Raw genomic sequence first — 72,089 nt, 5'->3', positions numbered from 1 at the left:
ATTTTTCTGGTTGGGCAGGACGATGTGGAGGTGTCGCGGGTGTGTCACGCCATCGTTTACAAACGGCACGAAAAATAAAATATTCTGCGGCGATGAGATGTGATGATATTAAGCCTGAGTATATCTAATTGTTGTTGACAAAATTATGGAAACTACGTGTTATGAGATTACCCTATTTATAAATTATATTAATAAATTAAAATTATAATCAATAGTGGAACGCCAAGTATTTTAAAAAATATTTAAAGAGTTAAATTTTAAAACAATTAAAAAAGTGGTCAATTTTGAACCCAAAGGTGGATGACAAGGGTATTTTGGAGCCAATAGGTGGATGAAGGGTAATTTTGTATCATTTTCAATACTTTAAGGTTATTTTAGGCCCTTTTCCGTACTTTTTATTTTATCTTGCAAAGCTCTTTTCACCCTGCTAGGAGTGTGGTGAGATTTAGGATTTAAAATTTATTTATGGAATTAGAATTTAACATCGAATTCATAATTTGTTTCGTTACTAAGGGATTGTTTAACAGTTTAGTAAAAAATAAATTATTCATGTACTAATCTTCGTATAGTTTCTTCAACATTTAATAGGTAATTAATTAGATAACAATAAGGTATTCATATAAAGAATAATAGATGTTCGATTGACAATTTAGGAATCCACATAATTAATACATGTATAAGGTTTAAGGGATCTGTGCATTAATTTATGTAGGATAAAAGTTGTAAAATAATTAATACATGTATACCTAATACATGATTATATAGACTCTCTACATAAAATAATATACATTTCATTCAAAACTAATCCACACATTATTTACGTCTGCATAACTCTAAGTTTCTAACCAAATCAAACGAGCTCTAAGTTCACAACTAAATATTTATATACATTTAATGGATTTCCTAATACAAATGAATTCTTTTTAAAAGAATCACATATAAATTTACCAAAACGACCAATATTCGAGACAAGAAAGAGTAATATTTCTGAATTGAATGAGTTGTTGTCATCCTACCCCCTCTTTTTTTAAAAATAAATAAATATATTCACGTATTTATATCAATCTAATAAATATATAACACGAGTTAATTTAAGGTATAGTTAAACAAGTCTATAGATAATGAATTTGAATCGTGTCTATATCATATCCTTTGAGATGCAATCATTTTTTAAATCAAATATAATCGTAAGATATTTTGTGCATCAGTGCACTATTAAATTTATGTAATTTCATATAAAACATCGATTTACCTAATAAATGCATAATAGAAATTCCCAACAATGGATAAAAAGAGTTCAAAATACTAAATATATTATAGATTTATAGTAAATATTCCTCCAATAAGATGAACATCATTTAGGCAAAAGCTAAATGCCTTTGAGTTTACAGTAAGCATACAAACAAGATCCAAGAAAGCTAAGACACTGGCCAGCAATATTCAACTGTCAATGACAAAATGGTAGATATATAATATCAGTATATTTTTCTTTTGTAAAAAATAAATAAATTATAATTTATATATAAATATATTAAAATATATGATTTATACTAACCAGATCAAATGGAAGTCCTCTGAAAACTAGCCAGCCAAATCCAACAGTAAACAAGTCCTACATAAAATTCATTATTTGTTACAAAAGAGTATGGTGCACGAAACATCTCACGTTAACAGGGTCGGGGGAACGACACACACATACATGTTAGGGAACTTTGTATTTATGTTAAGAAATTTATTTGATAGGTTTAAACGATCTACCAAGAATGTCTTAGTAAACAAAAAAGGATTATGGTTCAAAATCAATAAACTAAGAATCCTAACTCCACCTCTGTCTACGTTCTCGTTAGCATTGTTCTCATCTCAATTAGGAATATGAATTCATAAAGAACCATCATCATTGTTTACAATTGAGAACAACAAAGATATTCAATTTTGGAGATAGCTAAGTTATGTGGACTCCTCAATTTTGATGTCGTGCTCGTGTCTGATTCACTACATTTGGAGAGTCTGACATGCATCCATTGACATTTTTTGAAGAGATCGAGCAACATAGGTTAATAAAGAAGTCATTTTTCTATACATTGGTTAAGAAAAACTACTCTAGTGAATCGTAAAACAATCATACTTGATGTTCATACGAAATATGCAGAACAGATTGAAGAAACACATTACACACCTTAAGATTTCCGCAGACTGTCTGTGTTAATGCAGAATTGATCGTTGTATTTAGGAATACAGAGTAATTCAACAAGAAAGCCAGAGCACATGACAGAACAATCACAGCCTGCAAACATGTAAAAAATCGAAAGGCAGAACTATGTTTAGTGAACAACACGAATAGTCATGGCTCACAAAAGTTGCTTTAGAACGACATAGTCAGTGAGGATTCATATAGACGGCCTCAACTTTCATGGGATTGAGGCATAGTTATTGTCGTTCACAAAGGTAGTACTACTTATAGCTTTACGAAAAGCTGATGTTCTACTACAGTTAACATGCTTACGAAAGTTTTGTGACTATACACCGATTAATATGAATATCACGATAAAATATGCAGCATGTCAAAGCTAGTAAACAGGACACTACACTTCAGAACTATTTGAGAGGATCGGAATTACCTGAAAGCCGGTGGTATAAAAGTAGGAAAAATTTATTGTAGCATCTAAGTCGCCACTGTATGCTGTCCAAAGTAGCAAAATCGGTGTACATATTATACCTGCAGAGTCTCACATTGTCAAATGAGATCAAACAGATCAATGTCCTTATGTAGCGCGCTGTAGACAGAGTCAATATAATCATATAAGTAGCATTTTTCTTACCATTACACCACATCAGGCCGAAGCTATTAAGGCCACTAGATTCTCCTAAATAAAAGATATCGGGACATATCAAAAAACTCGTTCACAAAACTCAAGTAAAGGCATCTCACCGAGAAGAGATGGATAAATAAAGATACCTAGGCTAGATATACACGCGAGGTATACTGCTGTAGTGATGTTTGAGATGAGAACAACGGTATAGCTGTAGTAGTCAAACGACAGGTCTCGTGCACCAGCAACAAACGCACCTAGTATGATGATACCTACACTGATGATCGAGACCCTTTATAAGTCTTATGTAAAGTTCTACATACGAATGTCTCATGAAGACGAGAATGATTACTCACCATGTAACAACGTATGACGAATATTTTTTCCTTACTAGAAAATACTCTGCCATCATCGTAAAGAAAACAGTTGTCCGTCTCAACGTAGTGTACATAGGAACATTAATTCCACGAATCGATTCCATAGACACCAGCTGCCAGAGAAACAAAGAAAAGTGTTGCAGATTTACTCAAGAAAGAACCAAAAAGCTAAGATGACTTAATACTTACCATGTAAAGCAAATATGATAATGCCACAGGAGTACAATGCAGTACTTTCATAAATGGTACGAGGTCTGCTGTGCGCGTAGCCACAGTATGTGAATCCTGAACTGTGAAAGATATAACTTTCCAACGTCTCAAAACATAGAGAATCAACGTCGAACTTAGCATCTGCATTATAAAAAATATGTTTTACATTACACGCCTGAAATAATGTCATTCAAGCCCAAAACACCATATAAATTTTTACAGTGCAAACATGATTAAAAAAAACTAACCATTTCTTCATATGCTGTCGAAAATACTTAAAAATTGGAACACAGAAGTGTTATGATGACTTTTGATAAGCAATAAAACAGATAACTTATTCAAATATGTTTAGCAACTTCAACAGAAAACAGAACTTGACTCTGGCTCAAGGAGGTTAAACATGCTGAACAAAAAAACACGAGAAAATTTCATTCCACTTAAGAGAAAACGCGCAAGAAGACTATTGCAAGGTACAGACAGAGCCTTAAAACCTATGCCGATCATGGAAGAGATAGTTCTTTATATAAGACTATTGAGATGTCCTGCATTACGTCAATTTTTTTTTATCCTTAACGCGTTAGCAAGATTTTTATCCCTTTTTTGGTGAAATGTTATCAACCTTTGACATGTATTTAAGACTTTAATTTTCACTTAAACATGAAAACGCGAACTAAAAGTGATGTGAATGCAATATAACATTTCCTTAAATACTTATTTGACATGTAAACATGATAGATACCTAATCAAACAAACATACTATAGAAAAATCGATATAAAGCATGTGATAGTTCTGTATCTCGAATAAATCTAATATAATGTAGTTACCTGAAAGAGTGTGATCACATTCGCGCATGGAAAATTGTAGGATGATAGAGCAGCCTTATTGAATATGACCAAGAGAACTGCCAAAAAGAATTGAAGAAAGATATAAATTCTATGAATTGAAACATGTTCGCGTTGCTTATAAGATGATCTAACTCAATGTACCTCTAATCCTGATATCAACACTAAAGTAAAAAAGAGATAGCTACAATTTACACGTCGTGCACCAGAAACATCCTATAATCCTCAGGGGTCAATGGTGCGCGATTCTAACATAGACACACCTATGTACTTGTTCTTCTCCACTTAAATACCAGTATTTAAACTCATAATGTGCGTCCAACTCACACATTAGCATTATATTATATAAAGCAAGTACTTGTGACAACAAAATAAAGAGATACTCCATATGTTATAACAAATAGGATGATAACAAACATCACGTTAGTCTCTTTGCATTGAAACATACCTTGATGCTGAGTTGACCAAATTTTGTCCCATGTGACAAAATGCTAGTTTAGTTAGGTCAATAAAACAATAAATAATCTGAGGTATGAAACTCGCGGAATAATAATAGTTTAGGTGTATTTCAACCACTTAACTCTATCATTTGTAAAATACTTTTAAGAGATCATTTGGTTAGTGGAACAAAAAATACCTAATTTATCCCACTTGGGAAATGGGATATCCCATGATTAGTTGAAGGTATAAATTTAATCATGGAATATCCACCTTACCATATGACCCCTAAACACATAAATGAACTATTTTTGGATTTTAGTGTTATGAGATTATAATATTTGGAGTAGATTATTTTATTAGGAGATAGGGTAAAATAATCTCAAGTTGAATGGGATAAAGTCAGATATATAACATGATTAAAGTTATAAATTAATTCTGGTATATTTCACTTATTTCGATACTATATGATCCCTAAACACATAATTAAATTATCCGAGGATTGTAGTTATGAGATTATATATTTAAACTATTTTACCCCTACTTGAGAGATGAGGTAAAATAATCCCAAGTTGGATGGGATAAAGGTAGTATACACCATGATTAAGTTATGTATAGATTAATTCTGGTATATCTCAACTTATTCCACGTACCAAAATGACACCTAAAACACATAACTAAATCATGAAAATAAACATGCAAAAATTAAGGAGAGGAAAAAATAGACTAACCAGCACAAGCCATGTATGAAATGGCAACATAAACACCTTTTTTGGTCATAGCTGTATTAGGGTTTTTCTTGGAAAAAATAGGCAAATTTTGTGGTTCATCATTCATTGAAGAAGATTCAATAGATACCATTCTGAAAGTTTTTTTGAAAAGAGAAAAAAGCAGAGAGATAGAGAGAAGTGTGTGTGTTGCACTTTTTTTTTAATAAGAATTTTAGACTAAAGTTTTTGACCTTTTATATTAAGAAAAAAAAAAGAGTAGTACTAGTAATTGAGGAGTTTGGACTAGGAGTTATGTTTTGTCTAAATTTAAAAAAAAAATTAAATGAAAAGAATTGGATTTTAAGATTTTGTTTTTTTTTTTAGTAAAGGAAAAAAATTTAATTGAGAAACTGGAGTTTGGATTTTGAGTTTTTTTTTTTATTAAGGAAAAAAAGTAATTGGAGTTCAGATTTTGAGATTTTAAATTAAGAAAAAAAGTAAGTGAATTTTTTTATTTTATCTGTATGATTAAGGAAAGAAAGTAAATGAGAAGAATTTACCTTTTTAATTAAGAAAAAATATTATTGAGTTGAATGGATTTCAGATTTATTTTTCTAATTAAGAGAAAAAGAATTGGATTTCAGATTTTGAGCTTTTTAATTAAGAAAAAAAGTAATTGAATTTCAGATTTTGCCTTTTTAATTGAGCAAAAAATTATAGTAATTGACAAGAATTGAATTTCACATTTTGCCTTTTTTAAAATAAAAAAGGGTATCAATTGACAAAAATTGGACTTCTTTGTCTTTCTAATTAAGAAGAAAAATTAATCCTACTTTCTCTATCGTGAATAGACCTGATAATCAGACTTAAAATTATACCTTTTTAATTAAGAAAAAAAAGTACTAATTAAGAAAAACTTAACTTTAAATTTCATCTTTTTAATGAAAAAAAGAAGTTAATCTTATCATCTAAATAGTACTAAGATTGATATGTCATAATTCTATCTTCTTCAGACGCTAATTATAAAACTGTTTTGAATATTTGTTATTTGATATCAGATAACTTTTTAAATGATCATACAAATAATTTTTTTATTTTTATGTTTTCATAATAATAAATATTTTATTTATTACCAAAATAGGCTTACAACTCGAATTCTTAATCTAGAAAGAAACCAATTGGACAAGTCCTAATTAGATTACAAACAACTATAATATCCTGACTCTTATAACTATATTTATGCTGAGTAAAAAAATTATATATACAAATTAAACTTAATTAATTTCAAATACTTACTAATTAAATTAGAAAAAATAATAAGAATTTATAGAAGTCAGTGGCATTGCCTGTAAAGTGAGGGTCCACTTAGATATTTGCCAGCAAGAGATTCTATTATTTTGGACTTTTCTTGTTTTGGTATTTTACTAGAAGAACGGACAAATATTTCTTTAAACTATTATAAATGATACGTAGATACTTTATATTAATATTTTTTTTAGATTTTAGTATCCATACAATTCAAAAATTGTAGTATATATGTCCTTCACTTGACGAAAATCTAAACAGGGACATATAACATAGTGATCTTATCCGTCGATTTGATATTTAATATAAGTCGGTAGATAAGATTATGATATGTGTATGTCCGTTAGCATACAAAGTAGGATAAATTACTTAAATACACACCTTTATTTTTTATAATTTTCATTATTCCCTACTATTTTAAAATATCTCCAAAATCCCTTCTTTTCCTTTCAAATCCCATTGTTTTAGATACATTAAGTTTCACATTCAAGCACACGTTTCTAATCCTAATTTCACTCCCTTAATCCCTCCCTATTTCACTCCCTTTAACCTCTTTCTATTTTTACTCCCTCAATCTTTACTTCCTTCATTTTTTAATTTTCAGATTTATTCTCTCCATAAGATTTTTCAAGAATCAAGTAAGTTTTCTCTTCACAATTTTTTTCGAAGAACTACCAAATCTCCTCCCTTTTCACATTTTTACAAAATATATAAGGAAAAAGTGAAAGAGATGATGTATCCTCATTGCTCCTTGCAACATCATCGTTTCCAGTGATCCTCTTTTGCTGATGAAATCATTTTCCATTGTTGACAGTGAGACAAAGATACAGAAGTTGGTATAGAGAAAAGTAAAAGTGTAGGGGGATTTCTTGGTCATTTGTTTCTTTTTGCTTTCAACAGATCAATTGTTGATTTTTTTTTGGTACTTCATCCTTTATAATACATATGATTTCATATTTAATATATCTAGTTGATTTTGTTTCTTAAACTAATGTATAATGTCTTCGTTGATTTTCAATGTAACTCGTTTATTTTGATTCTTAAATTAGTCTTTATTAGTGCTATCACTGACTTGGTACATCATCCTATTACAATAACTTTGGTTTTATTCAATGTATCATATTTATATTTAAGGTGTTAATACATAATTTTAATGTTGTTGAATATTCTATTAGTTTTATCATATTCAATACAAATGTTGTTGATACATAAACACTACCTAATGTATCATCTACATGTATCAAGTTCTTTAATATATCATCAATCTTAGTCAAATTTAAAAGGCTATTAGCCAGTAACAAATTTGTTGTGTGTTATGTATCTACACTCTTTAACATTTGTCGATCTTACCCAATTTAGAATGCGATGAATATTTACATTTACCTAATAATAATCTTGATACTAACTCAGAATGTTCTATAACTGGAGCACTACGCATTAGATCAAACAATAAGTATATAATATATATTCATTCTTTGGCAAACTACAATTACATGTATATGATACTTAATAACTGCCAAACAATAATGCATCGATCAACAAATTTTTACTTCTCTAATGTATCTAATAGGATTACAACATTTAGCAATTTCTAAATATTTTAGGAATAGTAATGTATCATGATTAATATATCCTTTTTCCATAACGTTCACAAGGTATCTCGTCAAGTTGAAATCTACCACAATTACATATTTTAAGCTTAAGGAAAACATTGTTTTTTCTTCCAACACCAAACTAGCACATAGCGACACAAATTTGTAACCGTCTTATATTATGCACCAGATACATTACAATAATTAATGATACAACCATTCAGCAAAATCCAAGATGGATATATATTTGTTTATCATCTACACTTGTTTCTCGATCAAAACAAGTAATTTACATATCTTGATTATTACACTATTTATATGTACCGTATACATAATAATAGTCTGAACTCTAATATTTTTGTATGAATTTGTGATACACGTACTCGATATTCAACACCTATTTGATCCATCTCAATTGCCAATCCATTTAGTACATGTATCATATACAATATAGTATAATGATACATTATTATACAAATTCCATCCAAATACAAAATAATGACCAAATCATAATTCATACATTCAAAATTACAATACACGTGCGTCGTATAACACTAATGTATCATGACTTACATATTTACACCAAATGACAAACAAAACAATGACTCTGAGCTTTTTTCTGATATTGATCACTATATTCTGTTTCTGTCAAAGAAAAATGTCTAAAGGTAATGATCATTGCTTTGTTTTAGTTCTTGTAGTACCAGAGCTTCATCGAATACTTAACTCTGCACAACATCAAGCAATTAAACTTGAAATTTATTAACTACACTATGGTTCATCACGCTGCATATGCGCTTCATTTGATCAATAACAACCCCAATTTAGAAAGGCTTTGATTGATGATACGTCTTATTTTATTAAATATGTTGAATTGATGTTGTTGCATCTGACAATTAATCATAAGCCATCATTTTCAGTTTCTCTGGTGAAATGATTCTAAGGATGTTGTAAACCGTTTTATTCATCACTTGTAATCCCAAATAATGACATATAATGCTAAAAAGATGGATATATAAAGTTGAATCTATTTTCATGTAATAAATTTATGAAGCATACATTGACATCGGCATCTGCAACTGCACTTGAGAAAATATGTGTTGTTAGCATTGTTAGTAACTTTATATATTCATTAATTTTCTTTAAATAAGAAATAAATTGACTTTTCAGAAATCAAATCAAATTTTAATAAATGAATGATGAAAAAAGGGGATAGCATTTACTAGTTGACAGAAGGATCATGTTAGCAATGTTAGCAGCAATCAATATTGTCCTTGTCTAATCAGATTTGTGTGATACATTGAATTCAAATTACTCAACGATTTATTATACTCAATAATTTCGAATTGATGATTCGAAATTGTGAATCGTTTGTTCAATCATCTACAACGACGGATTTGAGATTCAAAATGACGAACCACGTTTAACTTTTTTTGGACGAATATGAATAAATAAATCAAAATTTGTATTTTCTAATTATTTTAGTGTTTGATATAGACTAAAATTGAATATTTGAAATAATAAATTTAGGCACATTTTGGGTGACTTGATTATGTCAGCGTATTTGGAGGGGATGAAATTAAATTTTCAGTTACTAATCCCATACTTCACGCAACAAACGGATAATGCTGCATCAAATATAATGTATCACACAAAAAAAAGAATGTATCCTAAAATTACTAAAAAGGTGGGATTTTTGTAATTTGTGAAAGAGTAGGGATAGAATGTAGTTTGTGTTTTACACTATGTGATTTGCATACTTTTTACTAAAAAGTATATATATTCTTGTTTTTTAACGGCGTGGCCCAATATTCTAAAAATATGACATAGTGTATCTGCATACATTCACGATAGTTTAGGATATATTTATTATTTTCTCCTATTTTAATTATGATGCAAATAATTGCATATTGCCACCATCCAATTTTGTAATTTTATTTTTCGAAAGCCTCATACTAATGATAAAATTATAATTGAGATCCATAGATTATGAATTTCAATTATGAAAAAAATTATTAAGACTTCATTTTGACACATCTCAAAATGAAGTTTTTTTTTAAAATATAAACGCGAGATATTTTATACGATTCTTTATTTACCTTTTTTAGTTTTTCTGCCCTTTGTTCTCCACTTGTAACTTAGCTTCCTAGGCTTCAAGAAAAAGAAAAAGTAAAAGACTAGTCTAAAATAGTATTATTATTATTTTTATGGTTGTCTTTTTCATCATGTGCCTAATTGAATATATATATATATATATATAATACCCAATTACTCCCCTAGCCTATATCCAAAATCCCTGCGACACACCTTATCTTTGATGAGGTCCTATTATCCCCTTCAACTTTTTTTAAGTAATTAATTACCACTTTCGTGCCTACGTGGCAATAATAATCTGAAAGGTCGATGTGTTTGTTCAACACGCGCCGGGACCCACACTTTCGAAAAAATAACTTTTACACTTCTCAAGTTTGAAAAGCTGGCGTTTTATGTTTTCCATATTAATTTTACCAAAAAAAATTAAATAACAAGGAAAGAAAGAGGGAAAGTGTTGCATGTGTGGATCGATTTCAAAGGTTAGAAATTTGATTTCCAACTGAAATTTGATTTTCGATGTTAGATTTTGATAGTTAATTTTCGATGTTGGATTTTGATAGTTAATAATGGATGGAACTTCTTCAAAAATGAAGAACCATGAAAATGGGGTTATTCTTTCAAAAGAGGAAGAAGAACTGCTTTTGAGAGAAACAATAAAAATTATTTTTGAATATTTTTTTTCAAATTGCTTTGACACGTGGCTAACTTTTATTGGTCATTGTCAGCCAAAATCTGCACTCAATCTGCACTCACGCGCCCTACATGGGTGAAATCACGATTATTGCCACGTAGGCACGAAAGTGGTAATTAATTACTTAAAAAAAGTTGGAGGGGGTAATAGGACCTCATCAAAGATAAGGTGTGTCGCAGGGATTTTCGGTATAGGCTAGGGGGGTAATTGGGTATTATTACTATATTATATATTACGGAAAAAGGCCTAAAATACCCTTGAAGTATTGAAAATGGTACAAAATTACCCTTCATCCACCTATTGGCTCCAAAATGCCCTTTTCATCCACCTATTGGCTCCAAAATACCCTTGTCATCCACCTTTGGATTCAAAATTGACCACTTTTTTAATTGTTTTTAAATTAAACTCTTTAAACATTTTTTAAAATACTTGACGTTCAACTATTGGTTATAATTTAATTTATTAATATAATTTATAAACTAATCGACTACCCACTAATTACTAACTAAACCTCACCCAATTAATAATCCAATTATAATATCAAAATCATCATAAACACTACTAAAACACGATGAAATTATAGATTCTTGAAAATAACATTCAAAATTATTCGAGTCCAAATCGAAGCCCTAATTAAATTTAGGTTGAGCCGCTTATTTAGGAGTACACTTTCTTTCAAGATTGAATGAGAAATTTCTGATTAAAGGTAAAGAAGTAATACATCCCGAATTAATTCATGTTTTTTAAAATATAATTTTATAAATATTTATTATTTGTTTTAAAACCTTTAATATATTATTTTTAAAAAAAGTTACCTATGAAGTAACATCACATAATTGAGATGTAAGAATTATTAAGATAAACATAGTCAGACTTTAAGTTTATCGGTAATTTTATTTAGACACTTGAATATATGATAATTTACTTCTATAGATATTTTCGCCTCAAATTTATAAAAACACTCAATTGGTAGTAGCTAATCTGTTGATTTGAAAATGCAAGGAGTACATTTGAAATCAAAACGTATTAACAAAGTATTCAATTCAACTAATCTTCTATTCTATTAATCACTATATAATATGTGAAGAGCTTATTATCTATCAAATATTTTTATATAGTTAAAATGAATCTCTCTCTCTCTCTCTCTCTCTCTCTATAATATATATATATATATATATATATATATATATATATATATATATATATATATATATATATATATATATATATATATATATATATATATATATATATATATATATTAGAGATTATAGAAATATAAGTTGTGAAGATAAAGAGATACAAATTTCTTAGTTTAAGAAGGGAAATTTAATGAGATTAATTTTAGGGAATGCTAAATTCAAAGTTCCAATTATGTTTGTAAGATTAGTTTCTCTCTTATCTATTTAATAGGAGAAAATGAAAAGGTAAGAACTTAAAATGTTATTAATAACAAATTATAATAAAAAAAGTTTTCTAATCGAAATTAATTTTATTAGTCACAAATTTACATATATTCTCATACGGTTTCGTTACTAACTTAAAAAATACAAACTTTATATGTTTAATTAAAACAACAACAATGTAGTGTATTCTTACAAAGTGATACTGGTTGTGTTCAATTAGATGTAACGACCTGTTTAGTCGTTTTGAGCAGCAGATTTTATTTCTGGAAAAACAGGCTAAGACGACGGAACCCACGACGGACCGTCATGAGCACGACAGACCGTCGAGGGGTCTCGTTTAAAAACACTTAGAAATTCTGAAATTGGGTACTGAAAATCGACTCTCTGAACTTCGTGACGGAAGGGCAGGACGGACCGTCACAGGCGTGACGGACCGTCACAGGCGTGACGGACCGTCACAGGCGTGACGGACCGTCACAGACTCCTTGGTGGAAATTGAGTCTCTGAACCTTTCGACGACCTGCAGGACGGACCGTCGCAGGCACGACGGGCCGTCATAGGTTGCGTAATCCCAGTCTGGGTCGGATTTCTTTACACGTTTTAAGGGACGTTTTGGACTATTCCTACGTTAATTATAAAGTTAGAGGGTTAAGGTTAATAAGTCTAATTACTTGGGGGTTAAAAGAGGTAACCTTAAGTTAATTAGTGGGTTATTATTGCCATCTTTCATTCTTAATTATATACTAATTAGGGTAAAAGAAAGAGGGTTTGAATAAGAAAATAGAAAGAACAAAGAGAAAGAGGGAGAATCGAACGAGAAGAGGAAAACACAAGGCTTTGGGAAATTCTTGCTTGATCACTAGTCTTCGGTGGAGGTAGGTTATGGTTTCTCTTACGATATTCGTAGTAAACTCTTAATAGTGAATGATATGTATTGATAATATTGTAAAACCTGCTATGTGCTTAATTGTATGCTTTCATGAATGTAATTATATAATGGTGATTATATAAGCATGATGAAGTTATTGAATCCCAAATCTTGCAAAACCCTAATCTCTTTGTTAATAATGAGGCCTTGGTATAAAAGAAGGCGTGATGAACTAAAATAATGAGATGGATGATGTCTTGGTAAGAAAGAAGACTTGATGAATTGATAGAAGGAGATTAGGGGATCGGGTGTCACGAACCGACACATAGATTTAGGGGATCGGGTGTCACGAACCGACACGTAGATTTAGGGGATCGGGTGTCACGAACCGACACGTAGATTTAGGGGATCGGGTGTCACGAACCGACACGTAGATTTAGGGGATCGGGTGTCACGAACCGACACATAGATTTAGGGGATCAGAGTGTCATGTTCCGACACATAGTAGTAGGGGATCGGAGTGTCACGTACCGACACAAGAGGATTAATGAATATGAGGGAGCGGAGTGTCACGTACCGACACAAGAGAAATAAAGATAAAGAATCTTGAAAGATGTTAATATACTCAATCTAATGAACATAATTCCCAAATGAGTATGGTTTTGAGGCTCGAGTCCTCATGTGTGAACTTGACGGTAATTGTTAATGATATAGTACTTGCTGTTGCTACATGTTCAGTATCATAGTTGATTTTATGATATTACTTGGTATATATTGATTTCTATTTTGAGTTGGCCGATGATATCTACTCAGTACCCGTGTTTTGTACTGACCCCTACTTTTATGTTTTCTTCATGTCTAATTGTGGAGTGCAGCAAACGTGCCGTCATCTTCAACTCAACCGCAACTCTAGCCAGTCTTTATCACTCCGGATTTCAGGGTGAGCTAATGCTTCTAGCTTGGACTGGATCTTCCTCTTCATGTCTTAATGCCTTGAAGTTCCGGCATGGACTAACTTTTTATGTATTTTAGCTTCTTAGAAACTCTTAGATTTAGAAATTTGAAGTAGATGTTCTTGTGATGATGACTTCCAGATTTTGGGAAATAATAGTTATTGAATTGGTTTTTATTAATGAGTTTAAGTCTTCCGCATTACTTTATGTTGATATTACATTGAAATGTTAAGGTTTAGATTGGTTGGTTTGCTCACATAGGAGGGTAAGTGTGGGTGCCAGTCGCGGCCCGGTTTTGGGTTGTGACAATATCATTAAAAATATTTAATACTAAAAAAATATTTATTTATTTATTTTGTGATTGATTACTATTATAATAGACCATATCATATATTTTTAGGGACAAAAATATTAAGTAGATATTAAAAAAGTGTACCATAGATAATATACCTTTAATTCAACCATGAGAAAATCTAAAATATTAATTAGATTGGAATATATATATATATATATATATATATATATGTATGTATGTATATATATATTCATTTTTTTCATCTTCAACAACAACAACAATGAATGGAATAATTATTTTTTTGTTCAACATGAAGAAATGAAAAAAAAGAGAACAAAATAATATTAGTTAAAATCAAAATAGTACAACAATGAATCTTCAAAATGTTTGAAAATCAATCAAACTTTTATACTACTACAATTTTCTATGCATGAATCTCCAAGATAATTAAGTTTTTTTCTTCATTTTGTTGAACTTGTACCAAATAATGTGATGAATCTTTCAAGAATATACCAATAATCTTCATCAAAGTGAAGATCATATCGTGACATCATCTTTTTTTATGTCTTCTTTTTTGATTACTTAACTACATGATTGATGAAGAAAACGATGAAGAAAATAAGATTAAAAGATTATACTACAAAAATAAAGGATTAAAAAATGGAAATGAACATGCAAGATCTCCATAGATGATTGGTATTTATAGATAAAATCAGTCATAAAAATGGTTAAAGGAGAAATGAAAAGACATGCTATTTAAGTAGAGAAAGCCAATAGATGGGGGTTTTTTGTAACTCATTTCATATGATTACAATATTAAATATGATTGGATTTTATAATTAATAAAAAAAATATTTTATGAAAAGAATAAAAAAAAAAGACAAAAAGAAGAAGAAGAAACAAGTGAAAAAATTTAATACTAAAAATAAGATTTATTCATTTATTTTGTGATTGATTACTAATATGATAGACCACATCATATATTTTTAGGGGCAACAATATCGAGTAGATATAAAAAGAAATGTACCATAGCTAACATACTTTTAATTCAATCATGGCAAAATTTAAAATATTAATTAGCAATAAATTGACGTATATATAAATAATAAAAAAATGTGCATCTTTTCATCTTCAACGACAACAACAATGGATAGAATATTCATTTTTTTGTTCAAACCAAAGAAATAAAATAAAAGAGAATAGAATAATATTAATTGGAATCAAAATAATACAACAATGAATTTTCAAAATGTTTGGAAATTTTCAAACTTTTATACTACTATGACTCTATCTTCCGGAATCTCCAAGATAATTATGCTTCCTTCTTCATTTTGTTGAACTTATATCAAATAATGTGATGAATCTTTGAAGAATATATCTATGATCTTCATCAAAGTGAAGGTCATATTGTTACATCATCTTTTTTATGTCTTTTTTTTTATTATGTACATGATTGATGAATAAAAAGACGAAGAAAAGAAAATTTAAAAATCTATACAACTAAAAAGGAAGAATGGAAAAATAAAAATAAACATTCAACATCTCTATAGATGATAGGTATTTATAGATTGGATAAGCCATAAAAAATGGTTAGAAGGAAATTGAAAAGACATGTTATTTAAGTGAGAGTATCAATAGATGGAGGATTTTTGTAACTCATTATATATAATTACAATAATAAATATACTTACATTTTTTTAATTAATAAACAAATTATTTTATGAAAAGAAAGAAGAAAAAATATCAAAAAAAGGAGAAAAAAAGAAAGAAATGGAGGTCATGAAGAGGTGCCACATCACCTTGTCTATGGTCCTCATTTATATATATATATATATATATATATATATATATATATATATATATATATTGATTTTGATTGTTTTCATTTTACTATTTGATTCTAACCAAATTAGGTTTATGACTTACGCTAATAGTTATTAAACTGCTTCACCAACAGAATTAAACATTATTCTCTACTCTAAAGTGTCATTAATTATTGTATTTATTATAAATTAAGAGTGTTAATCATAATTTATAATAAATTATCCTTATAAGTTATATAAATTATAGAATTATTTTATAAATCTATGTTATTTATCAAGTATTATCATTTTGTTTTCTAAACTTATCGGCTCAGTCTAGCTTATTTAGAATTATCTTTTAACTTATTGATATTGTTATACTATTTCATCTTTTATTTAAGGAAAAATTACGCGGTTAAGTAAATTTATACTACTTAATTATTCATCATAGCTAAAGTTTGTTATAATTATCACTCACAACTAACATTATGTATTGATTACATGGACTGACTTCGAGTTTGTATAATTAGCCACGTTTGTATATGTATAATTCGTCAGTATATACAAATACATATGTATAATATTCAATTATCTAACCGATATACATATACAATTCACCTCTCTCCCACTCTCTGCCCTCTCTCGCTCGTCTCTCTCCCCTCTCCCAATCTCTCTTGCCATATATACAAATGCATATGTATGATATACAATTATCTTAACGATGTGTATATACAATTAACCTCTATCCCAATTCTTTGTACTCTCTCGCTTGCCTCTCCCCCTTCTCCCAATCTCGCTCGCCTCTCTCCTCCCTCTCCCAATCTTGCTCGGTTCTCTCTTCCTCCTTTCAATCTCACTTGCGATATATACAAATGTATATGTATAATATACAATTATCCAACCAATATACATATACAATTCACCTCTCTCCCATTATTTTATTTTTCTCTCTCGCTCGCCTCTCTCCTCCCTATAACACGTACATACGAATTGTAATTATCAAACTATAACTACGGAGAGTGATTAGACTATTTTAAATAACTATATGTAAAAGTTCCTTATTTATTTAACGATATTACAACCAATTTATTATTTGATTTATCTTTTTTAGAAATTCGCCAATATATCCGAAAATACTCTTTTTGGAGGTAAACAAAGGAGTATGTCGTTATCGCACTATTCAATGAAATATTTGAAACAATTACTTAAATACGTGATTTATTTTATCAGATTTTTAAAGTTTTTTTAATATTTGAGAAAATCATAAAAAAAGTTTCTCTCTCATATTTTCTGATATATCACTTAAAATGATATATTGATCGATATATTACCATATACGATATATCAATTGGATACATTATATTATTTTACGTGATATATTAGAACATAAGTGAAGTATCTATATGTTGACCAACGTATTAGGACGTTGAATAATGTATCAAGACAGCGAGTGATGTATTTGAAACTAAGACGCGTACGGTGTATTGAGACATTAAATAGTGTATTTAAAACTGAGACGTGATATATCTAGACGTTGAATAATATATTTGAAATCGAGATATAATATATTAAAACATTGAGCGATGTACCATAATTAAAATGCAATATTTTATCGAGACATATTATGATATACTCAAATTTCACTAAATTCATAAAAGAATATAAATATGATATAATTAGTTATTTAACGCTATAAAATGAATGTAAAATCTCATATTATTTTACTGACTGCCGTAAAATAATTACAAACAAATAACGATTTTTCCATCTCAATTTAAATACTTAGTATTTTAAATTTTTTTAATTCAATTCCAATATTACACACATGATACATACTTACATAACACACTAAATTTTTAGATTATCCAAAAATATTATATATATTTAATTCAAAATAATAAAATTCAGAAACAATTTTTATAATTTTTAAAATATTTAATGAGGCAACTTTCTTGACGCCACATATTGAAAAATCATCATGATACGTGTCAGCATTATATACAAATTAGCAGAGTCATGTAATACAATTGTAATTAATATTAGAAACGATGTGTAACGTAAATAGCTTCATCATTATCAATCGTGGCTTAACTTCCATAGGATTCAACCATCTTCACATGGCACATCTGCCTTTTGCCATCACAAATACGTAGTATTTTTCATTTGAATTTTTTTTTTGGGTAAAATATAAAAATTATATTAGCGTTTTATAGTTATAATTTTGTTATTTGCGTATTATAGTAAATATAATTTGCTATGGATGTAATTTGTCTACATAAAAATGATAGTGATTGTATACGTATATTTGCTAGATAACTGTATATATGTGATTATCATGTATGTGTATTTGTATTTGCATATCTGCATAATATTTGAACTTGTATACAGTTGAATCGAATTAAAATATTTGTATATTGAATATCTCGCTTCCTCAATTTATACAACATAAATTATGCATTTTATTTTGTGTAATTTATGTTTGTATAAAGCGAGGAAAGACAAAAGAGAACTGGAACAACGACAAATTGTGTACACTTATAAGTTTGTCGAACGAAAAAATAATATTTGTATTTGTACATACATTTTTCTCTTATTTTATACAAATACAAACACAATTTATTTGAGTTTATGTAAAGTGAGAAAGGCGAGAAAGAGTTCTTGAGAGAGGCGAATGACAAAGTATTTACTACGAATTAAAATTTAATGAACCTATAATTATATCATTTATTTGGAATTAATAATTTGATATTTTATACGATACTAATTATTTTTTTTATTATTAATGTATATAGTAAAAATACATCAAATTTTAATAATAAATATAATAAAAATATTACATGCCAAGTCATATTTACAAGTAATTAATACTAGTCCATTTTTTTTATTATATATACTACACATTCATATTACACCAATATTTGTGTAGTTTAGAGAAGAAGAAGAGAAAGAAGAAGTAGTTTAGCCACACTCAGCATGGCTCCATCAAAGACATGAAATTTGAAAATGATGGTGCCACGCTGGGTGCGGTTGAACTATATCTTCTCTTTATCGTGTATAGGTCAAGTACGTAAAAATTTTTTAGTTGATAATGACAAAGAGATTTGTCATTATAGTAAGAGTTTTTTCATTATCAATTAGCGAACATTATTCATTTTTCTCGTATCAACAACGAGAAAGAAACAATCAGAAACAACAATTAACTATATATTGCTTTTGAAGTCTGATTATTTTGTCTAAAAATTCTAAATAGTCAGAAAAAATACGTATTATTTATTTAGTTAGACCTACCTTAGCTTTAAGAATATCATAATTTATAACTCCTAGCATATGGAAAATGATATGATAGTATTCTTTTTCTTCCTCCTCCTTTCTTTTAGTGTTCTAATTCCATGGCACTTGCAATGGAGCATTGGTAGAGTTTGATTAATTTTAATAATTGTATTGTTGTTAGAATAGTAATTATCTTTGCATGCAGCTCATCTCTCAGGGCAAAGGACAAAAAAAAGTTTTATATTTCTTATTTGGTATTTAAAATTTGTATTAAAATTTTAATTAAATTCAGATACACTTCGAGATCTATTTGGAAGATCATTATTGTAAGTGCATGGTTCTTATATTTTACATTTTCTCATATTCATGAAGACAAATATTTCTATAGCATATTAATAGTATTAGTGATCTAGAGTTCAAATTTGAAAGAAAGATCTTACATATAGTTTTTTGTTTTTTTGAAAAATCTTCATTTATAATTTTATTGAAAATTTATTTTCCTTGCAATTTTCTTGAGATGCTAACGTACGTAATTTTTTTTTGTAAGAGATGGTACTTAAAATTTTATCAAGTGATAATTTGTACACTAATATATTAATTTGGACATCCAAAATACATAAGTAAATCAATAGTGCATTTTAACGGTGACGGTGGAGTCTGAATTTTTATTAAGAAATCTAAAATATTAAAATTTAAATATAATATATAGAAAAATAAATTAAAAAGATTTAACATCTTCATATTATATATATATATATATATATATATATATAAGTCGAGATTTTTATTAAAAAATCTAAAATATTAAAATTTAAATATAATATACAAATAAATAAATTAAAAGGATTCAAACATCTTCACTATATAAAATTTTAACCATTTATTATAAAATAAAAATAATTTATCATCCAAATATAGAACCCTAATTTCTTACTAATCCAATAGTAGTTTAATTAATTTCAATCTTATAACCTATAATAATTTCATCTCTTCCATTTTAATGATAATACTTCAATATTTGTCAACTCTTTTATGGCCTTCTCCTATGTTTTTATATTTCGTATATGATATATATATATCATATAGATTAGTTACTTGTTTGTTCAAAGAGCGTTCATATCTTCTTAATTTTCTTATTGTTTATTATAATTATCTTGATCTCCTTTTTAACTCTTTTTAAGATTGTATTAAATTAATTTTTTCTTTGTACTTGGAGTACTTTGTAGCCTATAATTATTTTTAATTGACATATATAATAAGAAAGAGCTAGAACAATGAAACTTGTTCTAGATGTTAGTTCACCGCTTCAATTTGTTGGTTGTATTTTTCTTTACTTTTTTTTGAAATACGACATCATTTTTAAAAATAAGTTGGTAACTTAAATTTTATTATCAAGGGACAATTTTTTTTTTTTTTTAAAAAAGGTATTAATTGTAATTATAGTCGTGACAGAGGAATAAATATTCATTTATCCTTAGTTAGAGAATTCAATTCGAGTCTCTTCAAATATAAAGTCGTTATTGTTAGAAAGTATTTTACTTTCTAAAGTAAAATTTTTTAATATAATTTAATTTAAATTTAATCTAATTTCAATAGAAATACAGTAAACCTCCCAATCAATCTGCTTATCCACTGATAGTTTAATTTCAAGGATTCAATTATACTGAATTTTTGCTGAGACTTATATTTATTCATATATATGTTTTTATTCTTTGTAAGTAATACATTTATTTTTTTTTGATTTTTTCATTTGATGTTTCGAATTTTATTAAAGCTTTAATTATAGTTTAGTTAATTACTTCTGGTTGAAGAACGTTCTTACAGCTTACTTTTCTTATTGTTTGTTGAATTTTATCTAAAGAAGCCCTCTTTTTTAGATTTTATTAATGGCTTGGTTGGTGGGGGGGGGGGGGGGGAGGTGTTAAATTGTTTTATTTTTAGTGATTTTTTTTAAAATTCCTTTTTTAATAGCTTTGAAAGTATTTAGTAACTTCAAAAGTAATTTTTAAGCATTTTTTAAGATTAAAAAAGTATCAAAGAAAAGCCAAAAAGTAAATATTCAATAATCAAAAAGTAAACATGAAATGTTGAAATATGATGCAATGATCAATATTAGGTAATTTTTTATCGATTACTTTTAGGTAGAAGGATATATTTTTTTTTGCTTCTTGTGTTTTTGCTTTAGCTTTTCAAATAATTTACTTATTTTAACATGTATTATATACATATATAATTGAGCATACATATATGCAAATAAAATAATTTTAAAACTGAATTAAATGAGTGTTTATAAGGTATATTGTTATGTTGATAGAAAAAGAATTATATTTCAAATTTGAACTCATTTAGAATAAGTAAGTTTTAAGTAATGAAATTTCAAAATAAATAATTATTTTTTAGTAACTTTTTTTTTAATGAAACCTATATGAACTTTCAATAAATTTAAATATATGTTCATCATATATGAGTGAGCATAGTTCAAAAAAATAATTTTAAAAGATGGTAAGTGAGTTTAGTAAATATTTGTTAAATTGATGTTTGAAATTTTTTTTTTATGATAAATGAAATTTATGTAGCTGAAATTGAAAAAGTAATTTATATCTTTTTAAAATATACGAATTGTTGAAAATGCCCGCCTAAACCTAATTAGACTGTGATTATTTTATTTAAAATTTTAATTATCCGCAATTTAATTTTGTTCTGTAGTCATAGTAATCAACATGCTTTCTCACATAGAATTTGATTTGTTATTTTTTATTCTTTTTATGAGTTAAATTTCGTGAATAAAGGAGAATATATTGAAATCAAGATCTAATAACATGTTTGACACTACTCTCAAAAATAGTTTATTTTTAGAAGCATTTATTTAAAACGGCTTTTCAAAATTTTTTTTATTTTTATTAAATGAAAATTAAAAATACATGTTTAAATGGCCAATCAATATTATACCTGTTAGGGAGGCTGAAATCTTTATCGTTATTTTTTATTTTATTTTTAATCTTGTAAGAAAATTGTAGGTGTATATTTATAATTTGGCAAAATAATAAATAAAATAATATATAATATATAAAATAATAATATACAAACGTAAAAAAATTATATAACTATATGTAAAAATAAAATATAGAGCATAAAATTCTTAAATGAAATTCAAAATAATATATAATATATAAAATAATAATATACAAACGTAAAAAAATTATATAACTATATGTAAAAATAAAATATAGAGCATAAAATTCTTAAATGAAATTCAACCAAATTTATGAAATATGCTAATTACTTTAATAAGAAATATATTTAAAAATATGTAATATGAAAAGGATATTTTTAGTCTTACAAAAAATAATTTGCACTTCCATTTTTTTTTGTAAAAGAAGATATTCTTAGCTTCTTCCCGATAACATGAAAATCGTTTCTACTTTCGTCTAAAAACATTTTATTGATTTACCAAATAATAATTTTTTCAATAAAAGTGCATTTTTCAAAACAAATGTTTTTGGCCTCCCAATAACAAAGCCAAACAAATTCTATATCATGACCGAGCCTACATTTTGGACGTTACCGACATTCAAGAACTGTTGACCCTAAGGGAACCTCATCCTGGCTGATTATAAATGAAAGACTAACTCATGCATATACAAGCATCAAATTGAAAGAAATGTTAAATCAACAATGTAGTAAATCCCAAAACTCTCTAATATAGAGAGTAACAAACATATGTTTTAAATAAAATATTTGAACTACTATATATGAATCCTCTACTACACAAAGATGAGTTGGGACAAGACTCATGACTCCTCAAAAGAACTGCTATCAACAACTCATAAAACTAAAGTCATCATGAAGATAAAAGGTCTTACTCAAAAGCTGACGAGCGGATGGAGTGATCTAAAGGCCTCTTCTTGAGGATCTTAAGAACCTATATCTGCATCATTAAGCGATGTAGATTGAATGAAATAAGTACATTGAATGTATGAGTATGTATATAGGTGAATAACAAATAACTGAATGAAAGATTACAATAGATATAGATATATAGTTAATTGAATGTAAAGAAATAAAGAAGTGAAATCATTAAAATTTTACAAAGTTACTTACGCATCTCTGAACTCAACATATTAAGTGATATAACAAAATACACTTTCAACTTTTTGGAAGATTCTCTAACCGACACAATTTACTATGAGCTACATGATAATACAACGTCTCTTTCACACTGTTAGCACTGTCTTATACCATGTGGGATATAGATTCTCTAAACTAAGTTGATCTACTAAGCAATAAGGATTCACCTAAAAAGTATGATCTTGAGCTCTTGTTGGCAAGACATGGTTTATGAGAATCATGAGTTGTCTGAACTCGTCCTCATATTTGTGCTCAATCCTATTCACAATAATGAAAATACTCATGTTCAAATGTATAAAACATATTCTTTCATTGGTTTGAGATAATTGCTCAAATATCCTCTTAATAGAGGCAACTGCTCTAGACTCTATCTTTCTGAAAACTCTTTTACTTTTTTCAAAATAATACTCTCTTTCTTCACGTAAAAATGAAACAATAGTGAAATACTTAGTTCCCTCATACTCTTACTCAAATGTTGATTGCTACTCTTTCTCAAATTTCTCTTTACTTTTTTAAAAACTCTTCGAATAATGATTAAACTGAGGATGGAGGGGTAAAAAGCTAATATAACTACCTCTATTGACTTCTGAGCTTGCCTACTAACATAAGTGAAACTGATTGATAATAATTATTTTGAAACTAGACTAGAGCACGTAACTCATGAACGATATGAATTTGAACAAATTCAAACTCTATACGAAGTTATTTGACATGTAACAATTATGCTTTAAGCGATACACTGATAGCTTTCAAGTTTAACAACACTACCCCCCCCCCCCCCTTTTAGAAATACTACTCATAATCACCATCACTAACACAAATGAAAAGGATCATTGAAAGAACTTTAGGAAAAATATTTTAAGCACGATTCATTCGATATTTGATGTAAGATATGCATGGTATAACATTATGTTGCTAACAATTGAGATTAAATCATGTATTTACAAGAATGAGCATACAATAATACATGAATGCTTATATGAATATGTTCATATCATGAGACTGATATCCATAACTTTGTGGAGTAATATTAAGATCAATGGGATGCCCCTTATTTTGGGAACTAAGTCTCGATGTGAATTTGTCTAAAGTGTATGAGCATAGGTCATGGACACAATTTTTGTAATGACCTGGAAGGTCATTTTTGGAAATTTGAAATATTCATTTAACTAGAGTGAATTAATTGATGGTTAATTATTAAATAACTAACATTTATTTAACTATTTAGTGGGTTATAATTATTTGCCCTAATCAGTTAAAGGAAAAAAAAATATAGAAGAACGAATAGCCTCTCGAAGAGGATTTCATCACCGCCCGACCGATCCATTGAAGTAGGTAATTGTGCCTAACTATTGTATTGCATATGGATAGAGATTAAATTGTTATTATTTATGTTGGATTATGTGATAAATTTACAAAGCTTATATATAGATTCCACGTTTTATGACTTAGGGGGAGAAACAAGATAGTTGAAAGTGAAGATTTTATATTATATTATAATTATTAGGTAATCACGGCATAAACCATAATGAATTGGGAAGTGATGGAATGGTAATATATGACACTGTGGAGTATCGAAATTTTTCTTTACTTCTAAGTTCTAGGTTAAGCGCTAATAGAGTTGTAATTTTTTACCCTCTTTATCATATTATGATTCTTGTTTTGAGATATTAAGATATGTAATTAAATATTAGGTATATTATATTAAATGAAAACTATTTGAGTTTTAGTGTTTGGAGGAGTTATGACTTAAACCTAGACTTGAAGGTTAGGAACTTGATTATAGAGTTGGGTGTTGTTAGTTTCGAAATCTTATCGTGGTTACTTATTTTAATAGATTGTTTTGAGTTGGAAGTTCAACAAAAAGAAAAGACTAAAGTTCCGGAGTGATTGTTCTACTATTTGAGGCAAGTGGATTTCTAAACCCTTGTTAAGTGTATGAAATTCGTGTATTTCTTTGTGTGGTGTTGAGAATGACTTGGAGACTTGTTTCTTATTTGTCAGTGTTGTATTCGTGGTTGTAAATTGTGCTTTGTTATCAAAATGGTTATCTCCTCCTTTCATTTGAGCATGTCATTTGCATTGTTTCTGAGACATGGTTGTGGTAAGAGGATGTACCATTTCGAGGGTCGTATCGCGCGCTGTGATGGATATTATATTTCGAGGGACGTATCGCGCGCCGCGAAGGTTACTATTATCGAGGGTCGTGTCGTGCGCCGCGACAGATGCATGGACAGATATGCCCCCCATGGGTCCCGGACTGAGAGACAGCGGGTGTGTATCGTTAAGAAAGACATACATCATTATACTTGACATTGCATTCCATTGCATTAAACATACTTATCATTATTGAACTTGATATTGTGATTTGCTGATCTTGTAATTGCCTTTTTGTGGAACTTGTAATTTTTTTTGAATATTGAGTTGTTATTGAGAATGTGTAAACTGATAGAGTGTTGTTATTGTGTTGTGTGTTTGGTAAACTGTAAATTGTTAGGTTGTAGCGTGGAGGTTTAGATAGGGTGCAAGGAGTATCCCTATTTTGTTCACTTAACTGGTGTTTAGAGGTTTGCTTGTTGGGTACCGCTGTTTTATCCAAAAATTGATTTTCGAAAAGAGTTTGTTTATTTTTAAGATATTTTTGACTTTTGGGAGTCGCCACTTAATTTTTTAAGAAAAATCAAGAAAACTCATTTCCAAAACAACTTAAACAGAAAATTTTTTTTTGAAACATTTTAAGGGTTCGGGATTCCTATTAGTATCTTAGGAAGGTGTTTAAGGCACCTAAGATACTCCGCTAAACACAGTTTTCCGACGATTAACTTATTTGACTATTTTTGTTTTAACTTTGCAAATTTATAAATTGAACCTTTATTCCAAAGTTTATGCGAATTCTCCAATTTTTAGAATATTTTATTGAAGTTAAAACTTTAACTCTAAAAGATTTCAAAACTTAAACATCTATTTTTAAAGTTTCAAAAATTTTAAATTTGAGTTTGATAAAACAAAAGACGTTCGATGGGGTTGGAGTTTTCTAACCCTAGACTAACGACATTCGAGTAAAAAGGCGTAAGCAAATAATAAAGAGAGGGAGAGAGAGAGAGAGAGATTTGAGTCCAAGTTTTCGGGTTCTGTTCGCCTTGACCGAAACTTGGACCCACCCGCTTTTGGGTTTTTAACCCATTTTTACCTGTCCTAATCTAAACATACAAAGTAAAAACAACAAGGGCTTATGTCACGGGGTGAATTTTCCAACACCGTGAAGGACAGTCAAGAAGGCTTGCACGGCTCTTCCAACTTCAGTCCAACCAAACGCCCAAAGAATCTAAAGCAAACGTCCACAAACAAAGCCACAAAACAGGAAAGAAAGGCAGTAATGAAAGCAAGAAAGACCACCAAACTTTGGTAGGCAGCAAGGGCCAATTTTCCAATATTTTCCAAGGGAGAGAACTGCTAAGTGTTGTACAAAGTAAGAGAAAGTAATTTTGCTAACTACTCTATCTGAATGGAAGTTCTACACTATACAAAGGCTCCAAAAGTGAGCCAAAAACGTGAGGTCAAGCTTTCAAATTTGAAAGCTCCAAGTGGCAGGTTCTGTGAGGCTGAAAAAGTGGCAATTTTGTCTTCACAGCTTTTCTGCCACCTGGCAGATGGCTTGCACAGATTGTTGTCTTTCCCCCTTGGCTGGACATGTGGGCATGGCCAGTCTTTCCCATGTTGGCAAGCAATCTCCAGCATGTGGGGAGGCAGGGTGACAAGGCAGATTGTCAAGGGAGTTTGGGCCCTCCAAGTCTTGAGGAAGTGCTGCTTCATTTTTGGGACTTGACGGAATTTAATGTTCCGCCTTGCGGGGCGGGACACTTATGCCCATTACAAATAAAATACAAAAATAAACATAAAAAAAAAGTCTTCTGATCCATTCTTTCACTTTCTTCAATCTTCATGGGATTTTGAATTCTTCTTGCCGTGTCGTGGCTTTACTCGACGATAGAAAAATGTGAGTTTTTACAACTCTCTCGAAATGCAAAGAGGGAGAGTTCATAGAGAACTCAAGCAGATTTTACATGCCACAAAGCAAATGAAAGGAATTAATATATAATCCAACTGACACATATGCAAGAAAACAAACTAACTTCATGGAAAATACATATCTTTTAATCCAAGAAAGATGTAGAATAACAAACAATCCCATATGATCCTAAAATGAAATTACAAATTGTACTCATGCATAAAAGAAAAGCATAATGTATAAGTGATCACCCGTTGACTTAATACGGGTAAAATGTCATGTTCTTAAATTATGCCACTATTTTTAATACCTTAGAGGCTATTATGCAAAGTTAAACCCGATACAAGGAAATTTGACTTTAAGCAATTAATGGTCATTAGCCAAATCTGAACAAAGATAAAATATCCACAGTGAGCCCTCTAGTATGCCTCATGCACAGGGAGCAAAACAATGGCATCAACCATGGCAAACTAACTCCAAACAAGTCATATATCCTCACAGATCAAGGATGGCAGACACTTCCTTTCAAGAATAAAAATGAGAAAATCGAATGAAGGCATTTGCTGAAGAAAACAGTCGACAAACTTGAGCAAGACTAATGAACTAAAAGCTAGCACGAAATCATTTTATCGAAACCCCGACAACTTGGACTATCACTAGCTTCAAGACAAGTATTGATATCAAATGCCAAGTAGATTAAGGTAGCATTGTAGTCCCAACAAATGAGTTACGGCTACTTTATCAAATTTCATGAAAAAAGACTAATGCAATCCTAAAATACGACCCATCTCGAAAGCGATACACTTAATAACTTGGAAGCAAACAAAATACTTGAAGTAAAACCATAACCTAACTCAAATATACCATCAATAAGATACTGATGTCATGCTAGAACCGAAATATTATAACACGGAACAAACAGCCAGGAAGGAAAACAAGCCAAAAATTTATCAAAACCCATGAAGTCAATGGACAGTGAGGTAAGATTTTAGCTTTTCCGATCAATCCCAAAACATTAATTAGGCAAAGAAAGCCATGAAACAAGTACTAAATCAAACAAATGAGGCAAAAATATAATCAACATGACAATACCAGTAAGCAAAAATCGATGCCATGGAATTTCTTAAAGAAGTCAAACTAAGAAAAAGCTACAGACGGACCAACAAGCGCGGATGGTAAGAGAGTAAAACAAACATTTGAATCAAAAGCGAAGCCGCGGTTCATGCTGACCGCAAGCAGTTTAGACAAAGCCGAAACAACGATCAATCGAGGAGGAGTATAACCCAGACGAGTAAGCAACAGAAACAGTGTCAAAGCAGGGGAACCCATAACAAACATCATATTTCATCCAACATTGAACAAAAGGCGAGTAAAGAGAAAAAGAGAGAGAGAAAAAAAAACATTACCTTCTTCTAAGCAGCGAAATTGGGACGGAAACGAGCAGCGAAAGCGATTCAGCCCACGAAACCTGACGATGGAACACTCCTTCTTCTTCTCCCTCGCTCAAAAAATACGAATTCACACTAGTTTCCAAGAGATTTGAAACGTTCTCTTTCTGAAGAATATACTCAAGAAAAAATCTTATAGTCCTCAACAATATTCTTCTTCGTAACAGAAAACAAGGAAGAAAATCTCTTCTGAAAATCCCTATAATCACTGGCTGAAAATTCTCCGAACTCGCAATTTTTCAACCTTCTCTATGTTAAAATTTCTGCCAATATTTGTCAAAGAAACGTCCCAACTACGACAAAACCAAAAAGCAACAGAATACTCTATAATTTTATCTCAACCTTTTGTGATGGAACCCCAAAAAATTCCCAGAAAAATCGTTCCCCCCAAAGTTTCTAACACTTTGTCTTAAAAATCTATTTCCAAAAATCCAACAAAAATCACTAATGAAGATCAACAACAGCCAACAAAAATCAATAACAGCCAAGTCAAAAGATTTTTCGAGAAAATTTCCCACCCACAAAATCTCCAACCCCTGGACTGACGAGAACAGGGGTTTAAATAGAAAAAAAAATGGTTTTCGAGGGAAGGCGGGCAAAACCCATTTGGCTCATTTCAAATTCGAAATTTTAAAAATCCCCCCCCCCAAAAACGAATTTCCCAACGGATGGGGGCATAGGTAGAGGGTCGAGATCAATCTCTCGTCCTTGGCAGACGACGTGGCTCGATCTTACGTTGCCAAGGATGAGACTCGCCTGGCAAAGCTGAAAACAGAGGTCTGCCATCTGCGAGGCTGCGTACAGAGGGAGTGCAGGTTTCCGTTGTGACTTGTCCACGCGCGATGGGGAAAGGAAAGGAGAGAGGGACGTGTGAAGGTGAGAGAACGTGGGGAGAGACGGGTGAGCCTGGCATGAGGGAGACGCGAGTTCCGCGTCTGGGGAAAGGGTTTTTGGCGTCTTTTTGCTGGGAATTATCGTGAGGGGAAGAAGGAAAGGGGAAAAGGGGTGGGACCGGGTCAAGAGTAAAGGGAATCGGGTACTGGGTCGGGTAAAAAAAATGGGCTGGATTAAGGAATGGGCTTGTAGGAATTAAATTGAAGTGATAAAGAGGGTGAAGGAGAGAATTGGGGACGTTTGGGCCTGAAGGAAACATGGGCTTGGATTTTAATTAAGATGGGGGAGAGGAATTGGTTTAACTTAGAAGATAACCAATTGAACAACGAATTTGGCCAAAATTTAAATAAACAAATTTGTATTAATTAGTCATCGAGCTTCTTTACTTAGTAATATAATTATAAAATAGCAAAAAGTGATTCAAAAGCTTAATTATAATCTAAATTAAACTAGTTTAATAAAGCATTTAAATATATATTTTGATGGTTTTTTGAATAATCATAAGATATACAAACTATATACATAATTATGTAATATATATATATATACACTATCTAAAGTTATGACAAGTAGCATAAAACTAATTAACTTAAATAATTTGGAAACTCACGAAGCTCGACAATTAATTTATACCGATGTGGTTCAAAAATTGGGTGTCAACAACTGTCCCTCATTTTACTTGGGTTGATGCAAGCAACTCGAGGAAAATGAAATTAACCAGACCAATTTTGACCAACCCCTTTCATCTTTTAAAGGAAGGAGTCGACACAGGGTTTAGGAATTATGGCCGAACCCTTGCAAACGGGTCTCCTACATATCTCAGGCTATATGAGAATTCAGGCCACTTGTAGTTCAATAAGCTTGATTTACCGCACGATTTTGAAAAAATCAAAAGCCACCTCGATATCGAATTATGAAGGTATCGAAATGCTCGAGAATAGGATTCGAGAGCACATGTTGGAATACAGCCAAGTTTTCAACATTGAATCCGCCTACATACCTTTAAACCTTCGGAATCAGGCTGTGTGTAGTTCGACTCGATCGGTGGAAAAGGAAATCTATTATGCTAGATAACCTTTGGTTTTGGACGAGTGACAAATTAATGAATATGAAGAGGAGGCCTGTATTCTCTTTAGCCATGAATGTGGCGCGCTTCACACCCGTAACTAAGAACTTACACGGACATAATTTCCAAAGCTCTTGGCGCATTTGTCACTTAGATTGGAAACTTGCATCCGATAAATCGAAACTTCCGGATGCGAGACTGAAACTGACAGAACTAAAGGAAGTCCCGCATGCTTCATGGGGGTGGTTCGATTGTGGTGGAAGTCGCTCCTCTGCTCGCGTCCTAAGAGTTTGACATTCCTCTTTGGACTGTGTCCCAGTTCGCTGCTAAGAAAAGTTCCACGTTGTGCTGCATCCTTTTTTATGTCGTCCGCACCTGTGGTTTTTGGAGAATTCATCCTTTTCGGATGCTCTCAACAAAGACTGAGATAAAACTCGTCAGCTTAAAAATGCAATTAGGATGGGAGACAGTGTCTTTTTACCGTGTTGACACTTCATTGTTCTCCTCAAATCGACGTCGGCTCGATCGGTCTGGCATCCAGCAAATAAAGCTTGTGCCTTGTGCTTTGCAGAATAATCTTCAATGTACTCTATACTTGATGTCGGAATAAATAAATAAATGTTGATGCGATATTGATATATCTTTTGTCGTCATCTTCGATGCTCTTCTTGATGTTTACTGTTTTCATCAAAATAAAAGATGCAGTTGAGGCCGATGGATAAATATTGCTCCTTCTTTATCCGTGTATGTCCTCTTGCAGGGCATGAATATCTTCCCGCGATACGTAAATTCCCGCGAGATATGAATCTTCTCGTGATGCATAACTTTCAGCGAGGAATAAAATCTTCTCGCGATGTGCGAATTTTGACGAGGCATGAATTCTTCTCGTCGGGCATAATTGTTGACTCGCAATGCATGATTTTCCGTAAAGCATGAGTTTTCCGCAATGCATGATTTCCGCGATGCATGATTTTCCGCTATGCATGACTTCCGTAATGCGTGAATATTTATATCATCTGTGTTGATAATAACGGCAAGACGACCTCCAGATAATATATCGCCTTGATCGATAATAACAATAATAATAAAATAACCATCCTCTCTGGGGTGATGCATTGTCTTGATTGACAATAACTATCTTGTTTGATAGTGTAATGCAAATAGCGTCCTTTACGGAAATCAGGAAATCTTCGTTGAGATTCCTGTTTGATTCACCTTTGAATCTGGCTAGACACTCTTTGTAAATTCATATTTTTGGGAATTGCTTGAAATAAACAAACCACATTCCCTAAGTTTCTGACATAAGCGATATAAAATGCTTCCTGTTCTTAGTAAAATTACTGATTTTGGGGATAGTTTTCTCCTCTTTGGGGTTCTCTGTAACGAGCTAGTTAGCTCAATAATTATCCAACTGTAACGAGATGGATGGTCGATAATATTCCAACTGTAACGAGGTGGATGCTCGATAATATTCCAACTTTAACGAGAGGGATGGCTCGATAATATTCCAACTGTAACGAGGTGGATGCTCGATAATATTCCAACTGTAACGAGGTGGATGCTCGATAATATTCCAACTGTAACGAGGTGGATGGCTCGATAATATTCCAACTGTAACGAGGTGGATGCTCGATAATATTCCAACTGTAACGAGGTGGATGCTCGATAATATTCCAACTGTAACGAGGTGGATGCTCGAAAATATTCCAACTGTAACGAGGTGGATGCTCGATTATATTCCAACTGTAACGAGGTGGATGCTCGATAATATTCCAACTGTAACGAGGTGGATGCTCGATAATATTCCAACTGTAACGAGGTGGATGCTCGATAATATTCCAACTGTAACGAGGTGGATGCTCGATAATATTCCAACTGTAACGAGGTGGATGCTCGATAATATTCCAACTGTAACGAGGTGGATGCTCGATAATATTCCAACTGTAACGAGGTGGATGCTCGATAATATTCCAACTGTAACGAGGTGGATGCTCGATAATATTCCAACTGTAACGAGGTGGATGCTCGATAATATTCCAACTGTAACGAGGTGGATGCTCGATAATATTCCATCCGATTCAAAAATAGAAACCTGAAATGGAAAAGCATATATATACGAACCACTTGTGGGGTGGATCGCCCAACAAATCATATAATAAATTCTTTGATTGGCCAATCAAAACACATAATCCACTTATGGGGTGGATACCCAACAAATAAGAATTATGACTCTGACATATTCAAGAAACAAAGTACGCCGAAACTACTACGCGACAAACATATCAAAAACTAAATTGACGTTTATGCACGTCGCGATTATGATTCTGTTCTTTAAAAGAAAGAATTATCGAGGTGAATGACTTAATTCATCCACATGAAAAATAAAGACATTCTCGCCTTCCTTGACAAACTCAGCAGAATTTAAGTTTGTTGCAGTCATTTTAATCATTTATCGAAAACTTGTAACAATTCGATAATTTTGACTGTCGAGGAGATATTGGTCACCATCATCTTTCTGATGTGATAGACTCGGCAAATTCCCTTGCAACACTTCTAAGTTAGTGTCGCTTTGATCGTCTTCAAAATTTTATGTCGCTTTAATATACGACATGACTTTATCAATACTATCACCTGCAAAGCTCGACACCAAACATTAGTATCGATGATGAAGTAAAGAATAAAAGTAAAATTGAGGAACTAGATTGAGTCATTTGGCTTATCCAGATTAGGCTATGATGAGTCCAACGGTAACTTTGGTCATGACTCATAACTAGCAATCCTCCTGCACCTTGTTTCTTGCACCTTTGGAAGAATCTATCAATGTTCAGCCTCAATATTCCTGCAAGATAAAGAGAAACTTGTTTATCACTTGAGGCAATATAAAGCAATAGAGATAAAAGGAGATTGAAGATTTTCTAGATTTCGCTGATGAGTCCACGATGGGTGCAAGTGACGCCCTTTGTCATTCATGACAGCTTTGTATAGCCATTTTGTGACTTCAATGTTCCTGCATCCAAAGAAAAATTCTTAGTTTGAAGGACTGATCTGTGTTGGTCTTGTCTCCATGCTCCTTCCTGCAGTTGGCTTACTCGCTCGCATGTCTTTATATAAGATATTTGATGGAATTTTTGAAGACCCTCCTCAAAATTTGTCCCGGTCTACAATATACAAGAACTCTCATAACTTGCGTTGTTAACTCTGAGGTTGCTCATTCTGGAATTTTGAGGCCCCTCCTCAAAATTCGTCCTAATTTACCTCAATAAGTAACAAATGACATTTGTGGAATTTTTGAGATCATCTCAAAAATTCTGTCCCTGTTGCAAACTAGATTGTCGTAATTTTTGAGATCCATCCAAGCTAATCTCCGTAGAATTTTGGTCTTCTGTTTTGACTTGTTACAGAAGTCCTACTTTTAATGAATTTTTGAGATCCTCTCAAAATTCTGTCCCAGTTTCCATTATGAAGATAAATGGAAATCTTACTGGGTATATAACCGAGCCGTTGTGGCACCTACGTATCCCATTGGAGCAGGAATCAGGTCAAATGTAGTTCAGACCGTAGAATTTTGGTCTTCTGTTTTGACTCGTTAAAGAAGTCCAACTTCCAATGCATTTTTGAGATCCTCTCAAAAATTCTGTCCCAGTTTCCATCATGAAGAGAAACGGAAATCTTACTGGGTATTATGACCGAGCCGTTGCGGCGCCTACGTATCCCATTGGAGCAGGAATCAGGTCAAACATAGTTTCCCTCTCAACGGTTAACCAAAATAGGAAGTTTTGATAATGAAACGACCGAGGCCGACATAGGCCGCCTACGTATCTCATTCTTGAGAATTCAGGTCGAACGTAGTTCCAACTAGAAATGTGCGATACATTTTCAAAATAAAGGTAACAAACTTCATATGCAAAATTTGGCCAATGTTGGGCATTCTTCTTCTCGAATGAATATCTTCAAATGACTCAGTTCGGAATTGACTTGTACTCACACTTGAGCGTCCAATATGTCACCCATTCAGGTGGTTTCCTCAATATTGATCAAGTTGTTGTTGATCATGTTTTGTATCTTGTGCTTCAGAGTTGAACAATCCTCTGTGTCGTGTCCAACGGCTCCTGAATGATAAGCACATCTGTGGTCAGCTCTGTAAAATTTTCCCAAAGGATTGGCTGGTCTTCCTTCTATAGGATGGAGCATGCCCATTGCTTTCAACCTTTCATAAAGTTGAGTTTGAGATTCCCTTAATGGGGTAAATACTTTAGGAGCCTTCCTAAATTTTGGGCGAGGAAGTTTTTCTTGATTGACATTATGGTTTTGATATTTCCTTTGAGAAGCTGACCTCATATGAGTAGCCGTGATCGTACTTACCTCCTCCACTTTTCCTTTTGATCTATCTATATCCGTAATTCTGGTAGATTTTCCATTAGATCGCAATGCGGTAAGTTTGGTGAGCTTTCCAGTCTTGAAACCATCTTTCAAAGCTTTTCCCACTTTGACAATCTCGCCAAACTTTTGTCCCATCATACATAACATTCTTTCATAGTACTCAGGCCCTTGAGTACGAATGAACATTTCGGTGATTTCACGCTCAGACATTGGAGGTTGAACTCTTGCGGCCTCTTTTCTCCAACGAAGAGCATACTCTCGATAATTTTCTATAGACTTCTGTCTGATCTTCTCCAAGTAGTAGCGATCTGGGGCATCTTCTATGTTATGTCCAAATCTTTCCGTGAAATCCTTTGCGAGTGCACTCCAACTTTTCCATTGTTTCAGCTCCTGTGATGTAAGCCACTCCAGAGCTTCTCCATTTAGACTTCGACCGAAGAGACGCATCAACAATGCTTCGTTTTTGCCAACTCCCACGAGTTGATCACAATAAACTTTCAAATGTGCTAGAGGATTTCCTGTTCCGTTAAAAGTGACAAACTTTGGCACTTTGAACCCTTCTGGGAGGTCGAGATTCGGATGGATGCATAAATCCTTATAGCTCAATCCATCGACTTCAGAAATATAGTGCAACTCCTTCATGGCTTTCCTGATCTCTTCTTTCATATTCACCTTGACTACCTCTTATTTTGACTTCCACTCTCTCTCCTGTTCCTTATAACGATCAAGCTCGGAACAGTCGGCATAAGGTTCATTTGAAGTTGGTATTTGGAAAGTAGTCTTCTGAGGTACGGGTGGAACAATGGAGGGATTCTGTGTAGTTTGAGTGGCTTGATAATTTTGGGGGAAATTTTGAGGATCGGTATTTTGGTTTTGAAGATGGGGTAAGGCTTGAGCATTGTTCGTATTTTGGTTTTGAGGATGGGGGAAGGTTTGAGCATTGTTTGTATTTTGGTTTTGAGGGAGATGGAGGATTTGAAGGTTAGTGTTTTGAGGATGATGTGGTGCTTGACACGACGTGGTGGCGTGACGGGGATTGGGGATAGTTGAGTCAATGGTTGGAGGATTTTGAGCGGGATTAGAGAGAAGATTCTGAACCTGTTCCGCGTTCGAGGGAGGAAAGTGGAGTGGAGGTGTTCCGTCTCTTGGAGGGTTGAAGGACGAAATTGGATTGGGCAAATCTCGCATCCTTTGCATTTCGACCCTCATTTCGGTGATTTGTTGCATCAACTGCATAATCAATTCATTTTTATCAGCGACGGCGGGTTGAGCCACGACAACATCATCAATCTCAATCTCCTCATTGTTATCCCCCATTGCTGTCTTTTCCTTTCGCGAATTTGCAGGGAAGGAATCTTTGGAGCCTTAAATCTCGGATGATAAACCAACTTACCAACACAGATCAGTTTTAAATACCTGTCAATGAAAAAACTCAAAAGACCAGTATGTTAATGCCTGAAGGTGGTAAATAATACAAGATATCACATATAGCGTAAACACATAAGAGTTGCTTTATTCGGAGATAAACTTGCTCACCAATATAAAGAAATGGTTAAATAGACAGGAATTTGTCCACTTGACTTTGGTATTTAGTAAATAAAAATGTCGACTTGAGACGAGACAAAATTGACGGTATCTTTCATTACCGTACTTTGATTTTTGATTGAGATGTAACTCCAATTTCCTGGTAAGAGTCGAAAAGACAAAATTTCTCAAAATTCTTTTGATTTGAAATGCTGAATCTTTTCGGCTATTAGAGTAGTATTAAAAAAATGAAGTATTTGGACGCTTCTCTTTTTTTTTTTGGAAACTAAAGACTCGATGAGTATTTGGACGCACTTTTGATAGTGACTTGATATTTATGCTTATGGGTTCTAAAGTATCTGAAGAAGAGTGAGCTAGAATATCTCCGGATAAACAACATATTCACATAAGCAGTTATAACACATAAACAAATATTACGCGTTCTAAACAGATATGTGACCCTTTTGTGCCAAGGGTGGGTCTAGCGATTTAAGGGATGTATACGTCATTTTGAAATATTTCTCGAACACCGTATACATCCTTCAAATTTAAACAGATAAGCATGAACGTCCATTTAGGCCGTGGGCCGTTTTGGACTCAAGGTGGTCTTCTAATGGGCCCGACACTCCTTGGGTGTCGAGTCGTCTTAGGCCAATGCGCTATTTTCGGTTTTGGTTTCGCTCTACCTTAGGCTTTCTAGAGTTGTATTCAAATAGACAGTTACCCGAGTCGGACAAACATCGGGGTGGAGCTATCGAACAACGCCGGATGACCGCATTCCGACTATTTGCTCGATACTCCCAAATGATTTCTTGGGTATATCTGAGAGAAGTCGCGGTAATCCGCGTAACTTCCGTTTCCTAATGCAAACTATTTGCCGTTTGGCGGAAGTTATGCCATGAAATGCAATTTTTGAAAAATAAAGTAATCTAAACAATTAAACAATTAATTACAAGTTAGTCAAATAGAGTTAATCTTAATGTTAGAATCCTCCAAGTCCCCAGCGGAGTCGCCATTTTTGTTTTATCAAAAAATTGATTTTCGAAAAGAGTTTGTTTATTTTTAAGATATTTTTGACTTTTGGGAGTCGCCACTTAATTTATTAAGAAAAATCAAGAAAACTCATTTCCAAAACAACTTAAACAGAAAAAATTGTTTTGAAACATTTTAAAGGTTCGGGATTCCTATTAGTATCTTAGGAAGGTGTTTAAGGCACCTAAGATACTCCGCTAAACACGGTTTTCCGACGATTAACTTATTTGACTATTTTTGTTTTAACTTTGCAAATTTATAAATTGAACCTTTATTCCAAAGTTTATGCGAATTTTCCAATTTTTAGAATATTTTATTGAAGTTAAAACATTAACTCTAAAAGATTTCAAAACTTAAACATCTATTTTTAAAGTTTCAAAATTTTTAAATTTGAGTTTGATAAAACAAAAGACGTTCGATGGGGTTGGAGTTTTCTAACCCTAGACTAACGACATTCGAGTAAAAAGGCGTAAGCAAATAATAAAGAGAGAGGGAGAGAGAGAGAGAGAGAGATTTGGGTCCAAGTTTTCGGGTTCTGTTCGCCTTGACCGAAACTTGGACCCACCCGCTTTTGGAAGCAAACAAAATACTTGAAGTAAAACCATAACCTAACTCAAATATACCATCAATAAGATACCGATGTCATGCTAGAACCGAAATATTATAACACGGAACAAACAGCCAGGAAGGAAAACAAGCCAAAAATTTATCAAAACCCACGAAATCAATGGACAGTGAGGTAAGGTTTTAGCTTTTCCGATCAATCCCAAAACATTAATTAGGCAAAGAAAGCCATGAAACAAGTACTAAATCAAACAAATGAGGCAAAAATATAATCAACATGACAATACCAGTAAGCAAAAACCGATGCCATGGAATTTCTTAAAGAAGTCGAACAAAGAAAAAGCTACAGACGGACCAACAAGCGCGGATGGTAAGAGAGTAAAACAAACATTTGAATCAAAAGCGAAGCCGCGGTTCATGCTGACCACAAGCAGTTCAGACAAAGTCGAAACAACGATCAATCGAGGAGGAGTATAACCCAGACGAGTAAGCAACAGAAACAGTGTCAAAGCAGGGGAACCCATAACAAACATCATATTTCATCCAACATTGAACAAAAGGCGAGTAAAGAGAAAAAGAGAGAGAGAGAAAAAAACATTACCTTCTTCTAAGCAGCGAAATTGGGACGGAAACGAGCAGCGAAAGCGATTCAGCCCACGAAACCTGACGATGGAACACTCCTTCTTCTTCTCCCTCGCTCAAAAAATACAAATTCACACTAGTTTCCAAGAGATTTGAAACGTTCTCTTTCTGAAGAATATACTCAAGAAAAAATCTTATAGTCCTCAACAATATTCTTCTTCGTAACAGAAAACAAGGAAGAAAATCTCTTCTGAAAATCCCTATAATCACTGGCTGGAAATTCTCCGAACTCTCAATTTTTCAACCTTCTCTATGTTAAAATTTCTGCCAATTTTTGTCAAAGAAACGTCCCAACTACGACAAAACCGAAAAGCAACAGAATACTCTCGAATTTTATCTCAACCTTTTGTGATGGAACCCCAAAAAATTCCCAGAAAAATCGTTCCCCCCCCAAGTTTCTAACACTTTGTCTTAAAAATCTATTTTCGAAAATCCAACAAAAATCACTAATGAAGATCAACAACAGCCAACAAAAATCAATAACAGCCAAGTCAAAAGATTTTTCGAGAAAATTTCCCACCCCTAAAATCTCCAACCCCTGGACTGACGAGAACAGGGGTTTAAATAGAAAAAAAATGGTTTTCGAGGGAAGGCGGGCAAAACCCATTTGGCTCATTTCAAATTCGAAATTTTAAAAATCCCCCCCCCACAGAAACGAATTTCCCAACGGATGGGGGCATAGGTGGAGGGTCGAGATCAATCTCTCGTCCTTGGCAGACGATGTGGCTCGATCTTATGTTGCCAAGGATGAGACTCGCCTGGCAAAGCTGAAAACAGAGGTCTGCCATCTGCGAGGCTGCGTACAGAGGGAGTGCAGGTTTCCGTTGTGACTTGTCCACGCGCGATGGGGAAAGGAAAGGAGAGAGGGACGCGTGAAGGTGAGAGAACGTGGGGAGAGACGGGTGAGCCTGGCGTGAGGGAGACGCGAGTTCCGCGTCTGGAATAGGGGTTTTTGGCGTCTTTTTGCTGGGAATTATCATGAGGGGAAGAAGGAAAGGGGAAAAGGGGTGGGACCGAGTCAAGAGTAAAGGGAATCGGGTACTGGGTCGGGTAAAAAAAAGGGCTGGATTAAGGAATGGGCTTGTAGGAATTAAATTGAAGTGATAAAGAGGGTGAAGGAGAGAATTGGGGACGTTTGGGCCTGAAGGGAGCATGGGCTAGGATTTTAATTAAGATGGGGGAAAGGAATTGGTTTAACTTAGAAGATAACCAATTGAACAACGAATTTGGCCAAAATTTAAATAAACAAATTTGTATTAATTAGTCATCGAGCTTCTTTACTTAGTAATATAATTATAAAATAGCAAAAAGTGATTCAAAAGCATAATTATAATCTAAATTAAACTAGTTTCAAAGGCTTGATTGACCCTTGGGATTGAATCTGGCCAGGGGGTGCCCTCGTAAAGACTAAAACCTCGTTATGCCGAAAATAGTAGAGGTGCGACAGCGCTTTGGTAGTGAGTGGAAACTTACTTTCTGTCTGGTTAGTAGGAATTTCTTAATAAAGCATTTAAATATATATTTTGATGGTTTTTTGAATAATCATAAGATATACAAACTATATACATAATTATGTAATATATATATATATATATATACTATCTAAAGTTATGACAAGTAGCATAAAACTAATTAACTTAAATAATTTGGAAACTCACGAAGCTCGACAATTAATTTATACCGATGTGGGTCAAAAATTGGGTGTCAACAATCGCGTGGTTTGGTACTCACCCTTGCTTCTACAAATTTTTGTAGGTTACGAGCCCGGATCTTCGTGATACCTGTCATTCTTTTCATTTCCGAGGCATCTTGTGGAGGGTTGTGAGGTAGCTGCTTGTCATCTCAGCGAACTTTCCTACTCCAGTTTATGACTTTGTTTTTACTTGAAAGACAACTTCATTTTAGACTTCTATTTTTTTTTAATTCAAATGTTTACATTAGAGGCTTGTGCACGTGACAACCTGATTTTGGGGATTGAATTAATATGACTTGGTTTCATAATAGAAATTGTTGTTGGCTTGTCATTTACTTCCGCACTTTGTTAGATTTTGGGTTTTAGGCTGACTTGTCTTGGTGGGATAAGACGAGTGCCATCACACCCATTTTTTGGTCATGACAAAATGGTATCAGAGCCCCAGGTTAATAGGTCTCATGTGTATACAAGCCAAGTCTACGTAGAGTCTCAAGGATCAGTATGGAGACGTCTGTACTTATCTCTGAGAGGCTACGAGGATTACTAGGAAACTTCTTTTTGTTCATTCTTTCTCATCGTGCGTGGTCACCTTCTTTAGTACTGAGTTGTGGTATACTATGTTGGCAGATGACGAGGACTAGAACTAATGTTACTAGTGGTAGAGGGGAGGCACTTCCCGAGGTAGTTGTTGAGGCCCCAGCTAGGGGTAGGGGTAGATCTCGAGCTAGAGGTCGTGCTAGTAGTACGACAGTAGATAGAGGTCATGGACGTGGAGCAGCACCAATGAGAGGTCATGCTAGAGAGGTCTCTACAGAACCTTAGATTGATGGCAGAGAGGACCAGGTTCCTCCAGGTCCTGTAGTCACACCTTTGCTTCAGGATACACTAATGAGGGTGTTAAGTTTGCTAGAGGGCTTTTCTCAGGGTGGTGGGGCAACTACCACACCCCATGACTCTCGTACTAGAGAGGGGGCTCAGACCCAAGAGTAGCAACAAGCTCCAGTTGTTCAGGATGCGGTGGGGCAACTACCAGTAGATCCCGCAGTTCAAAATGATTTTGCACCAGCAGTTGGGGGTCAAGTTGCATCGATGGTTGTTCTGATAGAGGATGAGCAGCGTAGGTATGAGAAATTTCGAAAGATGGACCCACCTCAGTTTCAGGGTGGGAAGAGCGAGGGCGCTCATGAGTTTCTAACTACCTGCCGAGAGTTACTAGAGGTGGTTGGATTAGCTGAGTCACATGGGGTTCGATATGCTATACTCCAGCTTCGTGGACCAGCGAGAGACTGGTGGAGGACTTATTCGGGGGATTTTCCAGTTGGTTCTCCTCCAGTGACTTGGGAGCAGTTTGCTAATGCATTCCAAGATCGTTTTATCCCATTGAGCGTGAGAGAGGAGAGTCGCTTGAGGTTTGAGAGTCTGAGACAGGATGGTTTATCGGTTACAGAGTATGAGGCGTATTTTTTCCAGTTGTCTAGGCATGCGTTGGCCATTATTCCAAATGAGACAGAGAGGATCCACAGATTTGTGAGGGGATTGACTTTCTCTATCAGGTCAGCTGTGTTTCGGGAATCTAGGGAGGGAGCTTCTTTCCAGTCCATTGTGAGCGCCGCCAAAGAGGAAGAATTGATGGAGAGAGAGGAGTTTGGGGACCCTAAAAGGGCCCGTATATCAGGCCAGTTTCATGGTGCCTCATCTGGAGGTTGGGGATCACAGAGAGTGAGTGGTTCTTTTCAGCAGTGGGGACCTATTCATGCATCTATGCCGATATTTGAGGGCGGCCAGACATCTAGGGGTTCTTATAGCCCGAGTCAGAGCTCGTACGGTTCACAACAGCGACCTACAGGGCGAGGAAATTATAGTGGATTTTCAGGGTCCACACAACAGTTCCCAAGTCAGAGATTTTGTTTTACTTGTGGAGATCCCGATCATCTAATGCGGCAGTGTACTTCACAAAGGGGTCGTGGTGGGCCTCGACCTAATTCTTCATTCCAGACTAGACCACCAGCTCCATAGGGTAGAGGTCGTGGCAGAGTTTAGTCAGATAGAGGTGACAGAGTTTCTAGTAGTGGTGTTGCAGCTCAGCAGAGTGGGGGTAGAGGTACCACCCAGGCTGGAGGTAGACGAGGAACCCACTGCTATGCTTTCCCCGGGAGACCTGAGGAGAGATCTCCGATGGTGTTATTACAGGTATCATCCCAGTATGCCATCGACCTGCGTCTGTGTTGTTTGATCCAGGTTCTACATTCTCTTATGCGTCTACGTATTTTGCTGCTAAATTTGATATGATATGCGATAGCATGACTGTACCTATTTGTGTTTCTACACCCGTGGGTAATCCCTTAGTGGTGGATCGATGTATCGATCCTGTCTTGTTTCTTTGGCTTGGTATGACACTTGGGTAGACTTAATCATTCTGGGGATGGTGGACTTTGATGTTATCTTGGGTATGGATTGGCTTTCTCTTTATCATGATGTCCTTGATTGTAATGCTAAGACTGTGACTTTAGCAATGCCTGGTGTTCTGAGGGTTGAGTGGAAGAGTGTTAGTGATTCTTATCTTAGCAAGGTCATCACTTTTATCCGTGCTCAGAGATTGGTGGAGAGGTGGTGTTTGTCTTACTTAGCTTTTATTCGGGATACTAGTGTTGAACTACCTCCCATGGACTCTGTTCCCGTGGTTCAGGAGTTTCCCGATGTATTTCCTTCTGATCTTCCAGGTGTTCCTCCCAATAGGGATATCGACTTTGCTATTGATTTGGAGCCGGGCACTAAGCCTATTTCTATACCTCCATATCGTATGGCCCCAGCAGAGTTGAAAGAATTGAAGGATCAGTAGCAGGATTTATTGAGTAAGGGTTTTATTCGCCCTAGTGTATCACCTTGGGGTGCCCCTGTATTGTTTGTGAAGAAAAAGGATGGGACTATGAGGATGTGTATTGATTACAGACGGTTGAACAAAGTAACAGTGAAGAATAAGTATCCTCTTCCGCGTATTGATGACTTATTTGATCAATTACAGGGAGCATCATTATTCTCTAAGATTGATTTGAGGTCTGGGTATCATCAGTTGAAGATTAGGGCATCAGATATCTATAAGACAACTTTTCAGACCCGGTATGGGCATTATGAGTTTCTAGTGATGTACTTCGGATTGACTAAAGCCCCTGCAGCATTCATGGAGTTGATGAATGGGGTGTTTTGACCATACCTTGATTCTTTTGTGATTGTTTTCATCGATGACATCTTGGTTTACTCTAAGACTGAGGAGGACCATGTCTGACACCTGAGGATTGTACTTCAGAGGTTGAGAGAAGAGAAATTGTATGCCAAGTTCTCAAAGTGTGAGTTCTGGCTTACTTCTGTTACATTCTTGGGACACGTGGTGTCCAAGGAGGGTATTAGAGTAGATCCAGCAAAGATTGAGGCAGTTAGAGGCTGGACGCGACCTACTTCACCTACTGAGATTAGGAGTTTTGTGGGATTGGCAGGCTATTATCGACGATTTGTTCAGAGTTTCTCTACTATTGCAGCTCCATTGACTAGATTGACTCGACATAATGTGAGTTTTCAGTGGTCTGATGAGTGTGAGGAGAGCTTTCAAAAGCTCAAGACTTTGTTGACTTCTGCTCCTGTGTTGACTCTACCTGAGAAGGGTGTAGACTTTACTGTGTACTGTGATGCTTCAGGAGTTTGTTTGGGTGGTGTGTTGATGCAGAAGGGGAAAGTGATTGCTTATGCTTCTAGGCAGTTGAAATCCCATGAGAAGAACTACCCTACTCATGATTTGGAGTTGGCGGTTGTGGTATTTGTACTTAAGTTATGGCATCATTATTTGTATGGGGTGCATTGTGAGATCTTTACTGATCATCGGAGTCTTCAGTATATCTTTAGCTAGAGGGATTTGAACTTGAGGCAACGGAAATGGCTTGAGTTGCTGAAGGACTATGATGTGACCATTCTGTATCATCCAGGAATGGCCAATGTTGTGGCCGATGCTCTGAGTAGGAAGACTCCTAGCATGGGAGTCTTGCAGCGCTTAGTATTTTGGAAAGACCATTGGCTAGAGATGTGCAGATATTAGCTAACAGTCTTGTCTGCTTGCAGATGTCAGAAGAGAGTGATGCGATGATTGCTTTTATTGAGGCTCGGTCTTCTTTAGTCGAGCAAATCCGTGCACACCAGTTTGATGATGAAAAATTATGTCTCTTTCGAGACAAAGTATTGAGAGGGGAAGCTAAGGAGGTTGTCCTTGATTCTGATGGTGTATTGCGGATCGGAGGCGGAATTTGTGTGCCCAGGATAGGCGATTTGATTAGATTGATTCTTGCGGAGGCCCATTATTCTCGGTATTCCATCCATCCGGGAGCGGCGAAGATGTATCATGATCTGAGTCAGCATTATTGGTGGTGTGGAATGAAGAGAGATATTTCAGACTTTGTTTCGAGGTGTTTGACTTGCCAGCAGGTCAAGTGTGAGCACCAGCGGCCCGGGGGTGTATCTCAGAGGATGCCTATTCCTACTTGGAAGTGGGAGCGTATTACTATGGACTTTGTTGTGGGTTTGCCTACCACAGTGGGTGGTTATGACTCTATTTGGGTTGTTGTTGATAGGCTGACCAAGTCTGCCCACTTCATTCCGGTTCGGGTGAAATATACGGCAGAAAAGTTAGTCGAGCTATATATTAGTCAGATTGTTCGACTACATGGAGTTCCTATTTCTATCATATCAGATCGAGGTTCACTGTTTACTTCTCATTTCTGGAAGGCATTACAACATGGTCTGGGTACTTAGTTAGACATGAGTACGGCATTTCACCCTCAAACGGATGGTCAAACTGAGTGGACCATTCAGGTATTGGAAGATATGCTTCGAGCGTGTGTGATCGATTTTGGTGCTAGATGGGATCAACATTTATCGTTAGTGGAGTTTGCCTATAATAACAGTTATCACTCTAGTATCCAGATGGCCCCATTAGAGGCGTTGTATGGAAGACGGTGTAGGTCTCCGATTGATTGGTTTGATTTGGCGGAGATGGACTCTTTGGATACAGACTTGCTTAGAGATGTTATGGAGCAAGTCCGTATGATTCAGTATAGATTATTAACAGCTCAGAGTCGACAGAAGAGTTATGCAGACCGGAGAGTTAGAGCCTTGGTGTTTATGGAGGGTGATCATGTTTGGCTCCAAGTATCACCCATGAAGGGTGTAATGAGGTTCGGAAAGAAGGGCAAGCTAAGCCCTAGATTCGTTGGACCTTTTGAGATTTTAAGCCGAGTGGGAGAGGTGGCCTATAAGTTGGCCTTGCCACCTAGTTTGTCGGTAGTTCATCCTGTTTTCCATGTCTCTATGCTTCGGAAGTATGTTCCGGATGAATCTCATGTGCTTTCACTTGACTTTGTGGAGTTGGGTCCAGAATTGACATTTGAGGAGGAGCCTATAGCTATTTTGGATAGGCAAGTTCGAAAGCTTAGGACCAAACAGATTGCTTCAGTGAAGGTGCAATGGAAGCACCGATCAGTGGGAGAGGCAACTTGGGAGACTGAGTCTGACATGCGTGCCAGATATCCTCAACTTTTTTAAGCTTCAGGTACTTTCTTTACTTTATGTTCGAGGACGAATATGATTCTTAATGACCCGGAAGGTCATTTTTGGAAATTTGAAATATTCATTTAACTAGAGTGAATTAATTGATGGTTAATTAATAAATAACTAACATTTATTTAACTATTTAGTGGGTTATAATTATTTGCCCTAATCAGTTAAAGGAAAAAATATAGAAGAACGAATAGCCTCTCGAAGAGGATTTCGTCACCGCCCAACCGATCCAGTAAAGCAGGTAATTGTGCCTAACTATTGTATTGCATATGGATAGAGATTAAATTGTTATTATTTATGTTGGATTATGTGATAAATTTACAAAGCTTATATATAGATTTCACGTTTTATGACTTAGGGGGAGAAACAAGATAGTTGAAAGTGAAGATTTTATATTATATTATAATTATTAGGTAATCAAAGCATAAACCATAATAAATTGGGAAGTGATGGAATGTCACGACCCAAATCGGGCCGCGACTTGCACCCACACTTACCCTCCTATGTGAGCGAACCAACCAATCTAAACCTTAGCATTTCAATGTACTATCAACATAAAGTAATGCGGAAGACTTAAACTCATTAATAAAAACCAATTCAATAACTATTATTTCCCAAAATCTGGAAGTCATCATCACAAGAACATCTACTTCAAATTACTAATCTAAGAGTTTCTAAGAAGCTAAAAATACATAAAAGCTAGTCCATGCCGGAACTTCAAGGCATCAAGACATGAAGAGGAAGATCCAGTCCAAGCTAGAAGCATTAGCTCACCCTGATATCCAGAGTAATGAAGACTGGCTAGAGTTACTGTTGAGTCGAAGATGACGGCACGTTTGCTGCACTCCACAATTAAACAAGAAGAAAACATAAAAGTAGGGTCAGTACAAAACACGGGTACTGAGTAGATATCATCGGCCAACTCAAAATAGAAAACAGTATATACCAGATAACATCATAAAATCAACTAATATCCTTAGCATGCAGCATTTACAATTATCATAACCCTTGGTTACAACACCAAGCTCATCAATGAAGACTTACGCCTCCTCATCATACTCATTTGGGAATTAGGTTCATTAGATTGAATATATTAACATCTTTCAAGATTCATTATCTTTACTCCTCTCGTGTCGGTACGTGACACTCCGCTCCTCAATATACTATCCTGGTGTTGGAACGTGACACTCCGATCCTCATTCTATCCTGGTGTCGGAACGTGACACCCGATCCATATTCTATCCTGGTACCGGAACGTGGCACCCGATCCATATACTATCCTGGTGTCGGAACGTGACACTCCGATCCTCATTCTATCCTGGTGTCGGAACGTGACACCCGATCCATATTCTATCCTGGTACCAGAACGTGGCACGCGATCCATATTCTATCCTGGTGTCGAAACGTGACACTCCGATCCTCATATTCTATCCTGGTACCGGAACGTGGCACCCGATCCCCTAATCTCACTACTTTCGTTCATCAAGACTTATTTTATACCAAGGGATCATCATTAACAAAGTAGATTAGGGTTTCTTTTCAAGATTTAGGATTCAATAGTTTCATCATGCTTATTTCATCACAATTATATCATCACAACATGCAAACACATAATTAAGCATATAGAAGGGTTTACAACACTACCCAATACATATCATTCGCTATTAAGAGTTTACTACGAATAGTATAAAAACCATAACCTACCTCCACCAAAGACTAGTGATCAAGCAAGAATTTCCCAAAGCCTTGTGTTTTTCCTCTTCGTTCGTCTCTCTCTATCGATTCTCCTTCTCTCTCTTTCTGTTCTTTTCTTTTTCTTATTCAAACTCTCTTTCTTTTACCTTAATTAGTATATAATTAAGAATAAAATATGGCAATAATAACCCACTAATTTACTCAAGGTTACCTCTTTTAACCCCCAAGTAATTAGACTTATTAACATAAACCCACTAACTTTATAATTAAAGTAGGAATAGTTCAAAACGTCCCTTAAAACGTGTAAAGAAATCTGACCCAGACTGGGATTACGCAACCTGTGACGGCCCGTCGTGCCTGCGACGGTCCGTCCTGCAGGTCGTCGCAAGGTTCAGAGACTCAATTTCCACCAAAGAGTCTGTGACAGTCCGTCACGCCCATGACGGTCCATCCTGCCATTCCGTTACGAAGTTCAGAGAGTCGATTTTCAGTACCCAATTTTAGAATTTCTAATTGTTTTGAAACTAGACCCCTCGACGGTCCGTCATGCTCATGACGGTCCGTCGTGGGTTCCGTCGTCTCAGCCTGTTTTTCCAGAAATAAAATCTGCTGCTCAAAACGACTAAACAGGTCGTTACATTAGATACCAATTTATCCATCGTTCGTCCCCGAACGATCACAAGAAGGAAAACAAGGGCGAAAAGGAGTACCTGAATTTGTAAACAGGTGTGGGTATCTTTCTCGCATATCAGCCTCTTTCTCCCAAGTGGCTTCTTTGACTGGTCGATTCTTCCATTGAACTTTGATGGATGCAATCTCCCTTGACCTCAACTTGCGAATTTCTCTATCTAAAATAGCAACAGGCTCCTCCTCATCAAGCAAATCGGAATCCCAACGGATGATGTAGTTTCCATCCCCATGGTATCTTTTCAACATCGACACATGGAATACCGGATGTACTCCAGACAGCCCTGGAGGCAAGGCTAACTCATAAGCCACCTCCCCTACTCGCTTAAGTACTTCAAAGGGACCAATATACCTTGGGCTTAGCTTGCCTCTTTTACCAAACCGCATCACCCCTTTCATTGGCGAAACTTTCAACAAGACTTGTTCACCCTTCATGAACTCTAAGTCTCTAACCTTTCGATCTGCATATTCTTTTTGCCTACTTTGCGCCGCTAGAAGCTTTTCTTGAATAGATTTCACTTTATCTAACGATTCCCTCAGAAGGTCAGTACCCCAAGGTCTAACCTCGAATGCATCAAACCAACCAATGAGGGACCTACATCTCCTACCATACAATGCTTCAAATGGAGCCATATCAATGCTTGAGTGATAGCTATTATTGTATGAAAACTCCGCTAAGGGTAAGAAGTTATCCCAATGGCCACCAAATTCTATCACACACGCACGAAGCATATCCTCCAACACTTGAATCGTTCGCTCAGACTGACCATCGGTCTGAGGATGGAACGCTGTACTAAGGCCCAACATAGTACCCAATTCCGCATGTAATGCTTTCCAAAACTTAGAAGTAAACTGCGTACCTCTATCTGATATGATGGATAGTGGAACCCCATGCAATCGAACAATTTCTGAGATATAGATCTTGGCTAACTTCTCTGCATTATAAGTTACCTTAACCGGAATAAAATGAGCAGACTTAGTTAACCTATCAACAATCACCCAAATAGAGTCGTACTTACCCATCGTCTTTGAAAGACCAACCACGAAGTCTATTGAGATTCTCTCCCATTTCCATTCCGGAATGGGCATTCTCTGAAGTGTTCCTCCGGGCCTTTGGTGTTCATACTTTACTTGTTGACAGTTTGGACATTTGGCAATAAAATCCACAATATCACGCTTCATTCTACTCCACCAAAAGTGTTGCTTTAGGTCACGGTACATCTTGGTTGCACCCAGATGTATCGAATACCTTGAACTATGAGCCTCTGTCAGAATAGTGTTGATCAAATCATCGACGCGGGGTATACATACCCTTCCCTTAATCCTCAAAACACCTTCCTCATCAATTGTCGCTTCTTTAGCCTCTTCTTGCAACACTTTATCTCGGATCCGGATCAATTTTTCATCATTAAACTGCTTTCTCTTAATCTTGTCAAGGAAGGAAGATCTTGCCTCCACACAAGCTAAAAATCCTCCCTTCTCATTTACTTCTAATCTCATCAAGTCGTTAGCTAGAGTCTGAACCTCTCTAGCCAATGGACGTCTAGAAGCTTGCAAGTGAGCTAGACTTCCCATGCTTTCCGCCTTTCTACTTAAAGCATCCGCTACAACATTCGCCTTCCCCGGATGATACAAAATAGTGATGTCGTAGTCCTTCAGTAGTTCCATCCATCTCCTTTGTCTCAAGTTCAAATCTTTCTGAGTAAAGACATACAGTAGGCTACGATGATCCGTATAGACCTCACACTTAACCCCATATAAATAGTGTCTCCATTGCTTTAATGCAAATACTATCGCGGCCAATTCCAAATCATGAGTTGGATAGTTACGTTCATGCACTTTTAATTGTCTTGAAGCATAAACAATCACATTCTTCTCTTGCATTAGCACTGCACCCAAACCCGAATAGGATGCATCACAATGGACAATAAAATTCTTACCTTCCACTGGCAAGGTGAGAATTGGTGAAGTAGTCAACAGAGTCTTGAGCTTATGAAAGCTTTCCCCACACTCATCTGACCATATAAATGGGACATTTTGCTTAGTCAAGTTCGTCAGTTGGGAAGCAATGGAAGAGAATCCCTTGACAAATCGGCGGTAATAGCTAGCTAAACCAACAAAGGTCCTTATTTCTGACACATTAGTAGGTCTTACCCAATTCTTCACTGTCTCAATCTTAGAAGGATCCACCATCACTCCATCCTTAGAAACTACGTGCCCCAAGAAGGACACTGCATCTAGCCAAAACTCACACTTAGAGAACTTGGCATAAAGCTTTTTCTCCCTCAACATTTCCAATACCATTCTCAAATGCTCCTCATGTTCCTCCTTACTTTTAGAGTATATCAGTATGTCATCAATAAATAAGATTACAAAGAGATCCAAATATGGCTTAAAAATCCCGTTCACCAAACTCATGAACGCAGCAGGGGCATTCGTAAGACCAAAAGACATCACTACAAATTCGTAATGCCCATACCTGATTCTAAAAGCAGTCTTTGGCACATCCGTTGCCCGTATTTTCAATTGATGATAACCGGATCTCAAGTCAATCTTAGAGAAGACACAAGCACCTTGTAACTGATCGAACAAGTCATCAATGCGAGGAAGAGGATACTTGTTCTTTATGGTTACCTTGTTCAACTGTCGGTAGTCGATGCACATCTGAAAACTCCCATCCTTCTTCTTCACAAACAAAATCGGAGCACCCCAAGGAGATGCATTTGGTCTAATGAAGCCTTTGCTCAACAACTCTTGAAGTTGGGCTTTTAACTCCCTTAACTCCGCGGGAGCCATTCTATAAGGGGGTATAGAAATGGAGCGAGTACCCGGTTTAAGATCAATACAGAAGTCAATATCCTTATCTGGTGGCATACCAGGAAGATCTGCAGGGAACACATCCAGAAACTCACGGACCACCGAAACTAACTTAATCGAAGGTACTTGGGTAGTGTCATTCTTGAGATGTGCCAAGAAAGCTAAACACCTTTTACTAACCATTTTCTTAGCACGAAGAAAGGAGATGATACGCACCGGTTTGGAAGTGTATTCACCCTCCCCATAAAGTTCACCAAACAAGACCTATATACCTTTTCAACTACCACAGACTCACCCACCGGAGTAGAAACACGAATAGGCATATCAAGCAATTCACAATGTAAATCAAGACCATTAGAAAATGCGGAAGATACATATGAAAATGTAGAGCCAGGGTCAAACAATACAAAAGCCATGCAATCACAAACCGAAAGATTACCTGTGATGACAGCATCTGATGTCTCCGCTTCTGACCGCCCAGGGAAAGCGTAACAATGGACCCTCTCATCTGTCTGTCCGTTGCCCCTACCATGTTGTGATGTAGTGGCTCCAGTTTTCCCATCACCCCGACCGTTTTGGTGACCACCATTACCTCGACCACCGCGTCCTCCAGAATGACGACCTCTTCCATAACCACCTCTACCTCTAACATTTGGAGGTCTGTAACTCTATTTTGGACAATACCTCTTAATGTGTCCAGTCTCCCCACATCCATAACACTCTCTGGATTCAAGCATAGGTCTCTCAGAGAAGTGTTGACCGGTTTGAGGTGGACCGCCAACTACAGTCTGTAGTGAAGACTGAATTGGTCGGACTGAGTAACCTCCTGAACCCTGTCCTCTAGAGTAAGAACCATTAAACTCACCTCCCTTTCGAAACCTTTTTGATGTAGTTGCCATGGTGAAGTCATCTGGCTTCACTCCCTCTACCTCTATCACGAAGTCTACCACTTCTTGAAAAGATTTTGCCGTAGCCGCTACCTGCAAGGCTGAAATCCGCAATTCTGATCTCAACCCCTTCACAAAACGGCGAATCCGTTCTTGTGGACTGAAACATAGTTGGGTGGCATACCGGGATAATGCACGAAACTTAGCCTCATATGCAGTAACCGACATCCTACCTTGCTCTAGGCTCAAAAATTCATCTCTTTTCCTATCCCTCAAAGTTCGGGGGATATACTTCTCCATAAACAAGAGAATGATGCCCAAGTCATAGGTGGTGCCTCTGTTGGTTGACACTCAACATGTGACCGCCACCACTTTTTGGCGTTCCCTTGAAACTGATAAGTGACAAACTCAACACCAAACCGTTCTACCATACCCATCTTGTGTAGTAGCTCATGACAGTCAACCAGAAAATCATAGGCATCCTCAGATTCAGCACCCTTGAAGACTGGAGGTTTCAATTTCAAGAACTTACTGAAAAGTTCATGTTGATCATTTGTCATTATAGGCCCTGTAGTCAGATGAGGAAACGTGCCTATTTCCAATGGAACATCCATGCGGGGAGCTGCAGTAGCCGCATGTTGTACCTCCGGAGCCTGAGGTGCTGGTGCAGAAAACACTGGAGGTGTCTGGCCTTGATCAGATAACCCGCTAAGATAAGCAAGAACCTGATTGATCATTTCTGGGGTAGGTTGGGGAGGCAATTCCTCATTCTGCACTTGTTCATTCTCCCCATCCTCCCCTTCTCTTACTAATTCCTCAGTCGGTGGAGGAGTCACCGCCCTAGTACCAGATGGGCTAGATGCTCGTCCTCTTCTCCTAGAGGACGTCCTCCCATGACCTCTTCCACGGCCTCTTGCCGCTACTCTTCCTCTAGCTACAGCCCCAGTGGCTGGCTCAGACGCACCCTGTTCCGCCGGTGCTGGTGTTGGCGCGGTTGTTGCTCTAGTTCTAACCATCTGCGAAATAGAGTGAAGATGGTCAAATACCAATTTGTATCACCTAGATACCAATTGGACCCAAGTAATAGCAAGAAAGAAAGAAAGAATGGAATTTTTCCTAAAGTCTTATAGCCTCTCAAAGAAAAGTAAAGTCGTCCCCCTACCGTTCCTTAAGACTCTACTAGACTCGTTCTTGTGTGATGAGACCAACGAACCTAATGCTCTGATACCAAGTTTGTCATGACACAAATCGGGCCGCGACTGGCACCCACACTTACCCTCCTATATGAGCGAACCAACCAATCTAAACCTTAGCATTTCAATGTACTATCAACATAAAGTAATGCGGAAGACTTAAACTCATTAATAAAAACCAATTCAATAACTATTATTTCCCAAAATCTGGAAGTCATCATCACAAGAACATCTACTTCAAATTACTAATCTAAGAGTTTCTAAGAAGTTAAAAATACATAAAAGCTAGTCCATGCCGGAACTTCAAGGCATCAAGACATGAAGAGGAAGATCCAGTCCAAGCTAGAAGCATTAGCTCACCCTGATATCCAGAGTAATGAAGACTGGCTAGAGTTACTGTTGAGTCGAAGATGACGGCACGTTTGCTGCACTCCACAATTAAACAAGAAGAAAACATAAAAGTAGGGTCAGTACAAAACACGAGTACTGAGTAGATATCATCGGCCAACTCAAAATAGAAAACAGTATATACCAGATAACATCATAAAATCAACTAATATCCTTAGCATGCAACATTTACAATTACCATAACCCTTGGTTACAACACCAAGCTCATCAATGAGGACTCACGCCTCCTCATCATACTCATTTGGGAATTAGGTTCATTAGATTGAATATATTAACATCTTTCAAGATTCATTATCTTTATTCCTCTCGTGTCGGTACGTGACACTCCGCTCCTCAATATACTATCCTGGTTTCGGAACGTGACACTCCGATCCTCATTCTATCCTGGTGTCGGAACGTGACACCCGATCCATATTCTATCCTGGTACCGGAACGTGGCACCCGATCCATATACTATCTTGGTGTCGGAACGTGACACTCCGATCCTCATTCTATCCTGGTGTCGGAACGTGACACCCGATTCATATTCTATCATGGTACCGGAACGTGGCATCCGATCCATATTCTATCCTGGTGTCGAAACGTGACACTCCGATCCTCATATTCTATCCTGGTACCGGAACGTGGCACCCGATCCCCTAATCTCACTACTTTCGTTCATCAAGCCTTCTTTTATACCAAGGCATCATCATTAACAAAGTAGATTAGGGTTTCTTTTCAAGATTTAGGATTCAATAGTTTCATCATGCTTATTTCATCACAATTATATCATCACAACATGCAAACACATAATTAAGCATATAGAAGGGTTTACAACACTACCCAATACATATCATTTGCTATTATGAGTTTACTACGAATAGTATAAAAACCATAACCTACCTCCACCGAAGACTAGTGATCAAGCAAGAATTTCCCAAAGCCTTGTGTTTTTCCTCTTCGTTCGTCTCTCTCTATCGATTCTCCTTCTCTCTCTTTCTGTTCTTTTCTTTTTCTTATTCAAACCCTCTTTCTTTTACCCTAATTAGCATATAATTAAGAACAAAATATGACAATAATAACCCACTAATTTACTCAAGGTTACCTCTTTTAACCCCCAAGTAATTAGATTTATTAACATAAACCCACTAACTTTATAATTAAAGTAGGAATAGTCCAAAACATCCCTTAAAACGTGTAAAGAAATTCGACCCAGACTGGGATTACGCAACCTGTGACGGCCCGTCGTGCCTGCGACGGTCCGTCCTGCAGGTCGTCGCAAGGTTCAGAGACTCAATTTCCACCAAAGAGTCTGTGACGGTCCATCACGCCCGTGACGGTCCGTCCTGCCATTCCCTTACGAAGTTCAGAGAGTCAATTTTCAGTACCCAATTTCAAAATTTCTAAGTGTTTTGAAACGAGACCCCTCGACGGTCCGTCGTTCTCATGACGGTCCGTCGTGGGTTTCGTCGTCTCAGCCTGTATTTCCAGAAATAAAATCTGCTGCTCAAAACGACTAAACAGGTCGTTACATGGAATGGGAATATATGACACTGTGGAGTATTGAAATTTTTCTTTACTTCTAAGTTCTAGGTTAAGCGCTAATAGAAATGTAATTTTTGATCCTCTTTATCATATTATGATTCTTGTTTTGAGATATTAATATATGTAATTAAATATTAGGTATATTATATTAAATGAAAGCTATTAGGGTTTTAGTGTTTGGAGGAGTTATGACTTAACCCTAGGCTTGAAGGTTAGGAACTTGATTATAGAGTTGGGTGTTGTTAGTTTCGAAATCTTATCGTGGTTACTTATTGAATAGATTGTTTTGAGTTTGAAGCTCAACAAAAAGAGAAGACTCAAGTTCCGGAGTGATTGTTCTACTATTTGAGGCAAGTGGATTTCTAAACCCTTGTTAAGCGTATGAAATTCGTGTATTTCTTTGTGTGGTGTTGAGAATGACTTGGAGGCTTATTGCTTATTTGTTGGTGTTGTATTCCTGGTTGTAAATTGTGCTTTGTTATCAAAATGGTTATCTCCTCCTTTTCATTTGAGCATGTCATTTGCATTGTTTCTGAGACATGGTTGTGGTAAGAGGATGTACCATTTCGAGGGTCGTATCGCGCGCCGCGATGGATATTATATTCCTAGGGACGTATCGTGCGCCGCAAAGGTTACTATTATCGAGGGTCGTGTCGTGCGCCGCGACATATGCATGGACAGATATGTCCCCCATCGGTCCCGGACTGAGAGACAGCGGGTGTGTATCGTTAAGAAAGACATGCATCATTATACTTGACATTGCATTCCATTGCATTAAACATACTTATCATTATTGAACTTGATATTGTGATTTGCTGATCTTGTAATTGCCTTTTTGTGGAACTTGTAATTTTTTTTGAATATTGAGTTGTTATTGAGAATGTGTAAACTGATAGAGTGTGGTTATTGTGTTGTGTGTTTGGTAGACTGTAAATTGTTAGGTTGTATTGTGGAGGTTTAGATAGGGTGCAAGGAGTACCCGTATTTTGTTCACTTAACTGGTGTTTAGAGGTTTGCTTGTTGGGTACCGCGTGGTTTGGTACTCACCCTTGCTTCTACAAATTTTTGTAGGTTACGAGCCCGGATCTTCGTGATACCTGTCATTCTTTTCATTTCCGAGGCATCTTGTAGAGGGTTGTGAGGTAGCTACTTATCATCTCAGCAAACTTTCCTACTCCAGTTTATGACTTTGTTTTTACTTGAACGACAACTTCATTTTAGACTTCTATTTTTTTTAAATTCAAATGTTTACATTAGAGACTTGTGCACGTGACAGCCTGGTTTTGGGGATTGAATTAATATGACTTGGTTTCATAATAGAAATTGTTGTTGGATTGTCATTGATTTCTGCACTTTGTTAGATTTTGGGTTTTAGGCTGACTTGTCTTGGTGGGATAAGACGAGTGTCATCACACCCATTTTTGGGTCGTGACAATTTCAATATTAGAAACATCAATAGTATATTGTAACGACTAAACTTTGAGGAATACACTATAGTATTAATGAATTAATATATCACCATAACTCTCTTTAAACACATCGCTATTTAATTCTTAACAGTTGACTTGGATTTTTATTTTATCATCTCTCTCTTAGGTTTGAAGTCGATACTTTAAAGCAATGGATCGATTCCATCTTCTCTAAAGTAGTCTATATTCAAATTACTCTAATACTTAAATAAATGCTAATCTCATGTCTAAAGAACTCTATATGTGCAAATTCTAAGATTCCTTATAAGGCTTCTTTCTAAGATGCTTCTTTTAACTTCTATATTGACTTGATTTCTTTTGTATTGTTGTGATTTTTTATTAAATACATATATTTATAAAAGTTGAGGTGATTATATGTCATATCGATACATTCGAGATGCATCATTATCCTCTTATTGAAATTATATCGTGCACGTGCGTACGTCGATATTATATTGAGTATAAGTCGGGTATGTGGAGATAGTCGGTGCTGGGATTGTTTGATTTCATAATTTTAAGTTGAGCACGTGGAGACTGTTCATGCTAGAATTTTTTAATTTTTCGATAGTGCATTGAGACCGTCCACACAGAAACATGAAAATCGTCTATGTTTGTACATGGACCTCATGAGTCTCACGGGTCATGAACTCTCGATGTATTTTCGAGAAATATAATGTATATACAGTTGAGAGAGTACTTAGCATATAAGGCATATTATTTCATGGTAAACATTGCATTGCATCTTATTGCATCCTTCATTCTTGTTGATTATGTGCTATATTGATGGTAGGACATTACGTGATATTTAATTTCCCTTTTTTGATGAAACTTGACTGATTAGTATAATGTAGACTTGCATAAGTAAAATTGTGATTTTCTTAATGTACTCATGTCACTAATTTTTCATTGTCGATCTATGAGACATATTGGGCACACGTGATATTGTATTCATACTACACTTGTTGCACCTTTTTGTGGCGCAAATTCAGTTTCAAATACTTACACATCTCATAGAGCTTTCTTAATTCTATCTTTGGAGCTGTGGTGAGTTGATTGGTTGTTCCGCCAGCCCACACCCCCCTCTATCTTATTATTTACTTTGTTATTTTTGTATTTAAACATGATATTTTGTTACATTTAGGCTTATCATTTAGATTCAAACTTGCACCATATTTTAAAAGCTCTTATACTATGACCCAAATCTTAGGTGATAACCATATTGCTTGAGATATTCTACTTGGCGTTTGTCTTATTTATTTAATTCAATTGGTAAAAATTAGTGGGTTGACTTACCTATCGATTCAGAATATATATGTCATCACGCTATGTGAATTTGGACCGTGCCATTATGTATCTCAAATACATTATGAATCATACTAGATATATGTATTTGAGATACACAATATATCCAGATACATTCTAAAATATCAATTCATTGAGAGACAAGTGAGCATAATAGAAGAGATGCAAGCAAGAAAGTCAGATACATACGAATTCACTTTGATATAATATATCTGAAATAAATTACATCTAATTATTTTAATCCCATATATTCAAATACATGAATCTAAAAAAATCAAATACGTATATTCAAAATTCAAATGCTGATAAGGTCGGTAATATCAAAAACTCGTGTGAAAGGAACATTATTACCCCTAAATTAAAGAAATTTATAGAATTTAAATAGAAACACACATCTCTTTCTATGAGACTTTAGTAGACCACGTATTTTGATAACAAAAGTCTCCTAGAAAAAGATATGTGATTCTAATTCCACACTCATATTTAAATGTCTTTTTCAGTAAATACCTATTTATTATTAGAGAAAAGTGTTCCATCTATTTCATTTTATGTCCTTTTCTTTTTTACGGTTTTTAAAAGTCATTATTTTTCCTTTTCATTTTATATGAGGTAGTTTAACTCGGCATAGAATTTAAGAAAAAAAAAACTTATAAAATTCGTGATCCATAATGAATGATAAAATCTGTGTGACTGTATCATTAAGGGTAAAATAAGCATTTATAGTTATATTGTTACTTATTATATAAATATGTCATTTTTCTTTGGACGAACTAAAATAAAATGTAAATCATATAATTTATAAATTAGGGATAGAGGGAGTAACATATTTCTATATCTAAAAATTCAAATTTGTTATGTTAATTTTTTTACTAAATGTCATAATATTTGTAAAGCTACAAATTCTAAAATTACTTTTGGTACGTGCCAATGATTTTATTTCTTGCTTGAACTATTTATCCATTCAAACACTATTATTACATAAATAAATGCATTGAGTATATTATTTATGACTTGAAATATAAAGTTAACAACCTTTCTAACTTGTTTGCTGTGGTACTAGAAGAATGATCATAGTAGTAGTTGGAGTTTTTCTAAGATACGATGTGTTTGGTAAAATGTCAAATCGTGGTTGTTAAACCTTAAATTATATAGTATAGACTATCGTTTTCTTCCTTTTTAAAGAAACATAACAATATTTTTCAGTTGTTTTCAATTGTATTATTCTGTTTGATTTCAATTATTCTATCAAGACTTTTTAAGGAGGAAAACAAAACAGACTTTTTTTAATGAGTAATTTTAACATAACAAACATAAAAATTATATTTATATGTTATACCATAGTTTGTATAATCGCACTCCATAACAAATTTTATGTCTCCTATAACTATTAATCTGTATATTTCGATAAACATATACATAAAAAATATGTATTTGGATCTATTTGTATATTTTGATATATAAATGGATCATGCATTTATATATTTCGGTATGCAAATGGGCCCTGCATTTGTATATTTTAGTCTATTTGAATATTTTCGGTATAAAAATGAGTCATGCTTTGTATATTTCGATGTACAAATGGTTTCTGTATTTGTATATTTCTCTATACAAATGGGTTATTTGAGTCTATTTGTATATTTTGAAATATAAATGGTACCTGCATTTGTATATTTTGGTATAAAAATGGATTATGCATTTGTATGTTTCGTTATACAAATGAGTTCTGCATTTGTATATTTTGGTTTATTTTGTATATATCGATATACAAATGGGTCATACATTTGTATATTTTGATCTATTTGTATATTTCTATATACAAATGGAATGATGAAAAGTATGAAATATTTATTGTGAATTATAAATAAAAAACTATAAATATAACATTTAATTTAAATTAATAATTTGATATTTCACACAATTTTTTATTTTTTTAATTAGGAAAATGGAAGATACAATGGGTTGAGGTGAAGGTGATAGTAGTTTATGTTTCTAACCATATACATTAATTTTACATAATTATTTATATATAATAAACATTATATATGTAATGCTAAAAAATTGTCAATATGACAAATATCAATTCCCTCTACAAAAATGCATAAATACCTTTGACTCGAAATTTCAGAGACACACTTATATTTTATTAAGATTGTATACTCTTGAACTTATTTTATTAATAATTTTCTATCCCTTTTAGGTTGACGTGGCACTATCAACCACTTAACTTGAAAAAATTATCAACACGCGTTGACCCAGGAGATAATATCACTTAGGTGGAAAAGGGAAAGAAAATTATTTATGAAATAAATTAAAGGAAGATGGTAATAAGAACTTAATATATTATAAGTGTGTATCAAAACTTTCGAGTATAAATTGGGAGTACTTATGCATTTTTCCATTCCTTAGTGTTGTCAATTTGGTCCAACTTTGAAAAGTTAAAAGTATTTTTTTTTTCAAAAACAATATTGTACTTATTTTTAACGAATCAAAGTGTTTGATTATATATGTTTTTAGAAAACAATCAAGTGATTTGAGTAACTTCAAAAGTTGCTTTTCGAATCAGTTCAGTCAGAATGAGTCCCCGAGGACCCGGGATACTGACTTCCGTCAACAGTGAACAATTAAGGATCGCATCCTGCGCAACTTGACCGCATCTTTCCCTGGAGGAGGAGTAGCATTGTTTTCTTTATGGGCAAATGACTCATTGAAGTAGGAGCTGGGGTTGCGGGTAAGAGAACTATGCCGCGAGCAAAAATATTAATGATGAGGAAGGCTGGAGATTGGATTGATGATAAAATAGAATCATGGGTCACGAACAGTAATTCGATTGAGGATGAAGAAAGAGAATTCAGTTTTATATATATATATTATACTTTTCAAAATATATATGATTTTTATCGAATTTTTTTGGTCATTTTTTAAAATAAAATTGAAATTTCGTCTTGCCATCGTAAATAACTATACTTACTTGTAGAGTGTAGAATATTGATCAAGTAAAATTTTCTATTATAATATATAAGATAAATTCAGACTAAACATGTGGACGAATCAAGAAGTGATACATGACAAGAAAAATACGTTAAAAATGACTAAGTAGAGATAATATTAATGGGTCGTTTGGTAGGGAGTATTAGGGAAAATAGTTCAAGTATTAAGTGTGGTATTATTTAATTCTATGTTTTGTAGGAATTTTGGATCAATCCATGGATTAGTTATACACCCTACATGGTATTAGAGGGTGTATAACTAATACCTTCCATTTGGTGGTATTAATTTAATACAATGGGACTAATCTAGATAAAGACAAAAATACCCCTCAAATTCTTTTAATCATTTTGTTTATTTTCTTGATTTTATATTTTATATTTATACTAATAAATTTGTTTAAATAAATTAATTTGCAAATTTTATTATTTAGATATAACTTTTTGTTTCTAAAACACGAGTTATTTAATCTACTTAGTATTAATATAAAATATGATAATGCGACTAATATGCTAATGTTGATGTATGAATTTAAGAACAATTCATAAGTCAAATATTGTCTCTTAACGGAAGTTCCTTAAACATTACACAAGTAGTCTAAGACAAGAGCATATACATATAAATAAAACATCTCGATCATAAAAATAGTTTAATTAATTTTGCTATATCTATTGTTTATTTTATTATATGATAAAGTGTTTTTTAAAAGATTTATTATACAAAACAAAGTTCAATAAATTTTCCGTATATATTATTATAGTTGTGTGACATTTTGAGATATTAACTCCAATTTATAGATGACAATTATTTACTCTCAAATAATTTAAATGAGAACGTAGTGAATATGATAATAAAGTTTTATTCTCCTATCTAGTTAAAAATGCTATGAAAAAATAATATTATCCGCCAATTATCTACCTTGATCCAATTACATGAAATACAAAAATCCCATAACAATTCAATGGTATAATTGGAAAAAAAAATTTGTAGAACTTTAAACCACACAGAAAACTAGTTAAAAAATAATGAACCAAACACTTGATAATAATGATTCCTGCATTACCAATTCCTGCATTATTGATCTTTGTACCAAACGACCCCTAAATGTTATCATAAACATGACCAAAGAATCATATCAATTAAAATTCTAAAATTAACACGCATAGTTAAAATCAGTATTGTACGAATGACGTCCGCCTAACCAACTTTGAAAGTAGAAGATCAAGCACTCACTAGTGTCCAATCAAGATGATCAAAAACCTAGTCCTGTGAAAGAGCTTGAGATCTCTCATGCTTATGCTTTGAACTTCTCGTGTTTCATCTTTTGTTGTCCAAAATTACTTTAATAGGTATATGTGAACACTCTGTCTTCGATTCAATATTTCCAAAAATCAATTATAATAATCCTTAACTAAAAGTACACACTAAATACTGAATCTTCAAAAAATTCAATTCAATATAATAATCATTAGTCAACATGATAAATTTCGATTCAATCCAATAATTTGAATTTTGATAATTTATACCATCCCTCCCATACTCATATATATTAAAATGAAAAATGTTCAAAAATATCCTTAAACTATCAGAATTAGCTCAAATATATTTTTGAAGTATATTTCGGCTCAAATATATCTTTACCGTCAAACTATTGGATAAAAAATATCCCTCTCATTAACAGAATCGGTTAAACGTCACTTAGATGCCATGTGGATGTCACATGGCATGCCACATGAGCCAATAGAGTTTCACTCATGCCACGTAGACTAATAAACTTATCCTTAATCTCCCCCCATTTTCTTCGATTTCCGTAGAATTTAGAAACGATTTCACTGAAAAACATAGAAATCTTTTTCCTCATTTCTCCATTTCCTTAGAACGATTTTACAAAATACATAAGTGTATTTTTGACCCTATATTTTGAAGAAAAAGGTATTTTTGAGGCGAAATAAAATTTAAAAATATATTTATATTATTTCGAATAATTCAAAAATATTTTTGACCCTTTTCTATATATTAATATAAATAGTGTAGAAACACATTTATTAGTCATTGCTTCCCGAATAGTCAATCCCTTTAATTACGTTATCTTAGAAAAAATCCTTGAATTTCTTTGCCTCCATACTAATTATTTTAATTTCCTAGAAAAAGTTGGACTGGTCAAGACTTTATAATAAATTTTTTTATTTAAATAAAGAAAAAGGACTAAAATAATGACCTTAAGAAACAAGAAACTACTTGGAGACCTAACTCATTAATTGGACCATTGACCATAAAATAAATCCAAGTCAACATTTTGATTTGTACATAAAAATAATCATTAATGAATTTTCTTAATTTGACGAAAAAAAAATATTTTTCTATTTGTTGTCCTCTTTGACACGATTATTATGTGATTTCTTATTAAGTACACCTTTTTCCTTAATTGCCTATTTTTCTTTTTTATAATTATCTTAATTATTTATTTATTTTGGTAAATTAAAAAAATTATTATTTTTCTACCTATTATATTCTCAATTTTTAAAAAATAAAACTTTCCAAAAACTTAAGTTTTAAATTCATTCACTTCATAATTAATAGGTGTAAAATAATAAATTTACTATATCAATTATTATTTTTTTAATAGGTGTGTCAATTCAAAAGTGAACAGGTAATTAGTGATACAAGTAGTATCTATATTAGAATTTGATCAATTTAAATTTGTATGGTATACAATCCTATTTGAAAGATAGTGTTTCGTGTTAAATTGTTTTTCATATTGAGCAACTACATCCACAAGTATTTTCAAAAACGTCTTTGGAGCGAGTCCCAGGGCGAGTTTTGGGGCGGAGCATACCTAAAATGCTTGGGGCGTAAATTAAAAACGTAGATCCATAAGGCGTAAGTCCTGAATATAAAAACACTATGCCCAGGCGTTTTTAATGTATTTTTAATTTTTTTCCCTTTAAATCATTTTTTTATTATTATTGTAATGATATTTCTCAAATAATATGATAATCTTTTTTTTTCTTCATTATTGAATATTAACACTATCTCATATAAAAATCACAATTTATTGAAAAGTTTACTTTTGCTTATTTTATTAGTAATAAAACTATAAAATTGAATATACATGCTACTACACCCTGTAGATCCATTAGACTTACGCCCCATGTCTCGAGGTATACGCCTCGCCTCACGCCCCCGCCTTTTAAAAACTGACATCCACTAATCATATTGTCTTTGACCGAATTCTATTTGGTACTTCCATCATTTTATTTTATGTATCTTATTTTAACTAGACACCGAACATAAAAAGAGTATTTATTTTTTGGACTTTATAATAAAAAAATTTAAATATATACTCTGAATTTGTAAAGTTACTATAACTTAAAAACACTTGAAATAAGCAAATCTAAATAATTTCTTATAAATTGGTAAATAAGTTTTATGAATTTTAATTTGTGCAAAATCAATCAAAATATCCTTTTGTTTTATTTCTTATATAAATCAAATAAAAAATCAAAATTAATGGATATTGCAAAAGAAAAATGTGTGAAATAATGGTTGGGTTATAAAGGTGATTAGACGTCATGCAAAAGTTTATAATTACAAATCAAGATGGTAATATATTAGATCACAAAAATTAATATTAAAAATATAATATTATTGTATGAAAACTAAAATTAATATAAAAAAAAAATCTAAAATGCATTTAAAAAAATCTCCCAATAAGTCAAAGTCAGACTACATTTTGAAAAATTGTATTGTGTTATACGAAATTATATTTTCTTTTAAAAATAATTTCAAACATTTATGATAAAATTTTGACTTTTTATAATGGAAAAGAAAATACTTCAAATAAGGAAAAGAAATCAAGGCAAAACTCCATTTCATATATATCATATTATAAAAAGAAAATAATACTCTCTGATTTTTTTTGGATTATAAAATTCAAATAAAATTATCGTAAATATTTTATAAATCTTTTAAATAATTTTGAGTTGTCAATTATTATGACTCATAAATATATCTACTAATTCACAAATATATAAATTTCATTTAAAAAATTAAAAATTTATATCCAAATTTTCAATCAAATCTATACCATTTTATTTTTTCAAAAAATAAAAAATAAAAAATATCACATAATTTAGGTAATTGACATAAACCACAAAACCATGATAAATACATACAACAAAAAAGTTGTTCATGTTGATTTTGACCAATTTTTGGACACGCTTCTCTTCTTCCTCTCTAAAATCTCCTTTTTTTTTTTCCTTCATTCAAACAAAACACTTTGAATCTATGAAGACATCTTTGAAGAAATTGCGAGGATTAGCTACTCTTAGACATGAAAGGAAAGAACGAAGGCTTCGCCAACCTTCCGATGAGCTTGCTATGGCTGCTCAGGTTTTTTGTTGAATTTGTTCTTTGATTTTTTTAAATTTTTTTGATTGATTTGGTTGTGGGTGTGGAGTGATATGATAAAAGATGCAATTTTTTTATGAAGATGGAAAAAAAGGGATTAATTTAGACAACCCCAATTGGTTTTCTTGGGAAATGGTGTGGGTTTGGAGAGAAATGAATAGATATGGAGGATTTTAGAGGGGTGGGGTGGGAGGGGGTGGGGGAGGATTTTTAGGTTATGGGTTGTAAATCATACAGTTATTCTTTGAGTTTAGTGGGTTCTGAATATTTTAACACACATGAAGGGTTTGAGCCAAAGTTATTGGGTTCTGCTGAATCTGTATCTACTATTCTGGCTGTGATCCTGAGGTCTGTGCAGCTAGTTTGGGAGTGAGTTACAGTTGATTGATTGATTCATTGGTTGGTTGTTATAAAAATGTTAATTGATGATGTGCTTATGTACTTCAGTAATTCATGATTAGGATTCAGATTTATACTATATGGATACGTCTGTTCCAACACAAAGTGCATTCGTTCCGTTTGCCTAGGCCTTAGTGGAGAGGTGACGGTGGATTAGTCGAAGTGGGTTCAGGTTGGTCTAGACATGTCACCATTATTGAAAAGATGTCTGTCATGACTTTGCATCTCCGTAGTATTTTATGTGAACATGGTCTTTGTTAGAGGGTTTATGTTCTCTTCTAGGTAATATAAGACTGCTAATTTAATTAGAAATGTTCTCTTTTGATCGGATTAAACAAAATCAATCTTGAGCACTGGTATAGCGAAAAGTGTTTCCATGTTACTAATCTAGCTTAAAACAAGGTTTTCGTTGTATTAATGTAAGGGGTGTGAATTTGGGTATGTATAGAGACTATACTTGTGGTTAGCCCCCTAGAAACAGTGAATCGAGTTCATCAACATGCTGCAGCATTATTAACTGTTTTAGCTGAGATAAGGAAATGCTGTTTGTTGTAGACAATGCCGGGGATGTTAGTAAAAAATTTCATACTCTTACCACTTGGGGTCTCCTTCAAAATCCCAACTCTGGTTTGTCGGTGATTTGATTCAGGAATCAACAATGAATATAGGTTTTCCTAATTAGCTGTTCTAATCTTCACTTAATTTATATATACAATTATAGATGAGAGTTCCTTATAGGAACTCTTCACTTAATTTTTATATACAATTATAGATGAGAGTTCCTTATAGAAACTCTTCACTTAATTTATCAATAGATGTATAGATGAGAGTTATCAGAAGTATTTTGTCAATTTTTCTGGTTAAAGTTTATTACAGCCTGGTCTTTGACAGTTGCTTTCACCTCTCCTAGGATATGCAAGAAATGAAAGATTGCTACGATAGGTTGCTTTCTGCAGCAGCTGCAACTGCAAATGGTGCTTATGGTAATTTACTGCCATTTACTTCACTGTACCTTCTGAACTGCATGTTTTCTTTTGAAGCTATTTTACAATATGATAGTATCTCTCTTTCATCTTCTAAGAGTAGCTTCAACTTGTAAATACTTTTACTGCTAGATGATTCCTTAAGGGCCACTCGGCACATTGTTTGGAAATTGCATAAATATTTGAGAATAATTCATGGGCTAGAAGCATACTTATATCTACCTACTTTTCACTTACTTAAATGCCCCAGATAATAATGCTTGTGAACTTAAAACACTCTAGCATAGACTATGTTCATTTTGCATCTGTAATAGGTTCGAGCATTAAGCTCCAGTGGGGCACATTGGTGACTTTGTGTTTCTTCTCAGCGCAAGAGTTATTGGTTAACAAGTTTACTTATCAAAACAAAAGAAATGTAGTTATTAGTTAACATAGGCCTTTAATGAATCAAATAGGGAAGCAAATTAGCTTCTAAAATTTGAAAACTTGAATGTTTAACGAGGTACTGCAAGGACATGCATGTCCTGAAAATTTATGAAATGACTTAAGCAGATGGAAGCGTAACTAAGTGCTGTTTTATCCATCAAACCAATCTACTTTCTGGTTTTTCTTGTTTGAACTTTCCAAAAATGGAATAGTTTGCTAATTTTACTTGGAAGCTTGAACTTATATTTTATTCTTTGAAGTGTCAAAAGAAATCCAAATAGTTTTAAGAAGCTCTGTTTCTGTGTACTTCAATCAATTATCACATTTACATTATATTGTGTCCTACAGGTTGACCAATAAACAATGACGTACTGGTTAAACACTGGTTAAACATGATATCCATATTTATTGTACCTTAGTATGCATGCAGATGTATTAATAGCAGGGATTATTCCTCAGCTTTCATCGTTGTTTCTTACTAGTTGAATTTGTACTTCTGGAGAACTTTTTGTGCAAGTTATATTTAATTGAGATAGTCTATTTTCAGAATTTTCTGAATCGTTGCGAGAAATGGGAGATTGTCTTCTTGAGAAAACGGCATTGAATGAGGACGAAGAAAGCGGTCAGTATGAAGCATTACTATGTTTAGTTGATTAATGATTCACCATGTTGAGTTTTTTTTTTCAACAAGTCCGATTTACTAAATATTTAAGTTGTAGGGAGGAGACACTTTTATTTAGTTGTTTTAGGGATACAATCACATGCGTTTTCTAATGCTTTTTCTTGAGCCAAGCATTTTGAAATTTCTCTGTATAATCTGAACCTAGAGTTATTGCCTGCTTCGAGATCATGTTTGAATTGCTTGAATTGCCTCACATAAAGCATGATCTATTGAACTGGGGCTTTTAGGGCTTTTATTTATTTATTAGATCTACAGCATTAATAAATACTTCCTCCGTTTAAAAAAGAATGACCTCATTTCCTTTTAAGTCTCTTTCAAGAATGACCTCTTTCCTTTTTTGGTAACATTTTAATTTCAGCTTTCCAAGTGGCATGTTTAAAGCCACAAGATTGAAGAACAATTTAGTACATTTGACATAATTTTAATTTAGGACCACAAGATTTGAAAGTCTTCTTTATTTTCTAAAACTTTGTGCCAAGTCAAACCAGGTTACTCTTTTTGAAACGGAGGCAGTACTTATCTAACAAAAGCAAAAGGATCCCAGAAGAAAAGATCTATGATGTCCGTCTTGTTGAAGGTTCTCATTGCATGATAGATCTTAAAGTTCCTCAATCGAAAGAAATGGATTATTCTAATAGTGGTTTCCTTTGTTCTTCAATCATAATTTGCACATCTTTGGATTGTTAAAACTCATTATATTTATTTTATATGACATTGCTAAGAGTTCAGCTACAATTTTCCTCATCTTTTTTTATTTTTCAATCTTGATTGTTAAAATTGGACTTGTTTCTATATGAACAGGTAAGGTGTTACTAATGCTAGGTAAACTGCAGTTTCAGCTTCAGAGACTTGTAGATAACTATGTGAGTGCTAACAGTTCAATGTGAATTATTTGCAAGTTCTTGAAAATACCCTGTTTTGATGAGTGTTTATGTTCTCTTTTCAGCGCTCTCATATTATTCAGACTATCTCTGTCCCCTCAGAATCCCTTATCAATGAACTGCGCGTAGTTGAGGTATGGGCCTACACCGACTGATGGTTTTCTTGGGGTAGAATAGGTAGGAGGAAGATGATTGCACTTCGGGAGATGTAATAGTGTAATAGATATAACTTGTATTTTGCTCGTCTTACTTCAAGTATCTCTTGATGGAAATTTTATTTCACTATATTAACACAATCACATTTTTTTTGAGGATAATTAATTAACACAATCAAATTTTGTGTTAAACTTTTGGCACTTATTAAGTCATCTACTTTGATTACGTGCTTACTGTAATATGAAGACCAACTAATCTGATATTTACTAAAATTGACAAGCCTAAATAGTTAGTCATTTTGTCGTTCCATTTCATGGTAGATAGTAACTACTGGGATTAGGCTTCCACTTAGAAACATAGTTTATGTGTTGTTTCTTTGCTTGCATTTTTTTTATGCTTAAGCATTTGACGTTTTCTTTCTTTTTTGTGAAGGAAATGAAGATGCAATGTGACGACAAGAGGTAAAACTAAATTACTTCTAATCATTTGTGTAGCTTTTCTCTATGTGAGTGTCCTCTCACTCTCTCTTCTTTGCCAGAGAAGTGTATGAGAAGATGATGCAAAAACACAGAGATAAAGGCAGGGTTAAAGGAAGTAAAGGAGAACATATTTCTTCTCATCAGCTGCAAGTAGCTTATGAAGACTATGACGAGGGGGCTAATGTTTTTGTATTCCGTATGAAGTCCCTCAGGCAAGGACAATCCCGCAACCTTTTAACTCAGGCATCTAGACACCATGCTGCTCAGGTTTTTTTTTCCGTTGATGTTAATAAAATCCATTGCGTTTCTTAGTGAACCGAAGTGTTTGCTACTACGCTTGCACTATGTTTAGGGTGGTTGATCATGAGATTTGGCTTGTTTTTGAAATCAGTTATCTTTCTTCAAGAAAGCCCTCAAGTCCCTTGAAGAGATTGAGCCACATGTCAAATTGGTGACGGAGCTGCATCATATTGATTACCACTTCCGTGGGCTAGAAGAAGATGATGGAGTTAATGCTGGCAATGACAATGAAAACAGTTCCGAGGATGACTCTGATGTTGGATCTGAATCGCTTGATGATGGTGAACTGAGCTTTGACTATGGACAGAATGACCAGGTTTATACATCAACCCATTCAATGGAGGTAAGCTTTTCTCCTTTTTTTCTTTCTTTCTGGGATTTATATGGAAATTCATGAATACTATCTGCTTAAATATTATCCTCATTTAGTAATTTGCCGTTCATTTGTTACTATAACTATACATTCACCGAGCAATATTTTCACTAATCAAGTGGTTGTTGACAACATGACATTTCTGTAGTTGGATAAGGTGGATGTTGCGGTTTCTGAAGTTGCTTCGAAGGGTGCATCAAAGGTATTATACATCATCTTCACTGACCTCCTTTAGCAGTTGAAAACCTTTCTTTGGAGCCCTACACTGTGTTCGTGAATTTAGTCTCTTTCATCTTTATCATAAAAATGAATTGAGGCTTTTATTTATTTTTTGATAGAAACAAAAATATGAATTCATTTTTTCTTAGTTTGATTTGTTATGGTTTCTCCTTTCATATGAGATTGCTGAAGATTAAAAAATATTTTCTTCTGTTGGATTGTATAGGAAAATCTCAGTAAGATTCATGGTGGGAACAGTTTTTCCTTCTTCAGGGATGTCAACATCACTAAATCAGCACCACTTCTGTCTGGGAGGAAACCAGATCCTGCTGAGGGTGCCGCACGAATGACTTCGTCACTCTCAAACAAGTTTCAACCATATGTTCTACCCACACCAGTGGAGGTGAAGATTCCAGAATCAGTGAAATCGCATAACATAGACCTTCAAACAAAGCGGACTAGCCAGACTAGTGGTGTAGTTCAGAAGTGGCATTCCTCCCCTTTGGATCAGTTCAAATATGAAAAGCTTATGGCAGGTGATAAGTTCCCTGGACCTATCACCGTGAATACACAATCAGTTCCCACAGAGAGCAAAAATAATGCAAGTACTGGTTGGTTGCCCCCTCCACTGTCAGAAGGCCTATCATCTGCACAACGTGATTTGTCCAATGCCAAAAAGGTCAAGAGACAAGCCTTTTCTGGTCCATTGACGGCAAAACCATGGCCAAAAAAGCCAATTGTTTCTTCTGGTAGTCCAATTGCCTCATCTGGATACCCTCTGCATTTTTCTCTGCCTTTCTTGCATACTTCAACGCCTGAACCTTCATCGACCCCTAAATTATCTTCACGTGCTTCTCTCATGTCATCACCTAAAATAAGTGAGCTACACGAACTACCTAGACCACCAGCTAAAATAACCACTACAAGACCCTTACGTCCAGTTACTCGTTCAGGACCTTTGGTCTCAAAAGTTCAGGATTTTTCTCCTACAAACAAAGCAGCAGTATCTTCAGCTGCTTCTACCCTACCTACACCTCCAGCTCTTCCTCGTAGTTACTCTATACCATCTCGGGGTCAGATAGAAACATCACTTCATGTTTCTAAGCCACTGGAAGATATGACTTCATCACCTCCTTTAACGCCTATAGCCTTGGTGAAGGACCGCCATACTT

The 72,089-nt window shown here is 34.2% G+C and overlaps 4 protein-coding genes across 5 annotated transcripts in view; 2 read left to right on the top strand and 2 right to left on the bottom strand.

Moving 5' to 3' along the window:
* Window positions 1-1,296: 1,296 nt before the first annotated feature.
* On the bottom strand, window positions 1,297-5,648 carry LOC101265265 (UDP-N-acetylglucosamine transporter UGNT1-like). The gene is made up of 10 exons (XM_004228387.5): window positions 5,410-5,648; window positions 4,223-4,299; window positions 3,377-3,538; window positions 3,167-3,300; window positions 2,957-3,087; window positions 2,820-2,864; window positions 2,619-2,716; window positions 2,177-2,284; window positions 1,556-1,612; window positions 1,297-1,444 (listed from the first exon to the last, which is right to left on the bottom strand). The coding sequence occupies exons 1-10, from the start codon at window positions 5,537-5,539 to the stop codon at window positions 1,370-1,372; spliced, it is 1,017 nt and encodes a 338-aa protein (XP_004228435.1). The 5' UTR covers window positions 5,540-5,648; the 3' UTR covers window positions 1,297-1,369.
* Window positions 5,649-35,220: 29,572 nt separating this feature from the next.
* On the bottom strand, window positions 35,221-36,255 carry LOC109119318 (uncharacterized). Its single transcript, XM_019211880.2, has one exon. The coding sequence runs from the start codon at window positions 36,253-36,255 to the stop codon at window positions 35,221-35,223; it is 1,035 nt and encodes a 344-aa protein (XP_019067425.2).
* A 4,516-nt stretch (window positions 36,256-40,771) lies between these two features.
* On the top strand, window positions 40,772-45,838 carry LOC138340791 (uncharacterized). Its single transcript, XM_069293016.1, has 6 exons — window positions 40,772-40,834; window positions 41,672-41,848; window positions 42,311-42,938; window positions 43,125-43,234; window positions 45,152-45,518; window positions 45,621-45,838. Exons 1-6 carry the CDS (start codon window positions 40,772-40,774, stop codon window positions 45,836-45,838), a joined length of 1,563 nt encoding a protein of 520 aa, XP_069149117.1.
* A 19,659-nt stretch (window positions 45,839-65,497) lies between these two features.
* The window catches only part of LOC101265569 (uncharacterized protein At2g33490), a 7,068-nt gene continuing 476 nt past the window's right edge, over window positions 65,498-72,089 (top strand). The window contains exons 1-10 of one of the 2 annotated variants that reach the window (XM_004228388.5): window positions 65,498-66,001; window positions 67,329-67,401; window positions 68,375-68,449; window positions 69,311-69,372; window positions 69,456-69,524; window positions 69,979-70,007; window positions 70,085-70,292; window positions 70,417-70,668; window positions 70,847-70,900; window positions 71,144-72,089. The exon at window positions 71,144-72,089 is cut by the window's right edge and continues 476 nt beyond it. In XM_004228388.5, the coding sequence (XP_004228436.2) occupies window positions 65,801-66,001; window positions 67,329-67,401; window positions 68,375-68,449; window positions 69,311-69,372; window positions 69,456-69,524; window positions 69,979-70,007; window positions 70,085-70,292; window positions 70,417-70,668; window positions 70,847-70,900; window positions 71,144-72,089 (1,969 nt within the window). In that variant the 5' untranslated portion in view covers window positions 65,498-65,800. Of the gene's footprint in view, window positions 66,002-67,309; window positions 67,402-68,374; window positions 68,450-69,310; window positions 69,373-69,455; window positions 69,525-69,978; window positions 70,008-70,084; window positions 70,293-70,416; window positions 70,669-70,846; window positions 70,901-71,143 lie in introns of both variants that reach the window. The other variant, XM_019214111.3, reaches the window with a different exon arrangement.

Source organism: Solanum lycopersicum, chromosome 1 (genome assembly GCF_036512215.1).
Source record: "Solanum lycopersicum chromosome 1, SLM_r2.1".
NCBI classification, from domain to species: domain Eukaryota; kingdom Viridiplantae; phylum Streptophyta; class Magnoliopsida; order Solanales; family Solanaceae; genus Solanum; species Solanum lycopersicum.
This window is presented reverse-complemented; position numbering and strand designations above follow the sequence as displayed.

Bases quoted from the DNA above. Each gene is read 5' to 3' on its own strand.
- LOC101265265 (XM_004228387.5), bottom strand. From the start codon at position 5,539: ATGGTATCTATTGAATCTTCTTCAATGAATGATGAACCACAAAATTTG. The intron at 4,300-5,409 runs GTTAGTCTATTT...TCTTTTTGGCAG, and splicing joins TTCATACATGGCTTGTGCTG to TTCTCTTGGTCATATTCAAT. The intron at 3,301-3,376 runs GTAAGTATTAAG...TTTCTCTGGCAG, and splicing joins TATCATATTTGCTTTACATG to CTGGTGTCTATGGAATCGAT.
- LOC109119318 (XM_019211880.2), bottom strand. From the start codon at position 36,255: ATGAAAGAAGAGATCAGGAAAGCCATGAAGGAGTTGCACTATATTTCT.
- LOC138340791 (XM_069293016.1), top strand. From the start codon at position 40,772: ATGCCGAAAATAGTAGAGGTGCGACAGCGCTTTGGTAGTGAGTGGAAA. The intron at 40,835-41,671 runs GTTAGTAGGAAT...CTATGTTGGCAG, and splicing joins GGAAACTTACTTTCTGTCTG to ATGACGAGGACTAGAACTAA. The intron at 45,519-45,620 runs GTGAGCACCAGC...TGCCTACCACAG, and splicing joins GACTTGCCAGCAGGTCAAGT to TGGGTGGTTATGACTCTATT.